Genomic DNA, 72,089 nt, shown 5'->3' with positions numbered 1-72,089 from the left:
TGAGATTGATCCCATGGGTAATATTGATAATAAATATGTAGAGACATATTTGTGATATATATAATGAGGTTGGAAATGAAATCATAGACTCATAAACTCATATTGGAACAAATAAATTAAATGCAAAAGATGGTAGATCTATTAAAACATTAGTATAAAATTTGGACACGTGCGCAACCCTATCAAATGTGTATGATATTACTAAAACAATTTCACATAATGATGGTACAAATAGAGAAAGCATTTAGCACCCTATTTAATGTTAAAATATGTGAGTCTTAATGTTCGTGTTTAAAGTGATGAATTTGATGAAAATGATCTTGAAAATATTTATGGATAGGAAATTTCAAATTTACAATACTATAAAATATACCTACTTCAATGTCAACAAAGTTGTAACATTTGGTTCATGGAAGAAAAACACATGAACACTAAAGCTAATGAAATAGAGAAATAGTTGTTAATAATTTATCAGCAAAGATGATAAATTAATAGAGATGGAATTGGAAAATATTATGGTGGCCAATAATGATGATTTACCTTGTTTTGGGAATGATAATGGCATTAATGGTTTAGGAGGTCTTAATAAGCCTATGGGGTACTACTTGTCTAATTCTAAGCACAACTTTCAAAGTGAGATTTTAAATTTGTTTCACCTGATTGCGCAAGAGATGAAATGTTTTTAAAAAATTGATGACTTAAATAATATTGAGATTACGTCATACACAAATTAGCTTGTTGAAACAAATCTCTATCTTAATGGACCAATGATGAAAATTGTAGTACTCTCTCTATTGTTCTGATTAATTAGAAAAATAGGTTTTAAGGACCTGAAACCTTTAACAAAGGAGCATAAGATAGTTCAGCATAGAGCAACCAGACCAGCATTGAAACAACATACAAAAGACTGGCAAGAAGGCTAGTAAACCGAACGGACAGCAAAAGAAAGGAATAGCAAAGCGAAAAAACCAGATAAAAAACCTAACAGCTAACAGCAACTACAAAGAATTAAGAAGATCAGTCGCCTTAGTAACCAGCAGGTCATAGTTTGTCAAAGCAACTTTGAGTTCTTCAATTTCCTTGTTTGTCTTTTTCTCCTTCTTCTTGCCTCTGGTCCTCATTCTAGGTCCTTGCACCTCTCCCATACCTTCCATGTTAGATTCCAGCTCCAGGGAATCCTTCTCGTTCTCCAGCTTGCTAATAAGAATTTTGGTGTTGTCAGTCGAGGCCTTCATAATGTTATGGCTTTGTTCAACAATGCTTCTGAGGCATTTTTCAATTTTGTTGAATTTGTTGTCAGTTTTCGCCATTCTCTGGTCTATAGCATTGTCATTGGTTTTTATCTCTTCCAGGACCTTCTCCACTTTCTCAAACCTTGGGTTGAAGGAGTCTCTAATCTCTTCAACTCTGGAAACAGTTTTACTCAAGTCCTCAGCATATTCAACCATAGATTTACCTTCACCAATACTGATTGTCTCCAGAATTTGAACCCTGTGGCTCAGCTTCTTATTATCCTCCACAACTTTCGTGTGACTGTTAATTAACCAGTCGAGGGTGTCCACAAACCCTTTCAAACCCTTAGTAGGAGGATTTGAAGGGGGGATTTTCTCACCAACATTGGCATGATCATTATTGGGAACATCTCCACTAGTGATCTGTTCGGCATTCCCACCAACCCTCTGATTGAAACCTTCCCCTGTAATCTCCTCCTCCACTTTTTGGTCAATGTCAGGATCCTTTCTCTGCACTTTATCCTCCAATTCCAACTTGTAATTGTCCTGCCTTTTCTGTTTGTTCCTTTTCTAAATGGAAATTTTAGTTTTCTTTTTCTGAGGGGACTGGGATTCATCCTTCTTAGAGTCCTCAGAGACCTCCGAGGAGGAGGAGGAGTGAATCTAGAAGACCTTCTCTTTACTTTTTTTCTTTCCCTTAGAAGAGGACGGCTTAATGCTCACCTATTTTCTTTTCTTACCAAGTTTAGCTTCAGAGTCTTCCAGACTCTCCTCCGTCTCACTTTTCGAATCACTTTCAGACTCATCACCCATAGAAAAATCAAAATCTGACCCTTCCTCCTCAAAATCAGAGATAGAAGGCTGGGGGCGGGCAATTTGGTTAGCTTCTAAGTGGTCATAGATTAAAACAATAAGACCTTGGTGCATGGTTGTATCTCCCTTAGGGTTCTCTCTATGGGCTTTAATAGTAGCATTCATTGAACAAATCAGGAAATAGGGTATGTTAACTTTTTCGTCATGCCTGAAATGGTTGAGCAGTACAAAATGATAGCCATACACTTTGGTGAATCTACCATCTAAGGTAATGTATCGCATAATAGCAAACAGAACCTCCCTCCAAGGCTTAACAAATGCCCTGCGAGGGTAGTAGGTCTTTCTTAGCTTAACCAGGCACTTCTTCTCCTTTGTCGTTTCAGGGTATCGCTCAATGGCCTCCTTGCTAAGCTTTATGTCCTTGTAGAAATTGCTTCCTTCCCTACGAAGAACCGTTACTTGAGCAATGAGGTCTTCATCAATGGAGATAGTTTGATCTCCCATCTTCAAGGTGCCCTTCCTCCAATTTTTGCAGAAAAAATTAGTGATTTTGGCATCCCTCCCATGGAGTCTCTCCATATACTTCGTAAACCTGCCCTTCTGCAGGATGCTCCAGATTTCCTTTTTTTGTTTCCACTCCTTACAGTTGTTGGGCTCATAGCGACACTTGTTACCTCCCATAGTTTCACAGTTCAAAACAGAAAATTGAGAGTTGCAGAAAGCTACAAGAAAGAAATTTCTCGAAGTGACCCCAAATACCCAGAAAGCATGGGAAAAGGTGACATTCGTCTTGTCATTAATGGTACTGACACAATGATAAGTAGTAATAGCCCTCCAAGTAATACTATTAATCATTATTTTATCCATTTATGATCTTTGGAGTGCACTTAGATCAATCCATGAAAATGATCGATTTGACATCATTGAGGAGATCCTCCTCACCCTTCCAGGTAACGATATTGTTATGAGTGACCGCCACATTGGCTGCCCAATCAGCAGGGCCGTTTGCTTCACGATAAATGTGGGAAATAAAACATTTATCAAAGGTGTTGATGAGGTGTTGATGAGATCTCTAGCAACCTTTATTATGTTGTTGATAGTCCATGAGGGCTTAGAAATTCCTTTAACGCATTTGATGATATTATTAGAGTCCCCCTCAATCCATAGATAGGGACAGTTCCAACTTTTAGCCAGGAGGATACCTTGGAGAGCAGCCATAGCTTCCGCCATGTGGTTAGTTTGGCTAGCTATAGGAACAACAATCATTTCCTTACAAATGTCATTTTCATCTCTGAGAATTGCACCACATCCCGCTTGGCCAGGATTGTCTTTGGCAGCTCCGTCAAAGTTGATTTTGAGCCATCCATGAGGGGGAGATTACCATTTAACTTCAAGTCTCTTGCTTTGTTTAGAAACAGTACTAACAGCACTTTTCAGATTCCAGGAGTTGAGAATATGAGTTTCCATGGGGTTGAAAGGATTGCATGGTTCTCCAATGATCCTAATGTTCTCCACAATAGCCCTTTGATTTTTTTGAAAAACAATAGCCTGGGTGAGAGAAGTATCCCTGAAGATGCGATTGTTTCTTTCTTTCCAAATCCCCCAAAGGATGTGAGGGAGTGAGAGTTGCCACAAAGATCTCAAAGTGGGATTAGACAAATGATAAATCCAAGAATGGAACAAATCTTAGATAGAGTTAGTAAACACCCATTCCATACAAAAATTCTTAAGAAAACTTTCCCAAATTGAAGTAGTGAAGGAACAGTGGATTGCCAAATGGTCCACAGACTCTTCCTCCTCGGGACATAATGCACACCTATTTGGGAAGATAAAACCTCTAACCTTCAGGTTGTTTAAAGTCAAAATTTTATTTTGGAGGATGGTCTAGTAGAAAATATTGATCTTTGGGATAAGACCCTTTATCCAGGCTTTAGACCAGAAGGGGTTCTCTGAGGGGGTTGGAGATAGCACTCCATACATAGAAGAAACAATAATGTTTTCTTTGGGTTCAAATTTCCAAATAAGAGTATCTTCCCCATTGTTCAACCAAGCAGAAGACAGGTGTTTCTTGAGATTGATGAGATCAGGGTGAATACCTTCAATGTTCTACCATTTATCACCTATCCAATACCCCTCAACCAAGGAACCGAAGACTCTTTTGCAGGGGGCAGCAAAAGGGGCCCAATCAGGGATTTCCATCAAAGGCTTATCAAGCAACCAGGGATCCTCCCAAAATCTAACTTTCCTACCATTACTAACTCTCCATTTTACCCCTTTGGCAATGTTGTCTTTACACTTAGAGGCATGATTCCAAATGTGAGACTCATTAATACTGAAATCGGAATTAATGAAAGAGAAAAGAGAAGAAGACAAAAGAGGATACTTACTTCTCCAAATTTTACACCACTCATTGTCAGAGTAGAACAATCTCCAAACCTGTTTAGACAAAAGAGCTTCATTGAGGGTCCGGATTCTCCTCAGGCCCAAAACACCCTTTTTTCGATCTACAAACCTTGTCCCAAGCCACTAATGCCATTCTTTTCTTTTCCTCTACCCCAGACCAAAGAATTTTTTTTTTAATTTTTTCAATAGCATCAGCAAACTTAACTGGAATTCTAAAGAGGCTGAGGACATAAATAGGAATGCTTTGAAGGGATGCTTTAAGAAGTTGTAGCTTGCCAGCCTGACTTAAGAGAGCACCTTTCCAACCAGCAAGCTTTCTTTGAAATTTATCCACCAAAGAACTCCAAAAGGAATCAAGTGGAGCAATGCCCAGGGGGGAGGCCTAGGTAGGTAGCAGAGAGATCAGCAATCCGACATTCCAGAATTCTGTCAATCCTATGTTGTCTTCGCTCAAGAGTGTTGATGAAAAACACTTCACTTTTAACCCAGTTGATAAGCTAGCCAAAAACAGATGCAAACTTGAAAAGGGTGTCCCTCAGGATTCTGGCTTCTGAAATGCTTGAGTCCCCCATAATGATGGTGTCATCCACAAATTGCTGGTGGGAGCAAGTATGATCTGCAGACGAGGGTTGGAGACCTTTAAAAATACCTCTAGTCACCATGCTTTCCATGGACTTGCCAAAACATTTAGCCATAATTATGAAGAGGATAGGGGAGATGGGGTCCCCATGCCTCAATCCTCTGGAGGCTTTAAAGAATGAGGAGGGAGATCCGTTAACAAGAATAGCAAAGGAGGCAGAGGAGATAAGTTGCTTGAAGAGGTCCACACAATTATTAGAAAAGGCAAAGGACCTTCATGAGGAAAGACCAATCGACCCGGTCATAGGCCTTAGATAGATCAAGCTTGAGAATAAAACCCTGCTTCTTAGCCATAACAAGGGAATGGATGTTCTCATGGACAGTTATGATGGAACCAAGAATTTGCCTTCCTGGCACAAAACCATTTTGTTGATGACTGATCAAAGATGGAAGGACTTTCAAGAGTCTAGAGGTTAGGACCTTGGAAATTATCTTATAAAAGGAGTTGCATAAACTGATCGGCCTGAACTTATCCATGGAGTCAGCACCTTGAATTTTGGGGATTAAAGCAATGAAGGTGCCATTAATTTCTTTCAAAATATTTCTAGCCCCAAAAAATTATTTAACCCCACTGGAGACATCTTTCCCAACAATATCACATAACTCTTGGAAAAAGAACATAGAGAAGCCATCAGGTCCAGGGGATTTTTGCCTTCAAAAGAAAAGACAACATTTCTGATCTCCAAGTTCGATGGGATGGAAGTTAAGAGAGCATTCTTCTGCTCATCAATAAGGCAGGGAATGTTCTGAAGGAAGGAATTTTTAACATCATCATCCAAGCTTTGATCCCTATAGAGAATATCAGAGAAGAAACTTTTGGCCTCATTTCTTATCTCCTTCTCCTTAACCAGCTCCACATTGTTCACCATTAGTTTTTTGATCCTATTAGCCGCTTTATGTTTGATTGTCAACATATGGAAGAATCTGGTATTCTTATCTCCTTCCTTCAGCCAAATACATCTAGACCTTTGCTTCCAAAAGGCTTCTTCTTTAGCAATGATTTCATGGTATCTTTTGCGGATCTCATTTTCTTCGACGATAGTCATAGTGGAGAATCCATCCTTCTGGATTTGGACCTGTATTTTATTGAGGTCTTCCTGAATTTTTCCTTTGGCCTCAAAAATATTCCCAAAGCTGGATTTATTCCAAGTCCTTATGTTGTCTTTTATGCTTTTAAGTTTCTTCACAACTCTATACATGGCAGTACCCTCAACTTGAATGTTCCACCATTCCTGAATTTTATGGGTAAGATCCGGATGTAAACTCCACATTTTTTCAAACCTAAAAGGAAAATGCCTTCTCCTGTTTATGGGGTCAGCAATAAGAGTTATGGGATAGTGGTCAGACCCAACACGAATGTGAGCAGACAGAGAACAGAAGTAGTGTTTGTACCAATCATCATAAATAAGAGCCCTATCAAGGCGAACTTGAATAAGGTCATTTCCAGCCCTCCTGTTAGTCCAAGTGTAATTGAAACCCTGCATCTCCACATCATTAAGAGCCTGAGTGTTTATAAAATCCATGAGGGCCAGGCTGCTATCCAACTGAGAAGGGCTTCCACCAAATTTTTCCTCCTCTCTTAATGGGGTGTTGAAGTCTCCCATTACCAGCCAGCTGAGGTTCTTGAAGTTGTCCCTTATTTCCATAAGTTTTTTCCAAAAATTGCTTTTGGCTTTCAAGGTGTTAGGAGCATAAATGTTTGTGAGGACCCAAGAGGTTTCATCTTTTAAATGCTCAAATTTAATGCAAGAAAAATTGCTTTCTTGAATAAGAACTTGACCTCTAACACTATTGAGATTCCAGATTGTTGCAATGCCTCTAGAGGCACCTTCCGAGCTACCACCACAAATGCTCCCAGATTTAAAGAAATTCAAACCTTCAACCTTATCTCTACTCATCTTAGTTTCTTGAATAAGAAAAATATCAGGTTTACTATCCCTAATCATATTCCTAATAATATCATGCTTATGGGGATTATTAAGTCCCCTAATGTTCCTAGAAACAATCTTCATGATTACTTACCAATTCCTAACTCCTTCTGAGTCCTCTGAGTCCCATTTGCTATGTTCTTGTTTCCCTCCTTATCTCTGACTTTATGGTTTGAAGGTCATCCTGGGGATGAGGAGACATACCCTACATCAACTTGAGCAATTCTACTAGACTTCCTTAATTGGGCGGCAGAGGGAGTGGATCCTTTTTTGTTCCTGTGTTTTGGAATTTTCCATTTAGCTTCTTTCTCAAAAAACTCTTCAGGATTACTAAGGATTCTAGAAATTTCCTCTTCATTATCCCATTTAGGTGATCTAGAATCATGTAGAGAGCTATTGACTATTTTAGAGGCTTGATCTAAATCTGAAAGGTTCAGACCCAATATAGAACATTTCTGGGCCTCTTGCAAATCAGAACTGATTGTGAGAGGGGAAGAGTCAGCCTTTTCTTCTTGTGAGCCAATGATCTCCCCTTCCTCAGATTGTTCCACTTCCTTAATATCCTTATCCTTCTGATCCTCTTCATTGGAAGCTTCCTTACTGGCCAAGGTGTCAACAATTACCATCTGGATATTTTCTTTAGAAGATTCATTCTGATCTGTTATTTCCTCTCTTCGGATCTGCCCTCCCAAGGGGTTGCCTGATTTCATTCATTCCTTCCTTAGAGCTTCCTGGGGGGGAGATGTTTAGAGACTGAGGCTGAGGAGACCACTTCCTTATTCTCCCCCAGGGGTCCAAAACAGTTGATATCAACTAGGCAGTTTCCTTATTTTCTGAATTTTTGACTTGCCATACCTTTTTCTCCGGAGCCTTTTTACTTTCTACTATATTTTTGGCTTTCTTATTCTCCCCTTTGGGCTTGAGAGGACAATGTTTAGCCCAGTGACCTGCTTTTTTGCAGTGGAAGCAAGCAAAGGGGATGGATTCGTATTCAATCTATTGTTTCCAAGTTCCCAACTTTGACACAATATCTATCTACTCTGTCATATCTGCATCGTGGGCGATCCCTACACAAAATCTGGCATGAGTGAGCCTCCTTCTTGAAGCTATGACTGGATCTATTGAGAGGAGCTCACCAAAAGAGCTTGCTATAGCTGAGAAAATACTTTCTGCCCAATACTCAAGACGCAGACCTAATAACTTAACCCAAACTGGGACTTGCACCAGAAGAGAATCACTCATATTTAGATTCAAATGCCATTTCTGGAGGACCAGAGCTGTCTTTCCAACCAACCAAGAGCTACCACAGAGGATCCTTATTTTGTCTTCATCACATGAAAAATCAAAGGTGAGAAGACCTTTGGGCACAGCTGAAACTTCAACATTACCTTTCAAAGCCCATTTCCGTTTAACATAGGCCCTAACAACCTCAATGTTTGGATGTGGTACCATAAATTTACCCACCAGGGAGTTCGACATGATGCTTATGTTATGATCCACTACCGAGTCAGGGATAGAGATGGCAAACTTACCACCATTCGGATCTGATATATTCTTGACAGGAGGCAGGGAAGATTTCCCAGAAGGTCTAGTTCCAAAGAGGGTTGACCACTTTCTAATTTCTTGTCCACTCTCACAAACTGCTTCACATGGGTTGGACCCCCCAACCACATTTCTAGGACCCGCATTATTCTCTGGCAGAGTACTGTCAGCCTGCAGAATATCTGGAGGCTTGTCCTTCTCCCTATTGTACTCTCTCTATTGTTAAACATGTCAAAATTTTGAAATAATATTCACATGGATAAATTCAACCAATGAAAATGACAAATCATTATATTTAGAGCTTCGAAATATATAAATAGATGAATACAAGATAATAATGCCTTGAATTCGATGTGTATAGAAACTTAAAAAAAAATTGTTGAATGCTATTTGGAGGTGAGAAACATGAACATTCAAGTTAAAATGGAGAATGTATGTCATGTAAAACTTGATTGCATGCTTTAAGTTTGTATGCTATTCACACCAATTTTTTAATGTAAAATCATGCTCAAGGTAATGCAAAATTTGTACAATGAGAAGATTGATCATATGGATTGTAGTGATGATAAGCTTATAGAACTATGTTTCTTTGAATATGATAATAACATTATGAGTTGAGTTCTTAGATTATTGTAGTTAATGAAGATAGACCGATAACATTATGAGTCAAGTTCTTAGATTATTACACAGCCAATGAAGATAGACCAATAACATTATGAGTTGAGTTTTTAGATTATTGTAGATAATGAAGATACACCAACTCAATGAGAAAGAAGCTTTTTTTTTAAGGATCGTGATGAATCGATTTGTGATGTTAATTTTATAGTTCACCATGTCTGGTTGAATATGATGGAAACATTAGGAGTAGAGTTATTAGATTATGGTAGCTAATGAAGATAGACCAACTCAATGAGAAAGAAATTAGATGTTTTAAGAATCTAAATGACTCAACTCGTAATGATACTATGCTACATGACAATAGAATTTAGAAAACACATGACCAAATTTTAAATTGTAGTGATATAGATAATGAGATATATATCACTTTGTTTGATGATAAAACATGTGTAACTATTAAAATCAATAGCAATTATTTTTGTAGTGAATGTTAATTTAATTAATGGATGGATTGAATTATTTAAGCTTGACAATGATTCATCAAGCTTTAGTTGTATGAATATGGATGATCATAAATATGCATTTTAGTAAAAAGAAAAATATTGGTGTAAATCAGAATGATACGTTGCCAATTGACAATCTTATGTGTGATGTGCATGAAAGTGAGAAGAAATGTGAATCTTATGAGGAAATATAGGCGACCAATGACTTAATTCTACATAACAAACATATACCTTTGGCTAAAAAAATTAAAAATTGGGATATTTTTGTACCTATACCTATTCTTTGTCATGTTTATTACTTTGATTCTAGTGGTTTAGGAAAAAAAAGCATGCATATGGATTGAACATAATGATAATGAAATACCCCAACTTTGATCCTATACATATGATAAGCACCTAGAATGCAAGCCCAAATTATAAAAACTCCTTAGAATTTAAGGATAGGCTTGCCAATATTAGGACTAAAATAGGAAGATTGCTAATCCCAAATACGTACCTTGTAGAGATAAACTGGAGATAGTCTTAAAACTTATTATGTTTAATTATCATGTTTGTGCTAGACAATTAGGGATCTTTTTATATATTTTGTAGTTTCTTGTTAAGGATTATTGTTTGGGTTTCTTCCTATTAATTTTGATCGGATTTTCTTCTTTCAATTCAATTGTGTTTTATTTGAGTTAATTGTTTTCATTTTTTTATGTGATGGCTTATTGAGGGGCATTGTTTAGTTTACTATCCTATTTTAGTGCCATGTTTTGTTGTTATTTTAAGATACTTAAATTCAATCCTTGTATTCATATTATGCATCTGACTAGAACTATTCAAATCAATTACTCTTTTAATCCAAATTACAATGGATCTTTGATATCTTATAGCAATTACTGTAATTTGGTTACTTTTAAACCAAGTGGACTATTTGGGAACAAAGATCCACTAGTTAGTGCAACCATTTACATAATGTGTGTGCATTCATTGTTGAGATGATATGGATTAGTTATAAAACATGTGATGCATTAGTTTTGACCTCTTACCAATTTTACTTGATAACTTCTAAAATTATTTGGGTAAGGTGACCATAAGTAAGGTATCAAGTGAAATATCATAAATGTTTACCATTTGATTATTAAATAGGTGCCTAGTTTTGTTTGTGTGTTTGCATGTGTGTGTGTGTGTGTGTGTGTGTGTGTGTGTGCATGCATACATATATATAGTTCCACTGTATGGGAATATACTAAAAATATGTTTATAGTTCCCCTAGGTGGAAATATACTAAAAATACATTTTAGCTAATTTTCAAAAATACCAATAAATAGTAGTTGGTATCAATATTGCACAATATTACAAAATTTGAATCACAATTTGAACATTTTGTGGGAATTTTATCAATTTTGGACACCTATAAAGTGAGAATTACATATATGCATACATACATATGCATGTATATGTATATATGTATAATAAATATACATGTTTGTATGTACATGTAGATACACACACACACACACGTATCTATATCTACACAAATTGTAATGTCTCAATTTTTACGTCATCTTGTTCTACAAGCATTAACCAATTTTTAGGGTTTTCCATAGGTTTCCTAATGCATCGAGAGGGTTCCAATGTTCTTGGTGAGTTTGGTTCTCAGTTTCAATGGGTTTCAACAATAGTTGCTATATATAGTAAGTTCTTGCATGGCACCAATATTTTTGGGTATTTATAGGTTCATTTTCTTTGGTTGTAGAAGAACACTGCTATTTATAGTAAGTGCTTGCATGGCACCAATATTTTTGAGTTTTTGTGGGTTTTCTCCCTTCGCTCCTTGAAGAACACTACTATTTATAGTAAGTGGTTGCATGGGACCGATCTTTTTTGGGGGGGTTTGTTCTCTTGGGTTCTTAGAGAATGTTTCTCTTTATGGTATGTGCTCATGTCAGCATCAATTATCATCTCTCAGCTTTAGTTGGTTCCAGCATGTTCGATTATCTATTTGTAGTACCTTGGTGAGTTTTCATAAGGTGATGGAACTATTTTAATACTTTCACTTAAGTGTTTAGAAATTCACTTTTTTGTATTTAACTTTTTTTGTATTTAACTTTAAGTGATAAATATTTTTTAGGTATGTCTCAAAAAGAGGATGCCTAGTTGGAGACATAAGTTGTTATTAATAATTCAAAGCTTGGTCTTTTTTAGTGGAATATTTCTTTTTCGAAAACAAGCAAAAAAAATCCTTTTTGAAAAAGGACCGAAGAAGAAAGAAAGCATATTTTTAAAAACTAACAAAAAAGCAAAAAGGTGTCTTCCCAAGAAAAAATTGTTTTTTTGAGAAAAAAAAAAAAGTTTATTTCAAAAAAAAATAGCAAAAAGAGCATAAAAAAAATTTTCCCTAAAATAGCTCTCAAAAGTTGTAAAAGGATAATTGTTGTTCTCATTTGGATTATTCTACTTGTGCACACATAACAAGATGTTTTTTTATTAAAAAAAGCAAAAAAAACAAGGGTGTTGACCCTATACAAAGACAGACCAAAAAGGCCACAAACAACTAGGCAAGGACAGGTCAAACAACAGTGCACACATAACAATATGTTGTTGGAATGACTTTGAAGAGTTCTTCTTGGATTGTTGAGGATGAAAACCCTCTTCAATTAGCTATGTTTTGGTGTTGAGAGAACTACCCTAACTGGTTGTTTGTTTTTGAATTGAGTTTTCAAAGTTTGGTGATAAGGGTTTGGTAAGAATGAAGATTTATGAAAGTATTTTGATTTGGGTGTTCAATTTTTTATGTGTTTAATGATTTTTTGGAATGGTGTTTAGTTTTAAGGGGTTTGAACACTTTTTCCAATGTTGGTCATACCATTCTAGCTACACAGAGAAGTGTCTTTTTGCTCATATCTCAAGAAAGAATCATTTCTCGCTTATGGGTAATGAACCTATGGATTTCCTACACCTAGGTGATGGATTTACATATGTTATGTGAATTTATTGGTGAAGATTCAATTTTCTAGAGAGGTCGCCCATATTTCTAGGTAGCACTCAACTTGGGGCAAGCACATGGGAGTTTGTGAAGGGTTTAATTTGCACATTGGGTCTACATTTTATCATTTCTTGAGGCATCTAGGGCTTCAAATCAAAGCTTGAAGAGCTTATATCAATTTGTGATCAACGGAGGTGTTTAGTTCATTACTGTGAACTACCCATGTGCTTTCCTTGCACTTAGTTTGCTGGAGCAGACTTCCAAGTTTAATTTTTTTTAGTATTGAAGGCTTGGTTTGGTTGGTTGAAAACTGTGGCAATTAAACTTTATTGTAGACCTATAGCAATCTATGCTTGAGCATTTGATGGTGATTTTGAATACATTTCATACGTATAGTAGCAAGTAAACTTACATTTGTGAAGGTAATTATTTTGTTTATTTGGCCAAGTGCATACTTGATTGTAATGCCCAAGTGTGTCAAAAGATTATGATTTTGTTAACGACAACTTTTATGGTTCAAGTATTTCAATTTTATATGATGTTAATGTTGCATTTCCTTATATATGTATTTTTCATGAATGAATGAAACCAAACATATTAGATTATTGTTTGTACTTCATTTGTATTGGCAAACATTTCATGTCAAAAATACTTCAACAAAATATATCAAAAAAAATTAGGGAATGTATATTCGAGTGGCAATAGAGAGAGTTTATTCCGCCAACCTGTTGGGCAATGGTCACTTGTTACAATTCAGCAGTTGCATAACAAAGTTTACAAGATGTTTGCAACTGATAGATCTATATTTGATTTAATGCAAGAACTCTAATCTAATGAAAGACCTCAACATTAAAGGGCATCTTAAGACATTTACAAGACCCAAACATGTGAAGTCAAGTATGAAAGCAGATGAGCCAAAAAATCCACATTAGAGAACTCGGGTGGATGAAGAGAAGTTCATAGCAAATTATTCAGATCAAGAAGGTGCCTTGACACATGAGGACTTTGTGACAAGGTTTCAAGATGACTCTTTGGATATATATGCAACTATTGTAGTTGAGGTTGTGCAAAAAGAAAAGAACATAAAAGCAGTATTAGATACAATTTTAGATTTATCTGGTGATTCTTATAAGACTAAAGACTTCCATGATGCTTCTTGAGATGAGTTCACTAATATTCTTTCAGATGAAGGGCTTGGTGATTTCAAATCAACTATTGGTGATGGATTATTTTCACATTCTAGCAAAGATCATTCAGATGACCTTGGGTTTGACATCCAAACCAATTTTGTGGAGAGTGATGCTTGCGATAATTCCAGTACATGAGTTGAAGAGTGACTTATTCAAAAAGCCAACCACTTATGAGGAGCTTAGTGGACATATATTCTCTAAACAAAGCAATCAGCCCTTCAACTAATGGGATCCAAATGTGTTGGAACTAAGTATGATGAGGATGTTGCATGGGATGAATTCCTTTTGATTGTAATGGCATTCTTGGTGTTAATTTTAATGATGATCTTGTGAACAAATCTGATTTATCTTTACATGAATTTGATCTTAAGTAGAGGTTTGGTGACTTTGATGATTTGGATCTATAGTTTACTACTAAAAATGATAATGCGGAGGTATGGGTGATTTGGGAGAGCCTTGGAGTCTTTGATGATAGGTATGGAAGTTCTGATTTTGGCATGCAACACAACAACAGTTCACCCTCTTTGCATTATTGAGATTAGAAAAGTTAATTCTTGTTGTTCATTGATAACCCATTGCTTGAGATGGGTGTTGACATGGCTCATGGCAATCCACTTTTTGAGCGAGATGGTGGATCAACTCTTAGATGTAGCATTGCACTTGGTGAAAATAATAAGGTGTGGGATCCAAGAGAAGATTCAAATCTTGAGTTGTAGTGTGGTTTCCAACTTGATGTTGATCTATGTCCACTGTATAAGGTGATGCAGGAGCATCCCCAGTTCACAACAATCTTGCATCAACCAAAAACATTTTCCTTTTTGTTTTGTTTGCAGTTCCAATTTTCTTTCTGTGTGTTCTGATTTTGGCTAACCGGATCCTGTGGAGTTGGATTCTACTTGCAGACTTCATCATCTTTCTTTCCTTCAAACCACATCTCATTTGGATCACTTTCCGTAAAGATATCGTCACTGGTTTCCATGACAGTTTCTTGCTATCGTTTGTTCCTTTGTTGCCGGTTGCCTGAGACCTATTCTGGTGATTTACTGGAACCCATTCTAAAGCTTGTCGAGCCTTGAGTGTTGATCTCGATGTTTCTTGGCCTGTGGTCGACCTTCTACGTTTCTTCCTTTGGATTTTCTGGAGGAATCTCTTGGAGGAGGCCAACCTTGTTCATTTTGCACGTTAGGTCTTGTTCTTCGGGTTTTGATCCCTTTTGGGCCGATTGGATCGTGTGTATATATATATATATATATATATATATATATATATATATATATATATATATATATATATATGTAATCATGCTTTAGAATGCAATCAATTAGAATCAATCAGAGTATCAGGTAGATAGACTGTGCCTAGAAGATAGATCTTTTGATTCAAGGTCTCGGTTGTGACCTATTCTACCAGGTCTATGTGTCGGTATGTTGTAACCCGGTTGTTATCGGTTGGATGTAATCAAGTTTAATGCAATAAAACTATCTGCTATGCATTGCCTCCATCATATTTATGTGTTTCTGGTGTGTTTACTCTTGCTGATCGGTCCGAATTGATCTCCTTGAGGTCCCTCCTCATCGATGACTGCTTCAAGTGGTGTCAAAGCTAAGTTTTGTTCCGGAGGTTGTGTGTCCTAAATTTTGTTGTAGGGTGGCAGATTGTAGATCCGACCTGCAATTGCAGAGGACTAGCGTGAATCAATGGCACGAAGAGGAACTAGGAATGGTGGAGCACGTGGGAATGCAGACCCTGTTGTGATGGAGATGTTGTGAGGAATAGCAGCCTGGTTAGAAGTCGTGGAGACAGCCCAGAGAACGGGCCGACGTATTGAAGATGTAAGTGAAGATGAAGGAGAAGAAGCCCCTGCAGAACAAGTAAACCTATCGGCAATTGATCCGAATGAAGAAAGGTTTTTAAGGGTTTTGAGTAGGACGAACACTAAACCTCATTTTACCCCACCAGAATATGATGGGAAGTTAGATTTGGATGAATTGATGGACTGGATCTCGGAGATGGAGAAGTATTTTCATTTTGAAAACACTGCAGAAGAGAGGAAGGTGAAATATGTCTGTACCTGGTTGAAAGGTCATGCATCTCTTTGATGGGAGCATTTGCAAGTTGATAGACAAAGAAGAGGTAAAGAAAAGATTAAGACATGAGATCGGATGATTGCTAAGTTAAAATCAAAGTTTATCCCAGCGAATTATCAAGTGGATTTGTTCCAGAAATTGCAGAACCTAAGACAAAAGGAATCTAGTGTGCAGGAATACACCGAAGCATTTTACAAGTTGAACATCAGATCAAAACATGTTGATGATGAAGTTGAACAAATTGCAAGATATTTGAACGGATTGCAGATGTCTATACAAGATGAACTTAGTATGATCAAATTGGAGAGTGTTGAAGAGGCTTACTAGTATGCACTAAAGGCTGAAGAGAAATTGAACAAAAGACATGAGCAAAGACAGAGAGGTAGAGGTGGGAGGTTTACCAAAGGAAGATTTCAAGGAGGAAGAGGATATACCGGAGGAAGAGGAACCAGTATAGATCATAACAAGGACAAGGAAGTGAGCAAAGAAGGTAATTCATACCGGAAGGATGATAGAAATTTCTACCGGAGGAGAGAACCGGATGGTTACCAGAATGAGAACTTTGGAAGACAAGACAAGAGGACATTTAGAGGAACCTAATTTAGGTGTGGAGGAGAAGGACATCGTGCATTTAAATGTAAGAAGACAGAAGCTACCAGAAGAGCAGCAGTGGTGGAAGAAAACCTCACTGGATCAGACAATAAACCAGAAGATGGAGAAATGTTGATGATGAGGAGAGCTTTGTGTCATACCGAAGGAGATGAAGAACCCTTGCAGAGGAAGAATCTATTCAAGACCAGATGTAAGGTATCTGGTAAGTGTTGTAAAGTTGTTATTGATAGTGGTAGTTCAAATAATTGTGTTTAAGAAGAGATGGTGAATAAGTTGAAATTGGAAAGATTGAAACACCCTAAGCCTTATCAGATAGCATGGATTCAGGATGAACATAAGTTGTTAGTAAGTGAACAGTGTTTGGTAAAATTGAAATTTGGGAATTATCATGATGAAGTTTTGTGTGATATTATGCCTATGGATATTTGTCATCTTTTATTGGGAAGACCTTACCAGTTTGATAGACAGGCAATACATGATGGAAGGAAGAATACATACACTATTGTGGCCAATTGGATGAAGCAAACCTTGTTGCCTTTGGAGGAACCTTTGAAGAGTGAAGTTTGTACAAATACCAGAATTTGTTTAATAGATGGAAGGAAATTCATGGATGGACTGAGACATGAGAATGTGTGTTTTGCCTTAATTCCTAAGAAGACTCAGAGACCGAAACCGGAAGGAGAACACCTGGCAGAGATAAGAGATTTACTGACGGAATATGCGGACATCACTTTAGATAATGTACCTGATGGATTGCCACCTCTTAGAAGTATTACTCATTGCATGGACTTGGTTCCCAGAGCTAGTTTGCCTAACAAAGTTGCACACCAATTGACACCGGCAGAAAATGAAGAACTGAATAGACAAGTGCAGGAGCTCTTGAAAAAAGGTTTGATCAGAGAGAGTCTGAGCCCTTGTGCGGTACCAGTCGTATTAGCACCTAAGAAGAATGGAGAATGGAGGATGTGTACTGATTCAAGAGCAATAAACAAGATCACAGTGAAATATCAGTTTCCTTTGCCTAGGATGGATGACATAATGGACTGTTTGAGTGGAGCAAAATACTTTACAAAGATAGATTTGAAGAGTGAATACCATTAGATTAGGATCAGAGAAGGTGATGAGTGGAAGACAACATTTAAGACAAATGAGGGACTATATGAATGGTTGGTGATGCCTTTTGGATTGACTAATGCATTGAGCACTTTCATGAGGCTAATGAATGAGTATTAAAGAAATTCTTGGGTAAGTTTGTTATTGTGTATTTGGATGAAATTCTGATTTTCAGTAGAACAAAAGAGGAGCATTTGTTGCAGTTAAGACAAGTTTTGCAGAGGTTGAGAGAAGAAAAGTTGTTGATCAATATCAAGAAGTGTACTCTCATGAAGGATGAGTTAGTCTATTTAGGCTTTGTGATATTTGAGGATGGTTTGAAGGTGGACCCTGAGAAAGTGAAAGCCATTGTTGAGTGGCCTACACTGGAAAGCATTGGAGAGGTAAGATCATTTCATGGATTGTCTAGTTTTTACCAGAAGTTTATCAAAAATTTCAATTCAGTTTGTAACCCTATGACTGAGACCATGAGAGGAGATCGAAAGGAATTCAAATGGACCACTAGAGCAAACAAAAGTTTTGAATTGTTGAAGCAGAAAGTGACTGAGCAGTCTGTGTTAGCTTTACCGAATTTCAATAAAGTATTTCAAGTGGATTGTGATGCAAGTGGAACAGCAATAGGAGCAGTTTTGAGTCAAGAAGGGAGAGTAGTAGCATATTTCAGTGAGAAATTGAATGATGCCCGGAAGAGAGATTCAATGTATGATCAGGAATTTTATGCCATAATTCAAGCCTTGAAGAAATGGAGACACAACTTGTTGCCTAAGGAGTTTGTGTTGTATACAGATCATCAAGCTTTGCAGTATTTGAATAGTCAGAGTAAGTTGAATCAGAGACATATGAGATGGGTAGAACTCTTGCAGAGTTACACCTTTGTGTTGAAGCATAGAAGTGGGAAATCTAACAAAGTTGTTGATGCATTGAGTAGGAGAAGGAATTTGCTGACAGAAATGAGAGTGACAGTATTAGGTTTTGAAGATTTGAAGACCTTGTATGATGAAGACCCGGATTTTGCAAAACCTTGGAAAGCATGTAGAGAACCGGTTATGGTTGATAGGAGCAAATGGTTGGATTATTTCATTCAGGATGGGATGTTACTTACGAGAATTCAATTATGCATACCTAAGAGTTCCATGAGAGAGAACCTAATCAAACAGAAACACATTGGAGGACTAGATGGACATTTTGGCATTGAAAAAAAATAGTAGCATTGGTGAGTGAGCAGTACTTTTGGCCCCATATTCATAAGGATGTTAAGAAATATGTGTAGAGTTGTAGAGTTTGTCAAGTTGCAAAAGGTAGTAGTCAGAATGTGGGATCGTATAAACCTTTGATAGTGCTGGTAAGACCTTGGGAGGATATAAGCATGGATTTTGTACTTGGATTGCCTAAGACACCGAGAGGGAATGATTCTATATTTGTGGTAGTGGATAGATTCTTGAAGATGGGTCATTTCATACCTTGTAAGAAGACATCAGATGCATTGCATGTAGTAGACCTATTTTTCAAGGAAGTGGTGAGATTGCGTGGATTACCTAAGAGCATAGTTTCAGATAGAGACACTAAGTTTGTTGGGTATTTTTGGAGAACACTTTGGAAGAAGATGAAGACAGATTTGAAGTTCAATTCTACTTTTCATCCATAGACCGATGGACAGACAGAAGTAGTTAACCGGAGTTTGGGAAACTTATTGAGATGTTTAGTGGGAGATAAAACCAGAAGTTGGGATTTGGTCCTTGCACAAGCAGAGTTTGCCTATAACAATTCAGTGAATAGAAGTACCGGAAAAACACCTTTTGAGATTGTTACCGGAGTGCATCCTAGAGGAATAGTAGAATTGAGAGACATTAGCAGTGAAGACCAAAAGAGTTCAGAAGTAGAAGATTTTGCAGATCACATGGCAGCATTGCATATTTAGGTTAAATAGCATTAGGAAGACATGAGCAGCAAATATAAGGAGAAGGCATATGAGAAGAGGATACATAAGGAATTTGAAATTGGTGATGAAGTGATGGTATACTTGAGAAAAGAGAGATTCCCGGTTGGAACTTATAATAAGTTGCAGATGAAGAAGTTTGGACCTTGTAAGATTTTGAGAAAGTTCAGTTCTGGAAATGCATATGAAGTGGAGCTACTAGATAGTCAAGTATTTCACCTATATTCAACATTGCAGATCTTCATGACTACCATGAACCAGAATTCAGTGAGGACAGTGTTGCAGACTTGGAGAAACAATTGCTCTGGAAGGAACCAGATCATATTGGAGAGATGTTGGACAGTAGGATTCGGCGTAGTACCCGAAACAGTCAGTACAAAGAATATCTTGTCAAGTGGAAGAGCAGAACAGTTGAAGATTCATCTTGGATTTCTCAGGCAGAGTTAGATAGCCTCGGTTTCCCTCTGACCCCAGCAAAGTGAGAAGCTCACTTTTTCATTAACCCCGGATACATGATGCAAGAACGTCCCCGGTTCACAGCAATCTTGCATCAACCAAAAACATTTTCCTTTCTGTTTTGTTTGCAATTTCAATTTTATTTCTGTGTGTCTCGGTTTTGGCTCACCGGATCCTGTGGAGTTGGATTCTACTTGAAGACTCGATCATTTTTCTTGCTTTCAAACCGCATCTCATTTGAATCACTTTCTGACAAGATATCGCCATTGGTTTCCATGACAGTTTCTTGTTACCGATTGTTCATTTGTTACCGGTTGCCTGAGACCTATTCTGGTGATCTACTGGAACCCATTCTAAAGCTTGCGGAGCCTTAGCGTTGATCTCAATGTTTCTTGGTGTGTGGCCGACCTTCTACGTTTCTTCCTTTGGATTTTCCAGAGGAATCTCTTGGCGGAGGGCGACTTGGTTCATTTTGTACGTTAGGTCTTGTTCTTCAGGTTTTGATCTCTTTTGGGCCGACTGGATCCTTTGGATCGATATATATATTTGTAATCATGCTTTAGAATGAAATCAATTAGAGTCAATCAGAGCATCAAGTAGATAGACTTGGCCTAGAAGATATATCTTTCGATTCAAGGTCCCGGTTGTGACCTATTCTACCAGGCCTGTGTGATGGTATGTTGTAACCCAGTTGTTACTGGTTGGATGTAATCCAGTTTCATGCAATAAAACCATCTGCTCTGCATTGCCTCCATCATCTCTGCATGTTTCTATTGTGTTTAATCTTGTTGACCGGTCTGGGCTGATCTCCTTGAGGTCCCTCCTCACCGGTGACTGCATCAGTTACCCTCCTGGGAGACCACCAAATATGAAATATGCAAATGAGGAGATAGATGTAGGTTCCATTTGGAGTGATATGAAACTAGGAGGCATCACAATTCCTTACTACATGGGGAACTGCAAGATGACTTGGGTATGCAAATTAATGGTTTTAGTTGAGAGTTACTTCCTTGATGGTTTTCACTTCGAGTTGATTCGTTCTTGCATGAAGTTTGGTCTTAAGTTTTTTAGATGACCAACAAGTGGGACATTTCATACATTAATTGAGTTGATGAGTAGTAATGCATGCATCTCGTATGAAGTTGGAGATGTTATTTCTTCATGGGATGTATCAATTCTTGGAGACTTTAACATTTCAGATTTTGAAAAGTTTCCAAACAATGTTCTTGAGCTTGTTGGAATTTTCAAAGCAACAGCAAAGAAAGGTGGTTACAATCTTGATACTTTTAGCTTTGAAAAAAGGGCTTAATTGTGACATCTACATGTTTGACAATCCCTCCTTTGGATTGAGAGATGTTTTATCATCTACTAATATTTCTTTGGGGACGGTTTTGAAAACAACAATTGCTCCTTGCTCCTTAGGTGTTCATGTTTTCTTGGATGGGCTACAAGAGATCACCAAATAAGTCACAAACTTCCATGATGAGCAAGAATGTTTTGGATGGCACTTGGGGTTATGATTTGTACCTCTCTAGGTGTGTTAGAGATCTTTCTCGGTTGGGTATCCATGCTTGGGATCCTCAACAAGGATTGATGGAACTTATTGGGAAAGGTAGGAATGATCTTTGGAGGGATAAGGATCAAAGTTTTAGAATTAATAGTGTTGTTCCTTTCCTTACTAGTCATTATGTGATTCCATTTGTTCATCTACAAATGGATTGGAGAGAGATTTTAAGCAGGGATTGGAGTAATGGATGAATGGTCACTCTTGGGAGTGTTCCTTGGCAAAGAATGGGTTAGATTTTGAGTCTTGAGCTTGTTGATTAGTTGCAAGTCAAACACCTCACATTTTGGTTTGCTCTCATTTAGTGGAATTGACACATATTTCCTTGCCAAGGAAGTAGAAATTTTCAATTGGTTTTTTCTTGGAAGTGTTTTCTAGCCACTTCAAAGTTGTTTTGAGCAAAGCAATGCTCATTTTTCATGCTAAAGATTAAAGATACCTTTGGGGCAATTGGTGTTCCTTTCATAGAGAGTTGAACTTGTTTAAATCATATCACTCTTCACTGATTTCACTCTTAATAAGAAGCAGGCGTATGCCTATACAGTTCGTTCGAACTATTGAGGTTCATCTTATGAAGGTTGGTGATGTGAATTTGGATAGTTTACCCTTAGAATTATTTCAGGGCAATGAACTTCCACATGCTTGGGTACATCATTCAAATACTCTTGGAGTTGGAACAGTGAGAGTTTTCACAAGTCTTCATCGTTATATTAGTATAGTTTTCACAAGTCTTCTTGGTGAGCTCGATTCTCATTTTCATCGAGTTTTTATAACAATTGCTATTTATAGTAAGTGATTGCATGACACCAATCTTTTTGGGTTTTTCCATGTGCCCTTGGAGAGCACTACTATTTACCGTAAGTATTTATATGACACCAATCTTTCTGAGTTTTTCTAGGTTTGTTCTCTTTGGTCCTCAAAGAATACTACTATTTATAGTAAGTGTTTGCATGGCACCAATCGTTTTGGGTATGTTCTCTCTGGTTCTCAGATAATGTAGTTATCAGTGGTATGTGCTCATGTTGGCATTAGTTGTCATTTGTTAGCTTTAGTTGGTTCATACATGTTCAATTATATGTTTTCAATGCCTTGGCAAGTTTGCATAAGGTGATGGAAACTATTTTAATATTTTTACTTGAGTGTTTACAAAATGACTTTTTAATATTTAACTTTAAATGATTAAAAAAAAATTGAGAATGTCTCAAAAAGGGGGCACCTAGCTGGGAGACATGAGTAGTTGTTAATATTTCAAAGAGGTTTTTTTAGTGGAATATTGTTTTTCCCAAAAAAGCAAAAAAAGTGTTTTTTTGAAAAAAATAATGAAATAGCAAGAAAGCACATTTCCAAGAAAAAACGAAAAAGCAAAAAAATGTTTTTTTCCAAAAATAGTGAAAAAGCAAAAAGCATCTTTTCAAAAAGAACGAAAAAAGTAAAAACATTTCTTTTCCTAAAATAGCTCTCAAACATTATAAAAGGGGGATTGTGGTTCTCATTTGGATTATTCTACACGTGCACATATAAGATAATGTTGGAATGAACTTGGAGAGTTCTTGAATTGTTGAGGATGAAAACCCTCTTCAATTAGCCTAGTTTCGGTGATGAAAGATCCACTCTCGCTGGTTGTTGATTTTCAAAAGAGTTTTCAGAGTTTGGCTCAAAGTTTGGCGATAAGGGTTTGGTAAGAATGAAGATTTATGAAAGTATTTTGATTTGGGTATTCAGTTTTTGATGTGTTTAATTCTTTTGTAGAGCGTTGTTTGAGTTTCAAGGGGTTTGAAGACTTTCCTACTTGGTCATACCATTCCAACTACACAAAGAAATATCCTTTTGCTCCTATCTCAAGAAGAATCATTCTCACATATGGGTAATGAACCTATACACCTAAGCAATGGATTTGCATATGTTATGTGAATTTATTGGTGAAGATTTGATTTTCTAGAGAGGCCGCCCATCTTTGCAAGTAGCGCCCAACTTCAAACAAACACATGGGAGTTTGTGAAGGGTTGAGTTTGTGAAGGGTTTAATTTGAACTTTGGGTTTGCATTTTATCATTTCTTGAGGTGTCTAGAGCTTCAAATCAGAGCTTGAACAGCTCATATTAGTTTGTGAAGAGCTCATATTAGTTTGTGACCAAAGGATGTGTTTATCTTCATTACTATGAATTGCCCATGTGCTTTCCTTGCACTTAGTTTGCTGGAGCAGACTTTTGAGTTTAGTTTTTCTGAGTATCGAATGCTTGGTTTGGTGGGTTGAAGATTGTGGCATAACTGAAACTTTATGACATGGCAATCCTGTTTGAGCATTTGATGATGATTTTGAAGACATTTCAGACCTATAGCAGCAAGTAACTCACATTTCTTAAGGTACTCATGCTTAGTCTATTTGGCCAAATGCATACTTGATTGTAATGCCCAGGTGAATGTCAACATATTCTGATTTTGTGAACAGTGGTTTGTACGTTTCAAGTATTTCAGTTTTAGATGATTTTTGTTGAGACATGGACCAGCTAGGACTCGAACCTAGGACCTTCCATACGCTGCTGGAGTGCTCTACCACTGAGCTACTGGCCCCTCTTGGACCAGTCCATCGTTGGTCCGGGTGTGGCTTATTTCCAACACCAACACCCCCCCTTAAGCCACACCTCTCGTGTGCTTGGGGCTCCTAGCCTGGACCTGGCTCTGATACCATGTTGAGACATGGACCAGCTAGGACTCGAACCTAGGACCTTCCATACGCTGCTGGAGTGCTCTACCACTGAGCTACTGGCCCCTCTTGGACCAGTCCATCGTTGGTCCGGGTGTGGCTTATTTCCAACACCAACAATTTTAACATTGAATTTCCTTAGATTTGTGTTTTCTACGAATGAATGAAACCATACTAAATATGAATGTCAGCATATTCTGATTTTGTGAACAGCAGTTTGTATGTTTCAAGTATTTCAGTTTTAGATGATTTTAACGTTGAATTTCCTTAGATTTGTGTTTTCTACGAATGAATGAAACCATACAGATCAGATTAGTGCTTGTATTTAGTTGTATTGGCAAACATTGTATGTCAAAAACACGTCAACAGAAAATATCACCAAAAAATAGGGGATTGTATATTACATATATTTGTATGTGTGTGTGTGTATATATATGTCTACATATATGTATGTGTGTATATGCAAACATGTATATGTATATGTATGTAAGAATGTGTGTGTGCGCGTGCTTGTGTGTGTGCGCGTGCTTGTGCGTGTGTGATGCTTCAATTAAACTAGGTGATTCAAGTGATCTCTAATAGTAGTAAAGCTATGGTTAGAGTGGGGTGTCAATCTAGAAGCAAAGTAACATCCAAATAATCAAAGATGCATCTATAAATATACTAAAATAACTTGATATTGAAGTTATGTCAATCAAGGCCTACCAATAAAAATGCTAAGGAACCCACATGCACACATTATGGCTAAAGTTATACAGAATTTTGTTTTATAATTGAATTGTACTATGAATTCATTCCTTTGTAGTTATAATGGTTAATGGATTTTATGTTCTTGGGTAGATCCTCTTGTTTTAGGATTTATTGGAATTGCTATGCTTTGGAGAGATCACTAAATTAGACTATATTTCAATTCTCTAAAGCATAATAATTGGTTCTTATGCATTAAAAATTTCTTATACTAGGATTTTTTTATTGCATCTAATTAAATTATTTAGCTTACAACTGTTGAATGCCTATGTTCTTATTGTATCCTTTTTTGAGTACATTGGTGTTTGTTGGAGTGGGGAGTGACGAGCATTTAGTGTGGCCTCTAGAACACACCCTAGCTTTTGTGAATTAGAGACCCTTTTTCTTCAAAATTCTTGTCGCTTTCAATCTTGTGATAACTTGTTTGCAAGTTCATGTGTCATTGTCCAGATAAGTTGCTTTCTTTGTTTGGGTTGTTTCAGAAGGTATTACATTAGAAGCTCCATTTTCTCTATTTGGGTATTTGAGGAACCTATCATGATATTTTAAACTTGGAAAGGGATTTCATGTGTGAATCGATTGGTCTCTTACATTTGGCATTGAATTATGATGAATATATACAAGTCCAATTTCCCTTGTCTTGTCAGATTTAATTTCTCATTAATTGTTCTAACCACTCCCTGCACCTGATGCACGGCGATGGCTATCCAGCAGACAGAATGGCCTTGATGTGACCATTTTGTGTTTTTCAATTTATTTTTTAATAACACAAAATGATAAAACAACTGTGTTGTGTTTTTCAACTTATTTTTTGAAAAATACAAAATGGGCACAGCAGGGCCATTCTGTCTGCTGGATAGCCATTTCCCCTGACGTTATCTCCTGCTGTTCATCAATCCAAGGTGGGACATATTTTTGGATTCACGTGTTGTATTGATCGGTTTGCAATTTTCTTTTTAAAAAACCAGTACTATTTTCCTTGTTCATTAACTCTTCCAATAGACATCAATCTCCAATTTTCTCCAATATGATTCCTCTTAAGGCTTCCCAATGAATTCCACCTCATCTTTCTAAGGATGCTTGTAACATTTCAAGGCTCACGTTATGTGCATTCATTTACTTCACTGTTGTTTTCTTTTCAGAATTATCCTTTCTGTGATTCTCTTTTATCAAAGACTGATTTCAAGATCCAAGTCTTGAATATCAAGAATCACAATGTCTTTAAGTTCACATTATCATTATCTGAGTCTTGCTTCTACTACACTACAATGATGTGCGTGAACTGTCTAACCTCCTCATTTTCTTGCTGCCACATAACCCAACTCTGCTTACTCAATTACCACCCCATGGAACTGAAACCTCCCTTTTACTCTGCTTGGAGATCCTTTAAACCTGTAATATTCACATTAACCCAAACAGCATCTAGCATCTTACCCAAAATAATTATTAACATTGGAATCCATATCAGAGATAAATATCATCGTCAAATGGATCCATCATTTCAATATCTCCATATAACATTATATAAGGTTAAGATTGCATCTTAATCCAATGTCCATAATTTAGGTGAATAGGCTTCCATCTACCACATTAATCATCATAACCGGTGCTTACAGAATCATGCTTCTAAATATTCTGATTATAGATTGATTATTAATTTCAAGATTTAACAGCTGACCTGCAACCAATCAAAATAAAGTCCAATGGCATAGACATCATCCACAGATGCTCTAACCAGATATACAGGAGGATGTCTTCCCAGTAGAGTATTAAAGAGAACACCTTTGGTCATTGTTCTACATTTCATTCCAACAATAAAGTCTTTTCATAGATATAATGTTAAGTAGTTTTGATCTTCCTAATCATTTCAAGATAATTTACTCAACAACAATTATAGATCGCAAATTTACAAAATGTCAAAAATGTCATTGAAATGAATTCATTTGTAGCCTACATAATTTAAACAATTCATTTATTTCTTCTTAGCATTAAGTAAAACTATCATATATACTTTATCTGAACATAGCTATTAATTCCACATTCTTACTCATCTTTTATTGAAACCCTTGGACAAAGGTACTCGTTCTATAAGTAACACCATTCATATCCTCTATGATCCATTTCAACTCTGTCATGTCAGTGACCTTAAAATGAACATATTTTGAATTATGCCCATCACTCTCTCTAACATCATCCTCATGCAATGTACCTTCAGAAAGTCTTTTAAACCATTTAAACAGTCCTAGATTGTGATTTGATTTCTTGGAATATCCAACATGGGATAGTTCCTTTCCAGTAGAATTCACATCTTCAGGGCATGATAGGTTTCTGACCTTGCAGACAAAGAATTGTGAGTCTGCAATTGCCTTCCGTAAAGATTCATCTTGTGCATCGTCAGCAATGACCTTCAGGAAAAATAAGGCATGATCCTTAAACATGGATTGTGTCATAAAGAAAAATCTCTAACTGCATTAAAAAAGTTAGAAATGCACCTTTGAGCTGCATTTATGCACAAATTGCATCAACCACCAATATGAAAAATTAAATTTATTGTAAGTATATGCATTCAAGCTTTTGACTGCAATGTATTCTTTGCAATTGTAGAGACTCAAATTTAGTATTATATGAATATTTGCTGCCCACGATACCAAATCTACCTTGAAATTCAAGAATATAACAAGCACAAAATATATAGCAGCGAGTGAGGCAGTACAGCTGACAACAAGAAAATGAAGCAATTTTCTGCCAAATGAAGAAAACATTGATGCATGCCGAGCATGCCGAGAAAGCATGACATGCATAATGATAAAATAATTTCAGTAACTTATAATTTCAAGGTGCTGTAAAATATATACTTTAAAGGCATCAAATCTTTTAGGGATTACCTTTGCATAACCATAGGTGTTGTCTCCCATTTTGAATTATTTTACATCATGCTTGAGCAATAGCTAATTGAGCAATATCTAATGTTTATAAGGTTACATTTCGTTGAGTTTCAAGAAGCATAGCCACCTTACTCTCTAAATCAAATACAGTCCACATTGAATATTAAAAGTATTTTTAATCAAGAAATAAAAGCTTACTCTAATAAAGTTCTTGCCTACAATTCTGGGCCCGGTTGGGCTTGATGCCTGTTTCCCATGCTACATATTTATTGCAGAAGTTTTTAGGGTCTCTCACACTTTGGGTGTTTAGATTTATTTTTAATAGCTTCCAAGTCTTTGTCTTTGGCTATTAATGCTGCAGAGTTTGGGATTGGAACAGGTAATGAAGTCACCTGCAAAGAAGCCTCAAAAGTTTGTCCCAAAAGTATTCCACAAGCTATGGGCTCTAAAAGACTCTGAATGTTCTTCCAGTTCTGGATTTGTGTTAATGCATGCAAGTGGTTAGAGCAGTTTATTCCATTTAAAAGTATGATAAGAAGCTGGCTAAATTGTGCTTGGAGATCCTATGGACTTAAACTGGATGCTATCCAATATTACCCAAAGGATTTTTGCAGATGTAATCCTTTGGAACGGACTTGATATGTTCACAATTCATTTTTTATTTTTTTTTCTCAATATACCAGGGATTTTGATGTGTCTGACGACCAAGCTCTTAAGGTCCCTGTGTGGGCTGAGTTTCCTGGTTCGCAGTTTACCTTGCTGGCTGTTCCTAAACAGTATAGCCTCCTCCCTTGGAAGCATGGGCTACGTTGAAAAAGAGAAGTTCTATTCAGCTCACTCACAATGCAGGATCTGCATGGAATTAGACCTCTCCCAAGATCTAAAACAAACTATCGATATACAAATTGGTGACATGTGCCATGTGCAACATGTTCTATACGTCAATTTTCCCAATACTTGTTTTAGAATGCAGGATCTGCATGGAATTAGACCTCTCCCAAGATCTAAAACAAACTATCGATATACAAATTGGTGACATGTGCCATGTGCAACATGTTCTATACGTCAATTTTCCCAATACTTGTTTTAGGTGTCAAAAATTTGAAGGTAAAATCCAATATTGTCCTTTAATCACCCAAAAGTCAAAACAAACCTGAAACCAGCAAGTGAAATAATTTAGAATGAGGATGCTTGAACCATGGTTGGCAACCACAAAGGTGGTTGCAATGGGCCCAATAAAGGCTCTCAATCTAACAATGCTCAAAAAAATAATAGTGTGGCTTCCAAAGCCTCAACACTGGCAGTTCAGCCTTGGCATAATGCCAATGACAAAGCCAAGTATGTGGTTGTGGCCCAGTCAGTCCCCACTAGTTCTTCCCGTAAACCATCAAAGGAAGTTAGTAAGCCCTGCTACTTTAGAACTCCACTCTGTACAAGTGTTTTATCCTCTACAAATTTGGTAGTTCAAACCTCGTCTCAACCATAGGGTATTAGGTGTTCACACAACACTCATCATAAGGTGAAGAAAGGGAATATATCCCTGAGAAGCAGCATATACAATTTGGAGGCCTTTCTCCACAAAATCAAAGCCAATTTATGCATTAATAGTTGTTCTATATTACAAGGGTTGGAGTCTGAGGAAATGTCCTTAGACCCTCATTATTCATGAATTGCATCTCATGGAATATTAGTAGTGTAACAAACCCAAACTGCAAATGCATTATTCAATTGCTTGTTCTTGGAATGATGAAGTGTTGAGCGATAGTGAATGATGATGTTTCTCTAAGTCATCTATGCCTTCTGCTATGTTTTCTTTCTCAATTTCCTGGTAATTTTCACAAGTATCCATGTTTTGTAGAATTTCATGCCCCGATGCTACCAAGCATTGATCTTCACTAGCCACTATCCTGCTGACTTGAACGTCTTCCACTATTTCCTCAACTTCCTTGGAGACAAGGTTACCTTCAATTGTGACATCTTGATTACTTAGCTCATTAATAACATCTTCTTGCAATTCATTCAGCAATGCTTTGGGAGGTCGAAGTTGATGGTGAATCATGCCTCTTGCATCAACTCGTCTTGGAACAACGTTGGCAGTGATTCCTCTTCAACTTCTTCTATGAGATCTTTCAGCGCCCCCTCGAAAAGCATGATGATGATGATGTCTTTGAGCGCACCCTCAAATTGTTCTTCATACTTCGGCTCACTTGTGATAACTTGTAGTTCTCCATTCAACATCTCTATAGGATTGTCTTCCTCTCCAAGGACGCTTGCTATTTTCTATAATTCATTCTCAAGGATCTCCTTTTGTATACGGAATGAACATTCATCGAGGAATTCCTCCTCTCGCAATGGATGTGAATCACTATCTTCCTTGATTGTCGGACTGACAAATTGATCATCATTTACCACTATACCACCAGCTTGAACATTCTCAATTGTTTCCTCAACTTGCATTCCAATGTACTCTTCTTTAGGTGTAAGGTATGGAAAGCTATCCCTTGCAATACATTGATCATCAAGTTGACTTGTGTTATCGACTTGCAACTGGCTTCCTCCGTTGTCGAATGATATAGCAATGCCTTGTTCTTGCGTTCTTCTATACTCATCAGCTGCAAGGTAGGCACTCCAAATCTTGTTAGTGATGCACTCATCTAATACCTCAGGTATTCCATATTGACGCTTAACTTGGTTGATAGCCTCCTGACATAATGGGCAAGTAAATTCAAAATGAGGTTCGCCGTGAATCCTACACCACCAAAGTAGCAATATCCTTTCCAAGCACAATTCCCCGTCGAGACTCAACTGATTTTCAATCATCCCCTTAAACCTTGTGAAACTGTCATTGCATTGTGGAGCACTGAAACTGCCAGACACTATGAACTCCTCTGGCTTAGGTATATTCCAAAAGAAGATTTTCCCTTGTAGTGCTAGCTGAATTCTTGACAAGAATGTCAAGCAATGCAGCTCATCATGTTCATTAGTCTCGTGAATTCTACACTACCTTGGGAATGCAAGTTCGAACACACTGAGTGGATGAAGTTGTGCATTCAATCTCCACCAAGTTGTAGAATATCAACTTGATGGGAATATTGTCATTGATGCCAAAATAGTGATACTCAGAAATATATGTATACAGTAAATAGCCAGCAGTGATCAGAGCATATTGACTGAGAATATAAAGTAAATAAGAACAAAATGAATTGACAGTATACACCAGGTTATATATATGACTGTGTATATGTTCTTTGAAGACAATTAATCCCTATGCTAGATTGTTGAAAGACAGCGATCAGAGGTTGAAAGCACAGCGATCCATATTTAAGGCATATAAGACAAAACTTGTCTAATTCAAATAGTTGAGAAATTTTGTCAAAAAGCTGAAAAAATTGGTCTTATTCAAAAACTTGGAGTAATATTAATATAACAAAAGAAAGAGAGAGAGGCAAAAATCAGAAAGTGTCAAAATTATTTTTGTCTTATTTAAAGACTAGCCAGCGGTCACTTTCGTAAAGAAAAAGGCAAGACATATAAGACAAAAATTTTGTCTTATTCAAAAAAACAAGTCAGCAACTTTAATTTGTCTTACTCTAAAGACAAAAAGCTGCAATTAGGATTGAAAAAGGAAAGGTAATTATGAGAATACGTGGATTAGTCAATGCCACGACTTATGAAAAGAGTACATCAACGGTTTGATTCTTAATCACCACGGGTTGATTTAAGCCGCGTCTCTTTGATGATCAAAAGATATGTCCCATTATATGAAGTAATCTATTTTGAAGTGGTGCGATTTAAGGTTGTAACTACTTGAAGGGAGATGTCTTTCTTTATAGAAGTATGAAGATATATATAATACTTTTGTTTGGCGATAAAAAGTAAGTTAAGTGTGCTGTGCGTACAGGTGTGTTATTCAGAAAATATAATCAGACACAAGTGTCGCTGGGTATTGTGAAATGTAAAAAATAAAAGAAGATCTTTATGTGGAGAGTGTATGCTGCAGTAAGTGTGGAAGTGTACGCTGAATAAATAATTCTGGAAATAATTTTCAGACTGAGAGTATTTGTAATGGAATAATATATGTGTATATTATGTGGTACGTGTGAATGTTGAGATAAAGAAATACTAATATAATAATCTGAAAAGGAAAGTAGTGTTGAGTGTATGGAAATAAAAATAAAATAATATATTTTATGAGTGAGAGTGTGCGTGTGAAGATCAATCATACACAAGAAAATATACGAATATGTATATGCAGATATAAAAGAGATTTATGAATGTACACATTTGTGAATATTCTATGAGTATATTTGTGAAGACTTTATGAAGCAGAATTTAGCAGACTTATGAAGCATTTAGATTTATAAGAGTTTATAATCAGTTTTTGTGACAGATTCATGATCAGCATTGTAACAGTTTGAAAAAGGAAATTTGAGAAAAATATAATCCATCATCAGTTGGTACAGCAACATTGTAAAGGTGGAAAATCAGATATATGTGAAGTGGGTTGGTGCTCACAAAATTCAGAAGTGGGAGTTGGTGCTTCCAGTGGGTTGGTGCTCACAAAGTTCAGATTTGGGAGTTGGTGCTTCCAGTGGGTTGATGCTCACAAAGCAGAATTAGGAGGTTGGTGCTTCCAGTGGGTTGGTGCTCACAAACATTGTAAAAGAAATATACAATATACAATATTCATTTTAGTGGTTTTCTCCCTCATTGGGTTTCCACTCAAATTCTTTTGTTATTGTATTTATGTGCATAATTGTCTTGGATAACTTAATTCTATCATATTAAGAAGAAAAGTTTCATTATACTGATTCACCCCCCCCCCTCTCAGTATAATCGTGTGCTCTTCACAACTTGCTGATCATTGTGAAACTGTTGCTGCTCCATTGAGAAATCTTTCTTTTTGGGATTTTTTGAAAAAAAAATAACTTTTTTTTTGGGGATTTTTTGAATAAGACAGATCTAGCAAATCTTAAATTTGAATTGAAAACTCAACTGGTTCTATCCACAAGCAATGCTTCTTTCCTTCGCTAGTCCGATTGATAGTCCAGCGTTCACCTTCCTTTCTCTTGTGATAACTCTATCGAGTGTTGAGGATAACTCTCTACTAATCTTCCACTATACTCACCTGTTCAAAAGTTCGCATTCCGTGTATTCACTATCATGCCCTCCTCCTAGCGCCAATTATGTTGATGTGTTTTTTATGACACCTTCAAACACAGAATAAAATACTGAGTATCTTATCCTCTCTTGAATAAAGACCTCTCGGATGTTAAACAATGTGATCAAACGAAAAGACTCCAAGGTTCCGATAGTCAAGTCTTGACTTTATACATGGATTGACTCAGTGATTGTGATGTGATTTGCTGGAATCACAAGGGGACTTACATTGATACTTGAATGTGTGAATGCTCCTGGAATGTGGAAGTTTACTTAACTTTAAAAAAATATAAAAGAGATAGGGTTTAGGAAGCTAATCTAATCCTAGAATGTAAGAGACTGTGAAGGACTTAGTGAAATTCAACTAGACTTTGCTTTGCATGAAGTCCACAAAGTTTAGTGCAATCTCTTAAGGTAAGCGTATGATGTTCAAATCACTACCAAGGACATAGACACCATCAAGACGATGCATATCAATGAACAAGTAGCAATTGAAGTTAAACTTATAAAAAGTTTAGTCGACCACGCAAGATATTTCACAATCAATGAAATACTAGTAGTATGAACATAAGAAATTCACCATTAGCCATTCACAATGGCTTCCATCCATATAATCAACATGGAAAATAAACAAGAAGTAGAGACCATGCAAAATGTTCAATCAACACATTAAATTCACCATATCTTCAATAAAATTAACATGCTTCTTGCAGCAATGTCTTGACAACAATCTCCCTTTTCTCCTACTCTACTCTAGCTATTTGCTTGATATCTGCTACTTACCACTAACTATCAACTATTAACCTTTACAAATGAGGTAACTGAGCCTTATAGAGATGGCTCTTTACAATGAGTGGTTCAAATTGATTCACAATCAATGGCCGAGATTACAAGATGAAAACCCTAATTAGGGTTTGTTAGACCCATTACATAGCATTTAATGCTTGACCAATGATAAAATTACAATAAATAGGACACATGTCCTTCCTTGAATTTTTAACCAATAGATAATGAGGGTAGGTACATCAATCTTTGTGCCCACATGTGGTAGTTATCTCTTCATTGGATGAGTCGAAAGCATTGAATCTAGACGCCTTGACTCGGAATGATGTGTAGGGTGAGTTGGTGATGATTGGGCGCCATCTCAGCTACTTGTACACCCTGTAACTCATCACAAGTGTAGGTGATTCGGGCAATATCTCTTGAAACTCAACATTTCCAAGCACCTGCAGTGATGATGGAGGGAATGAGATGATGAATTGCATCATCTTGCCTGACTTGATCATCTTCTCCAATTCTCCTTCATGCATCGGGAAATCTCTTGATGTATTGGCAACAATTCTTGGATTTCTAGAGGAAATTCAAGATAGTTGTAAAATTCCTTCCTTCAGCACTTCATCTCTTATGTATGCTCTTGCATTCATCTTCATTCTATACTTCCTTCATCTTAACCTCTCATCCGTTGCAATCACCTTGAACGTATGGATCTTGTCATTAGCATTCCTTCTTGCATGATTTGATCTCTACTCTTTAAACTGTAGCGTCTTTCCTTTTGACATCTCCATGGTGTGACGTTCTTCTTTCATATCCATCAATGTGAATGCCTAGATGTGCTTGACTGATGAATGTCGAGTATTCATCGTGTATGTCAATCCGTCATCTTGCCCTAAATGTGTTTGATCCTCCATGGCATTGGTTCGCTTCCTTGTTCCCCTTTGTGAAGTCCTCTCCTTTAGGTGGTGAAGCTCCTTCTCCATTTACCATCATTGTTTGTATATCCTGGGAAAGAACACAACACTACAGAACAAAAGACTTGTGATATAAAATTAAAACAGCACTAATACTTCATCAAACAAGTCTAAAAACCCCCTTCCAAATATGGAGATGCAACTTTTGCTGGGAAAATGAAGTTTCAAATCTGTAAATGCATAGTTTCAGGTCAAGTCTGACTGTAAAATGATGTGAATTTATTTGTGATCTGCAAGTGTAATTAGCCTTCCTTAAGACTGAGCCTGACTTTGATAACAATTCGTCTATATTTGCTGGCTCACTTATTTCTGATCTGAATTTGCTTCTTCAGGTCCAATTTTATTTGCCTTCTCAGGTCTGATTTGTCTGCCACTGATTTCAGGTCTGACTTCACCTCTTAAGGGTCTGATTCTTATCTGTTTTCATTAACTTTCTAAGCCGTGGATTGAAAGTGACTTCTAAATGGGCGGACTTTTAAGGTGTCATTGACAGTGATCAGGCTTTTGGGTAGGGACTGACAGTGAGTATGAGGAGATCAAACTTTTGATAGGGCACTGACAGTGACCACAAAATGGTCGGGGTTTTCACCCCTCACTGGAAGTGTCATGTATTTGGTCGGGATTTTGGATAGGCATAGGAAGTGGTTCTTGGGTGCAAGTGGAAGTGAGACTTAAGCAGGTCAGAGATTTGAGTGCTAAGTAGAAGTGCTGATCCTTAATGATCTTAAGCACCTTTTGATCTCTTTATCAAATCAGTCCTTTGCTTGATCAGACTCTTGAATCATTCATACCCTTTTCATCAAGGCAGCCTTATCTCCTTTGAGGCATTGAGACAGCAGCACCATCATTCATCATTGATCTTCACTTCCTAGGCTGGACTTCTGGACACTAACTGGAAGTGATATCAGCATGGTCGGGGTTTTTACAGTGCACTGACAGTGGTCGGGGTTTCCACCCCTCACTGACAGTGACTCAAAGATGTCAACTTTACTTGCTCCATTAGCTTTGTTCAAGATCTTTCCACTCACTGCTAGAAGATTCCACCAATCTGATTACTTGTTTTGCTTGTAAATTGAAATCATTCCCTTTACCAGCAAACATGACTTCATGTCTTTGGGCAGATTTCTGAGGTATCACCAGCAGTGACTTGAAGTAGGTCGGAGATTTAAGGGATCACTGACAGTGACTCAAGTTGGTCGTGGATTTCAGCACCAACTGGAAATGCTGGCAAGCAGGTCGAGGATTAGGAGGGGCACTAACAGTGAACTCAAGATATCAATACAACCCACACAATGAACTCTTCAATGCCTTTCCATTCCCACCTAGCAAACTTTATCAACCTCAAATAGCATTATCCCTCAAATCATTAAGTATTTGCCAAGTATAGAGGTTCTCCTACATTGATCAGGCTTTTGATGGTCACAGGAAGTGACCTCAAGGTGGTCGGGCTTTTGGAGGGTCATTGGCAGTGAGTGAAGGCAGGCCAGAGTTTTGAGGGGTCACAGGAAGTGACCTCTCGTTCAATTTCATGGGTTGTGGCACTTACCTTACTCATTTCAAGGGTCCATCATCAACCAAGCCTCCTCATGCTTGTCTAAGCCTTCACTCTGATTGGCATTCATCAAACATCTCAATTCTTGTGACTGACCTCCACACTTGCACTCAACATATCACCTGTGACTTGATAGCATACGATGATGATCAAATGAAATGATCATTATAAATCACTCGTTACCAAGGCATTGAAAGCTAAACTAACCTCACTTCAACCCAAAGAGAGAGACATGACTTAATCAGCCTGAGACACTGCACTTCCTCAAGTAAAAGGTTAATAGCTAGAGACACTACTAGACAACCAAACCAAGACAGCTAAACTAGAAAGTGGGAAAAAGTAGGGGTCCCCATTTGCAATGGGGCGATGTGTGAAAACGTCAAAACATCTAACGCCACCTCAAATCCACACCTTATCCACATTTCAAAGATAAAAAATCTAATCCACACTCAAAACCTCCGAAAAATTCGACCCAACCTATCAAGAGACTAAGAAGCATACTCAAGGTGGAAGAAGAATCCCAAACCATATCAAGGTACTTAGTCTTCGATTACCCAAGTGTGTGCAAATGTATTCATTCTGACTCACAAGAACATTGCAACTCTCAGAATCCGTTGTGACTAGCTACGTGATTTGTCCTAACTTCAAAAGCATCCTGGATAGAGCCTCTCTGCCAGCGAGCATCTATAGCCCTAACAAGGTTATCGCTATAATCTCACAAACATTGCCAGCCAGATGTCCACAGCCCCCATGAAGTTACTCACATGTTCCCAAAGCCAAATTTTGATATTTCATTTCATTCATTTTCACTTTCTCTTTTGATTTTCTTATTTTTCTTTTGATACTATTTTTCTTTTCACACATTTTCCACAGATTGGCTCGTAAGCAATGAAGCTCACTTGAGTTTGAGAATTATAGTGGCATTGAAGCAAGATTTAAGATTTTTCACTAGCCACGACTTCACCTAAGAAACCACAATGACTTAGAGCAATAGATTAAGTGTGTAAACTATAGTAATAGAAAGATATCGGTATCAAGACACAAGAAGTGATTTCCTTTCGAGTCAAGTACGAGTCCTAACCAAATGATGAAGTTAGAGAGGAACAACTTCGGATTCAAAAGCACTTCATACATAAATGTCTAAGAACTGGACTGAACATGAGATCCAAACGTGCCAACGTGTGAGAAAATAACACAAATGCTTTTCTCACAAATGAAGGCAAAACGACTAACTCTAAAGCAAACTAAAACTAAAGCAAGCTAAATAAGCTTAAAGAAAGCTAACGACTAAACTACCCAAGCCACCGAAGAGTCAAGTCAAATGACTCAAGGCAAACTTAGAACCTGGCTCAACAAAAGCAAACTAACTAAAACCCACGAAAGGAAACCTACCTAAACTATATACAAAACTCCTAGAGTGGACATGTCTCAAAGAAGCGAAATATATACATGCCTTCACATGATTTCTCAAGATATGCAGCAAGAGCATGGTGACGGTGATGGTTCAAAGACGGGCAAACTCATCCTTAAATTCAGAGAGATAGACTCTCACAATGCAAGTCTCATACTTGGGCAAAACTCCACTCAAAATGATTAGTTGGGGTAGTAATTCATTAGGTCCATGATCTATCCATATGCAAGTTGTTTTCCCAAAACCCCCATAGTCATAATCATAACTTTCAAAATTAGGATTAAGGAAAGAGACAACTTGACATTGTTCATGCTCAAATGGAAATTCTTGCTTGCCATCCACCAGTGCATCGTCGGAAGAGAGACTATCAACTGCTTTAGGAAGTCGCCATTGGTGATGGATCATTCCACTTGCATCTTTGATATGCAATTTTTCACTCACTGTTCTTCTTGCATCCTTAGGACTAGAGCTAGCGCAACCTCAAATTTCTCATCACTCTTCACTTTCACGGCAACAACAGGTTCTCTATCTTGCATAAACCATGCATCCTTCTGAAACTCCATAAGCATATCTTCGAAAATTAGAGTCTCCTTAAATGACTGATTTTCAGAAATTTCTTCTAGTGGTTGCTCAAATACTGACATTGATGGTAGCACCAGCTCAAAGTGCTTTTCACTCTCTAGCTCTAATTGTTCACCTTCAAGGAAGCTCGATAGTTCTTCCTTAAGGATGACTTGAAGTTCTTCCTTTGATTCCTCTTCTTGTAGCAAGAATGTATACTCATTTGGATCATCATCAAGGGTAGCTTCCTCTTGGATAGTATAAAATTCATTTGCTTGTTCTTGGAATGGTGAAGTGTCGAGCGATAGTGAATCATGATGCTTCTCAAAGTCATCTATGCCTTCTACTATGTTTTCTTTCTCAATTTCCTATTAATCTTCACAAGTATCCATGTTTTGTAGAATTTCATGCCCCGATGTTACCAAGCATTGATCTTTACTGGCCACTATCCTACTGACTTGAACGTCTCCCACTGTTTCCTCAACTTCCTTGGAGACAAGGCTACCTTCAACTGTGACGTCTTGATTACTTAGCTCATTAATACCATCTTCTTGCAATTCATTCAACAAGGTAGCTAAGGTGGCGCCCAGTCATCAGCAACTCACCCTACACATCATTCCAAGTCAAGGCGTCTAGATTCAATGCACCCGACTCATCCAACGAAGAGATAACAACCACATGTGGGCACAAAGATCAATGTACCTACCCTCATTATCTATCGGTTAGAAATTCAAGTAAGGACATGTGTCCTATTTATTGTAATTTTATCATTGGTCAAGCATTAAATGCTATGTGATGGGTCTAACAAACCCTAATTAAGGTTTTCATCTTGTAATCTTGGCCATTGATTGTGAATCAATCTGAGCCACTCATTGTAAAGAGACATCTATATAAGGCTCAGTTTCCTCATTTGTAAAGGTTAATAGTCGATAATTACTAGAAAGTAGCATATAGCAAACAAACAACTAGAGTAGAGTAGGAGAAAAGGGAGATTGTTGTCAAGACATTGTTGCAAGAAGCATGTTAATTTCATTGAAGATATGGTGAATTTCATGTGTTGATTCAACATTTTGCATGGTCTCTATTGCTCATTTATTTTCCATGTTGATTAGATGAATGGAAGCTATTATGAATGGCTAACGGTGAAATTATTATGTTCATAGTACTAGTATTTCATCGATTGTGAAATATCTTGCGTGGTCGATTGAACTTTTTATAGGTTTAACTTCAATTGCTACTTGCTCATTGATATGCATCGTCTTGATGGTGTCTATGTCCTTGGTAGTGATTTGAACATCATAAGCTTACCTTAGGAGATTGCACTAAACTTTGTGGAGTTGTTGCTTTGCCATGCAAAGCAAAGTCTAGTTGAATTTCACTAAGTCATTCATAGTCTCTTACATTCTAGGATTAGATTAGCTTCCTAAACCCTCTCTTTTTTTTTTAAAAGTAAACTTCCATGTTCTAGGAGCATTCAAGCATTCAAGTATCGATGTAAGTTGCCTTGTGATTCTAGCAAATCCCATCACAATCACTAAGTCCATCCATGTATAAAGTCAAGACCTGACTATCGGAACCTTGGATTCGTCTCGTTTGATCACATTGTTTAGCATTCGAGAGGTCTTTATTCAAGAGGATAAAATACTTAGTATTTTATTCTATGTTTGAAGGTGTCATAAAAAACACATCAATAGGTTACACCTTACCTCACTCGTAAAATGAAGGGACCTCAATTCTGAAAGCCCAAAGTCTGACATTTGGAGAAAAGTCGGGGATTGGGGTCCAACATACTAAAATCCAACAAGGAACCCTTGAGGCCAGACGCTCGAAGTCCGAAAACTTGGGGCCTCCGAAGTCCAACATCCTATACCCCAAAGGCCTGACGCCCAAAGTCCGGAGACGTGGGGCCTCTGAAGTCCAACATCTAAAGACTGTCATCGGGGATCAGGGGTTGAGGGTCAAGGTTCCGACCCACCAAGTTCGAAACTCAAACCCTAGAAGCCTGATGCCCAAAAATCATCGGGGTTGCAAGCCCAAAAATCTACCCTTTTGAGGATCAAGGGTCGAGGTTCCCCATTAAATTTTTCGCACAAGAACTCAAAAGTACAAGACTCGGATCCTCAAAACACAAAAAAACTTAGAAAATATATAAGGCGAAGAAAAGGTTGTCAGGGGTCGAGGATACACCATACTTGTTCAAAAGTGAACTTCTTGATGTTCATCCTAGAACCTTGGACCCCAAAGTACTTAGGCAAATTTTTAACTATGGAAAGAAGACTTTTGGGAGTCGGGGGTTGAGGTTGCACTAGGCCTCGTTTGCACACTTAGTAACTTTGCAAGGCACAAGCCCGAACTACAACGCCCAAAACACTTAGTCATTTTCTGACATTTTGACTAAGAAACAGCATAATAGAAAGTTTGATCTAACAACAGATTTGTTCTTTTCAAACCTAGGTTGCAGGGAGACACGTCTCCGACCCTCTAGGATGCTTCTCAGTCATTGAGACGTGTCTCCCATACCGAAGACATGGTTGGAGACATCCTTACTTGCAGGACACATTCTGCCTCCTTCTCCTTCAATCTCCTTTGGCTAAAATGAAAAACCCTAAAATATAAACTGTAAAAATACGAAGAAATGATGTTGGGAAAAGAGATTGTAATAAGCCACCCCTATTTTTGGCAAGCAATTCTAATTTTTTGTTCTTTTTTCTGATTTTTTGGTTTTCTGGTGTTTTGGGGTTTTTCTGATTTTTTTGTTTTTGCAATGTTTTTTTCTAAATTTTTTATAGTTTTGGCATACAATGAAATTCGAATTGAAAACTGGAAATCAAACACTTCTAAACTATGAAATTCAACTACTTCAAATAAAAGCAAATTTTTACATACCCATTCCTTGCCTAGGGTTTGCCAGGCAACCTCAAGTTCCAACGCCCAGCTGAAAACAATTTTGGTTACCATGCAATGGGCAGCTAAAGACTGATTTTGGTACAGCCCTGACTGGAAGCGGGAGAGCAGGCTGGTACGGCCTAATGTAGTCTGACTTCTAGCCCTGAAAATGCACGTCCAACCCTTACTTTGCCCTGGAAAGGTACAGCAAGCTCCTAGGATAGTATGGCTGGTCTATGGGCCTCCAAACTTCTACAATCTACAATTAATTACTTCCAATCTGCTCTATAATATTTGTTGATCTTTGTGGTTTCTCCTTCAAACTAAAAATATTAATTCTCCTACAAACCTCTAAATGTAGTAACTTGTATGAATGCTCTTGGGTGATCTTTCACCCCTGTAAACACTCCATTCTCTGAGAGCATTTGTTTCCAAAGTCTGATATTTTTGCTGAAACGCTTGCTCTCCCCAAGAAGCCAACAAATACCCAATTTCCAATGCTCAAGAATGAATATGAAAAAGCCTCCAAAAGTCTTTTTATTCTTCCCCAAAACGCAACACCACTTTTAGGGTTGCAAGTTTTTTTTTTTAATAAAATATTTTTCACTATAATGTTTTATTATTCATTCCTCCAATGTGGTGTCCACCTCTAAGAAAATAAGATGCGACTTAAAGTCACTTATTTTAACATTAAAAAGTGACTTTTATAATATTATTAAAAATATTTTATTTCCTCGTAAAGCTTTATTTTATTTAATTAAAAACATTAAAGTAAACACTTTAAGATTTTAATTTTATTTCTGAAACCATAACCTGACCTCTTCCACTAAAAACCGATGCTACACCTAGTCCCTAGTGATGTCTAAATATAGCAGGCCAACTACCACTCTCCTAAAAATAGGAAATTATCTTTGGACACCTGAAATGGCTCATCAAGCCCCTTGCAAGGCTCCACAAGCTCCAAGTGATCAACAAGCAAACTGTCTGTCTCCTCTTTAAAAGTAGGAACCCCTCCTAAAAAATAGGAGATTGGCTCTGAGCTCTTCAAACACCATGAAAACCTCCCCAAAGGGTCACAAGACCCCTGAATGGGCTCCCTATCCACTATATTAGCCTGCAGGAACCCTATTGATAGGCTAATCGTGCTAGAAAATGATATGTGCCTAAGAAGGGAAAAATTACAGTCTGCCCTCCCTAAGATTGCTTATCCTCAAGCAACCTCAACTGGGTGTTGTAGAATCTGCTCGCTCTCCCATACCGCATCCTCAACTAGCAAATCCTTCCACTTCACCAAACACTCCTTGTTAATTCTCCTCAATCTACTCTCTCAAGTATCAGTAATGGCCTCAGGGACAAGCATCAATTTCCCCTCCTCATCAATGGGTGGTAGTGTTGTAGAAGGAACCACATTGTGCCCAATCACCTTCTTGAGGCAAGACACATGGAAAACATTGTGCACACTGCTATCTGCTACCAACTCTAACTCATAAGCCACCTCTCTAACGAGCTTGATAATCCTTAAAGGTCCATAATACTGTGGCTCAAGTTTCTCTGCTCCACTCTTCTTGAGAGTGGACTAACAATAAGGCTATAGCATCAAATACACCATGTCACCAACCTCAAATGACTGCTCAACTCTCCTTTGGTTTGCATACTGTTTCTACTAGTTTTGTGCCTTTTGAAAATTCTTATTCAAAGACCTCATGATGTCCTGGCTCTCCTAAAGAAAGTCCTTGGCGCTAGGCACCTTGCTATCTCCAAACAACAAATCCAGAAAATTGGGTGCATCATACCCATATAGTGCCATTAATGGTGACATCTAAGTAGACATGTGATAAGTAGTATTATAGCAATACTCACACCAGTGTTGCTGCCTTGCTATGTAATTTCTGAGGTATCCCTCCACCCACTTATTGACACTCTTTATTTGCCCATCAATCTGCGGGTCGTAACTGGTGCTTGGAGTAAGCTCGGTCCTACTGAGTCTGAAGTTCTCTTGCCAAAAGTGACTCATAAACTTTCTATCCCGATCACTGACAATATTCTAAGGCAACCGATGTAACTTGAATACCTCTCTGAAAAACAAATCAGCAACCTATGCTGCTGTGAATGTGGTTGTGATCGCAAAGAAGTGTGCAAACTTCATGAGCCTATCAACCACAACATAAATACAGTCCCTTCTCTCGGCTTTGGGCAAACCCGTGATGAAATCCATAGAAATACACTCCCATTTCCAACTAAGAATGGGTAGGGGCTGTAATAATCCTACCAAGAAAGAATGCTCCTACTTGTTCTACTGACAAACAAGACACTTCCTCACATTATAGAACCTCGGACTTGAGACCCTTCCAAGTGAAACGCTCCTTGATCTGCCTGTAAGTTTTAAAGTATCCTAGGTGCCCTGCCATGGGAACATCATGAAAGGCCCTCAATATCCTCCTCTTCATCTCAGATCCTGGTACCAAAAGAATCCTTCCCTTGTAAATAATAAAGCCCATTAACAACGGAATATATGTCATCATGCACTGTACCATCAATGATGCTTGAGGCCACTAATCCTTGGCATACTCGACTGAAATCCACTCTCTCCAATCAGCTATAACCTCTCCAAGGGAGCATAAATGTGGTCTCATCAATAACGCATCAACAACTATATTCTTCTTACCTTTGACATAAACAATGTCAAGCCTGCAGCTTACTCACCCACTTTTGTTGCCGATCATTGAGGTGTCGTTGATAAAGGAAATGCTTCAAGCTATTATGATTTGTCTTGACTACAAACTTATTGCCCACAAGGTACTGCCTGAACTTAGCCAATGCATGCATAATGGCTAACATCTCCTTATCATAGATGTTGTAGCTCCTCTTTGCACCCCTCAATTTCCTACTCTCGAAAGCTATTGGGTACTTATCTTGCATCGGTTTTGCGCCAATACCCTCTCTTGAAGCATTGCATTGTAGCTCAAATGGCCTAATGAAGTCAAGTATAGCAAGAACTGGACATGAGCTCACTAACTGCTTAAACTGGTCAAAACACTGTTGTGCTTGCTCTGTCCAAATGAAAGCCCGCTTCTTCGTCAAGTTTGTGAGAGGTGCTACCTGTTGTGAGAACCCCTTGACGAAGCGTCTATAAAAACCACATAGCCTAGAGAATCCCTTAAGTTGGGTGAGATTCTTAGGTGGAGGCCAATCGACAATAGCCTAGATCTTATCCGGATCAACCCTAACTCCCTCTGAACTGATAATATGCCCCAAGTAGAGCAACTCTATCATCCCGAACTCGCATTTGGACTCCTTGGCATACAAGGACTCCCTCTCCAATATGCTCAACACCTCTTCAAGGTGTCCCAAATGCTCATCCCAAGAATGACTGAAACCCAGTATGTCATCAAAGAAGATGAAGACAAACTTCCTCAACTGATGCTGGAAAACCCTGCTCATACTGGAATGAAAAGTAGTTGGCAAAATGGTTAAGCCAAACAGCATAACCAGAAACTGAAAGTGCCCACAATGGCATCGGGAAGTTGTCTTCTCCACATCCTCCTCTCTCATCTAAATCTAATGATAACCGGATCTCAAATCAATCTTGGAGAAGTAACGTGCTCCATGTAACTCATCAATCAGCTCATCAATACGAGGTATGGGGTACCAGTTCTTGATTGTCTTCTTGTTCAGGGCACGGTAGTCAATGCACATGCAAAGAGTCCCATCCTTCTTCTTGACCAATACAACTACTGATGCAAATAGACTCTTGCTAGGTCGAATGTTACCCATCTCAAGCAGATCCTTAATTGTTTTCTCTATCTCATCCTTAAGCCCCTTAGGATACCTGTATAGGGTGATAATAACAGGTTTGGAACCCTCCTCCAACTCAATAATATGCTCTATGCCCCTATCAGGTGGTCTCCTAGGTGGCATAGCACTAAACACCTTATTGTGTTTAGTTAAGAGTTCCTGGATATCTAGTGGATAATCCTGCTTTTGTTGCTCCTCTGCTGTAGGCATCACCATACACTCTGCAGCCCACTCTACCTAGTCATATTTGATCAATCTCTCCATCCTCCTCAAAGAAACTACACGAAGACTCCCATCTGACATCCCCCTCAAAACATGTTTCCTACCATTTACCTCAAACTTCATTTCCATTGTCCGCAAGTTGAGGTAAAACTCCTTAATTGCATGAAGCCACTTCATGCTCAATATAACATCCATCTCACCCAAACTAACAACATAATAATCAGCCTGGAACTCATAATCATTCAGCTGCATGGTGAGATTGAGAATCCTTCTAGTGCACGTGAGAGTGAAGCCATCAGCAACTCTCACTCTAAAGTTCTAAACCCCTCAAACTCTTTTGTCTTAAACCCACACCTAGCCACAAGCCCCTCATCAATGAAGTTATGTATGGCACCCATATCAAGCAAAGTGATCACTAGTTGTCCTCCCAAGACTCCTGTCATCCTAAAAGATCCCTCTTTCTGGATGCTAGAGAGATGTGCTATGGGTACCTTTATTAGAAACTATGGCAGGGTCAAATAGAAGCCAAATAATATTACACAAGAATAATCTGTGCTTCCTTATCTTTCTTTAAATACACATTACATATATATAGGGTTTGTAGATCCTATATTATAGGAACCATCCTGAAAATGACTCCATGTCTGGTTGAATATCGCAAAATGACTGGATGTGAAACCAAATGCAATAGCTGGTAATCACAGTGATCCGATGTCAAGGATATTGTTCTGTGTGTGTCACTATTCCGTGTATAATTCTGCTATGAAGAAATGACCGCAGATATAAGAAGCTGTGATCACCTTGCCCAAACTCAATAGTGGTCTTGATCTTTGACTGCAGGCGAACTTGGGTCTGGGAGTAGCGATTGATATATCGAAGCTTCCACTCTATAATGAATGTCACTAAGAATCCAGGAGGTGTAGCCAATCTTACACAGATGCTGCTATCGATCTCCAAAGCTTAATTTCTGATTGCTACAAGATTCAAGGCATTCAAAATGCCCATATTCCCTCCTACTTATCTAGTTACTAAATAATAGGCCCATAGAATAGCGTAGCTCTGATACCATATTAGAAAGTATGGTAGAGTCAAATAGAAGCCAAATAATATTACATAAGAATAATCTGTGCTTCCTTATATTTCTTTGAATACACAATACATATATATAGGGTTTGTAGATCCTATATTATAGGAACCGTCCTAAAAATGACTCCCTAATATAATTGAATTGTTTCAACAACTCAAACAAACTACCCAACAATGTAACTAATAATAATATTAAGTTGTTTTTCAACAACTTAATATTCATAACATTAATTTAAATACTCACATAATTTATAATTCCTAACACTTATGTGAACACTAATTCCCAACAACCTTATCCTCGGGTTCCTTTTCTAAGTCTCCAAGTACATTCTCCACCTCATATTCCTCAGGATCAAATTATTGTTTTGAAATTTCACAAGTAGTTTCATCCTCATAATAGTATTCCATTAGATTGGCTTTGCCCTTCATAGGGCACTTATGACCCGGTTCACAAGGACCCTTGCATTTGAAGCATGATTTCTTTTTCCTCAAGTCATTTAGGGTCTCATCATTGAGTTTGGTGCTGATAACTCCTGCTGATCAGAAGCTTTATGCTGAAACTTATCTTTGGAGGAGGTAAATGTCTTGGACTGAAATTTGTTCTTTGGGGCAGCACGCTCCATGTTTCGTGCCTTCCTCATGGCCTCCTACAGATTGGGTGGGTCAAATGCTCTGATCCATCCGCGTAAGGGCTCCATCAATCCCTCACTGAATAGGATCACAAGTCTCCTCTCTGTGATACTGGGAACCATCACAGATAGCCTATGAAACTCTGAAATGTAGGACTCCAAAGAACCATGCTGTCTAAGTTGGGCAAACTCCCTGAAGTACATAGCTGGATCTTTCATGTCAAACCGTTCAATGAGTCTATTTGTGAACTCATCATAGGTAGTGATCAAATTGTGCCCCAAAGTGACTAACCTGTGATACCACCACTCATGAGCTAGACCATCAAGGTGTAAGGTAGCAAATCTAATTGCCTCTTCCTCAAGCATAGATCTCAAGGAGAGGTAATTGTCTAATTTTTGTACCCAGGCACGTGTTGAACACCTATCACTGCCATCAAAGTGTTCCAACATTATTTTACTCACCCTGTTCGAAGTCTATCTGACCTTGAGTCATCTTGATCTCTGTCCTGCCGGCTGCACCTGTCCTATGCCTCTTCTGTTCATGAACTGCTCCAAAGTCAACATCTCACAGATCTCAAATGGTAGAGTCATATACAATGTATAATTTGATCTAATCTCCTCAACCATAGGGACTGGCGGTTCTTGCCTCTAAAACTGTGGAGTCTCTACATGCGAAGGTCGACTGTAGGGGTCTGGGCACTAAGCCAGTAGTGGATCTCCTACTCTTCGTAGCATATTGATCATTCATCCTGTGGCACTCACTCTCTCCTGAATGAAGCGGAACCCTATTATCATTAAGCTTGGATAACAGCTGCGACATCATGTCCATCATATTATCAAATTTTCTCTCTGCTTTGGTATTTGGACTTTTAGATCCAACTCGTCCTTTGCCCCTTTCTACAATTGTCTAGAAATACTATCACTGTCACTAGATGAGCTTCTGTGTAAACCCAGAATCCCTGAAGTGGTTTCACCTTCTGGAATGTAATGTCCCGTTTTAGAATAGACAGAGATATTTAGACAATAACTTCAACTTCCCACACTTATTTTATCGAACACTTACACTTAGACCCGATAATAGAAATTATGAGTGATATCAATTGCTGTTTCTGATGTAAATGATATAAATATATGCAAGATGATATGGATATCAATATATTTAATAACAATATCTGATGTAACGATGAAACATGTTATGGATAAGCTGTTCTCTATCACTTATAACGATAGTATGATAATAATATGTCTGATATACACGATATGAGTGAAAACTATGAATATTGTTTGCAGCAATGTGTTGCTATATCTGATAGGGCAATGTAATTATGCAAAGTATAATATCGCTATGAGTGATAGGGCAATGTAATTATGCAAAGTATAATATCGCTATGAGCGATAGGTCGCTGTTTCAGATTCTGACTTAGATGCTTACAAATTCAAATATAGATGCTGTTCCTGAATGCCTTTTGATACATGCAATCACGTGGTGCTGTCTCTGATATGCACGATATTACTTGCAACCAATAATGTGCCTACGGCATTGCTCACTGAGAGCGATCCAAACTGGATGATAAACAAGATACAAAATCTCCATCGTGCCCTCTTGGTAATGAAGAGATTGTCCATATATATGGATACAATCGATTAATGGTGTTGTCTATTCAATTATAGAGACATGTCTATCATAATCGCATCTCTTCATTAAACTAACCGATTATTGTTGTTAGTTAATGTGATTGGTTTGTTCTTCCTTAATCATGATCGATATCATCACTAGTTGTGAGCATTGCAACACTGGACTAAGAACATCTCTTAGTCGGTCCAAAGGGTTTTAAATGTGTAATGTTAAATAATAAAAATGGAAGGCCTCAAATTATACAAAGGTGAAACACTTTAAACTGGAAGGCCTGTGGGTTTTACAAAAGTGAAACCCTTCATACAATGTGTATATGGGCACTCAATGTTCACTAAGTAATAATCCCAATTTTCTTTTTCATAGATATTCCAAAGAAAACAAACATATATCACATTACCAAACAAGATATATGTATTTTTATAGAAGGGACAAGGCAATTAAAACAAATCATGAAAAAAAGAATTAATAACTATGAGCCCCCATAGTGAAATGAAATGCATTTATTTTTTGTTTTGAAGCCTACAAATGAAATGCTCACCAATAGCACCTGCCATGGAGGAAGGCCCCAAATCGCACAAAATGATTTCAGTATTTCATTACTGCACATAACAAAGAAAAAGCAGAAGAGCTTGTCATTACAAATAGATATAAACAATACAAAAAATCACCTTCGCACAAATAATTCAAAGAAACAAGAAGGGTAGGGACAAACTAGTGATTTGTAGAATTTATAACTTCTGAAGTTGACTTCCCAGTTTCATCCATTTCTAAATTCCTTAAATACTGGAACTTGTAATTTCTGAGTTCTTCCAGCAATTCATTAAGCTGTGACTGATCTCCTCGTGCTATAAGTGCTTGCCGTATTCCTCTTTCCTATTGAAGCATAACTCATCAGTTCTGTGCAAGGAACATACAAGAAAAATTATGTATCACAATGAAAGCAGTGGTTAATCAATGAAGACTCAGTCAGAATCTCCTTTCAAAGAAAAGTAAAGAGCACATCAAATTTTGCTCACTCGGAATTCAATAATTCAAAGAGCTCACATACCTAAATATGACAGAAGCATGGTCCAAAAAGCTGTGTTGTAATTGTAAATGGGGTACATTCATATAGAGGAGACCAAAGTTCAAATTCCCTCAGTATGTCAAGGCAGACTACAGCCCAAAGAACACACTATGCACATGGGCAGTAAAGCCGGCCATGTGAAGGCAGCCTACACATGGCTAGAGAATTGGTAACCTTGTTTGTGTACCCAATTTGTCTGGGCCCAATGATTGAATAATTAAGAAAAGTATTAAGAACAAACAACTTATTCTTCATGTCATTCAAGAGTTAAAACAGGGAAGGCAAGCAACCCGCTCTCCATGTTATGTCAGAGTAAAATACAAAAGACAGACAACCTCCTCTTCATCTTCTGTAAATGGGCATCAGCTTTAAGGTCTGCATTGCATTTGCTTAGATCCAAGAAAGTTAAATGCATATTTGTACACTAGATATAGCTCGCTGAAGCATAGGTGAGCTTACTCTGGTATTTATGAGTTAAATGCATATTTGCACACTATATATAGCTTGGCGAAGCACAGATGAGGTTACTCTGGGCTATGTAAATGGGATTTCAGTTAAGCCAAGTTATATCTACAGAAGATTGCCCATAAGAAAATAGCCAAAACAAGATGGCCAGAATTCCATCATTGTGAAACCATTCAGGAACCCAAACAACTAAGGCTCCAGAGTATGATGGCATGCCCCATGTAACATCCACATAAAAAGGAAGCCCAAAACAAATTTGAACCATACACATAAAAAAGGAAACACAAAACAAGTTTAGGGGATAAAACCTGGCCTCGAGGAATACCGACTTGAAAACAAAAATAATAACAAATGCTCTTAGGTACTTTTGTGCTAAGGGGGTCCCCATTTCCTTATAATTATTAGCCACGTACATGAGAAAGAGTGTCATTAGTGTAGTGATTACTCATGCCAGTCATCTTGACATAGCTTGAGCATAAGCGATTAAAATCCAAAAAAACAAATTACAAATGTAATTAAAGCAATCTCATCAAGCTCAATACCCTTGGTTTCAACGCTTTTCATTTTGGATTAGCTTGATATTTTTTATTCAAACAATGCTATAATGTTAATACAGCATGCATCTACAAGATTTGCCTTGCAAGATGCAACAACTAAGTCATAAGTGTAACAAACTGCAACTTTTAATAATCCATAGCAAATGTGTTAGGAAATGAGTTGAGGTTGCTGGTAACAGGTCAGTAAAGGGTCCATTATTACCAACAAATGATTTTGTGGGAAAAAAGCCTTATGCAGATGATCTGAGCACAACCTCACAAGTCAAGATCATTAGCACAGGCATTGTGCAACCTATCTATGCACAATGCTAGCACACAACCACACAGCATTGCTCACACACAACTGCACAACCTCTTTGTGTGTTCATGGAAAACTATCTGTGACATCATGTACCACTACATGTTTTCAAGCAAACCTCATATATCACTGCACATGCTCAATCAGACCATGTGTGCAACACTTAGAGTCATCTGCACCACAAGAAACACCACCCCTATATGTCCAACAGCTAGCAGCATCCATGAAACTAGAAACACCAGCATTTAGGTACAACACCTGGCAATATCTATGCCCCACAACCATATGCATTAGACACATGTTAGCAAGGACATGGCACAAGTGTACCACAACCACCTATCCCCAACAAAAATGGGTCATTTTTGGTACGAGGATGTCCTTGGAGTTGGGACACATGGACGAGGACAAAACATGCCCCTAGCACTCCCTTATTAGAATAATATCTTTCTCTTTGTGTTATCAATGGTCATTTAAGTTGTTTCTAATTTCGCCTCTAGTTAACGATTGTTTCTTTTAGAAACATCGTCTTTGTAATTCTATTTAAAAGAGCTTTGTCTCCTTGATTAATTGAACAACATCAGTTCTTTGAAATCCATTGCGTGTCTTGCACTATTTTATGGTATTAGAGCCTTGGTTAATTTCGAAATAATTTTTCAATTAAAAATTTTTAACAGTTTTTTTTGAAAAATTTCTTTGTTTATTCGAAATTGCTACTTTGGCAGTTCGTTTTGGCTGCAGCTGCTAGGGTTTTCTCGCTATTTTCTGCCCTCTCCCACGACCCGTCTCTCCTGCATTTCACACAACCACGCGACGTGTTTTTTTCCCGCCTGCAGATATTTTTCTGCCATTTTTGGACGGAAATCTGCATTTTCGGCTAGGGTTTTGACCCTCCAGATTCAGTCAAAAAAAATTTCTGAGCACAGATTCGTGGTGGGTTTTTCGAGATCTCAACTAGGTCGTCATCAGAATTTTCGGGGTGCCTCGATTTTCGAGCCAGCGGATCCAGATTCCGACAGCAGATTCGTTCTGGGTTTTTTGCAAAGATTTTTGGGTTGTCTTTGGATTTTTCGGGGTTAGCTGGAATTTTTTTCTTGAAATTTGTGTCCGCCATATTTCATTTTTGAAGTCTGTAACTACATCTGCCTCTGTTTTTGCATTGGGATTCGAATTTTTTGAATTCTGTGCCAGCACCTCTTCTCAGTTTTTCGTTTTTTGTGCATTGGGAAACATGCAAGATGGCGTCATTGACCAACTTGATGTTGGAAGGCAGTTAGGTTTTGTGCACTTAGCATCTTCTCAGTACCTCGTTTTTCGTGCCTCGAAAAGCGTGAAGATGGCTTATGGGCATCGATGTTTGTTTCAGTTTTTAATTTTTTTTTACCTAAAAAAAATTCTGATGGGTTTTAATATTTTTTCCCTTGAAAAAATCTGTGGGTTTTAATAATTTTGTCCTCAAAAATTATATGTGGGTTTTTAAATATTTTGTTACTGTAAAAAAAAAAAAAAAAAAAAAATCATGAGGGTTTATGACTTTTTCCTCAAAAATTGTACTTTGCTGCAGTTTGTTTTTCGTCGCACCTGGAGTTGTTGTGCGAACATCTACACTAGTCTCTTGTTTGCAATCTATTTTCGGGCATCTTGCTCATCTGCAATAGTTTGGAGGGTTTGCCGATTTTTTCCTCAAAATCATGACAGCTGTTCTTGGTGTCTCTGGTTATAGGGAGGGACAGTTCTCCAACATCAAGTTGGACGGTTGGTGTTGTTGTATCTCCAAAAGTTCTGCAGTTTCTGGGAGGGTTGGTGGCAGACTCGTCTCAAGTGGCAGAGTTAGTGGCAGGCTCTTGTCTTTTGTTGCAGCGTGTTCTGAGAAGAAGGGGGCAACCTTCTCTGTTATTTCTCTTGGTAGTTAGAACAATGACCATTAAGGGAGGGTATTAGAATAATATCGTTCTCTTTGTGTTATTAATGGTCATTTAAGTTGTTTCTAATTTTGCCTCTAGTTAACGATTGTTTCTTTTAGAAACATCATCTTTGTAACTCTATTTAAAGGAGCTTTGTCTCCTTGATTAATTGAACAACATCAATTCTTTGAAATCCATTGCGTGTCTCGCACTGTTTTATCCCTATCACCACCTGCAAGTGAAAATGTCTTGTGTGTGCCCCATTGTAGTGAACAACGGCTAGACATCCCTTAACCATCCCATGAACTTTGGGGAGTCCCCATGCCAACCAAAATTTATCTATGTCATGATAATGATTTTTTATTTGCGTCCAAGATTTGAACAAAGAAACAACATGATGGCATGAACAAACGGTTGACATTGGATGGAAAAATTAATATTTAGATGGTATTGGAGGCAAAACAGACTACTAAAACAATTGTTGTTTTTAATAGTTACACGCCTCAAAGTTAGCTTAGACTTGGCAAGCTGATTTTTTACCCTAACTAGGACTTGAACTTGGACTCGGCACTCAAACTTGGCCATGATTCGGCAAGTCGGAAAAAGCATAAAATATAGAGATTTCTAAGGATTTAAAACTTGTATAATGCACCCTTCTGTAAATAAGCTTTAAAGAACATAATAAACTAATCAAATAGAAGCTACTTTGATCACTTACACAAGTATACATCGATCAAGAGTATAAAAGCATATTTTATCTTAAGGAAGAAACATTTTTAGATATATATAATATAAATACTGTCAAATGTACACAAAACTCATAGATTATGAAATTCATGGCATCAAAACATATACCAAAACTAAAAACATAAGTATATGGCTCAAACAGGCTTGCATCACTCATCCCAAAATCCATAGCTATATGACAAGTCCTACACCAACGACTAGGATAGGTGCTCAATGATGATATGGCCACAATATCTACCTATTTATCAATGAGACCAACATCAAAGGATTTTTCTTGTGCACTATCCTCCTCTACCATGGCTACTACCTTTGCCTCTAGATCTGTTAAAGAAACCCATGCAAGGTCCTCATCACTAAAGACAAGATCCTCAACCTTAGTGTTCTTATCTAACCATGAATCAACCTCCTCTAGAGTGATGGGAGATAAGTTTGTGCCCAATATGTGTCTGTGGCAAAGGCAAAGGTTGTAATGAGTATAAAAAAGATCATTTAACATTTGCATTGACAACTTGTTGCACTTCTTGGAGTGTTTGTGCTCAAACATACTCTGATTGTGTTCGCATCTTGAAGCATTGCATGATTAGCTCAAGACATGAATGCCAAGCCTCTAAAGGTTTGGCACCTTAGCACAAAACCCTTCCCACCATGCATATAAAATAAGAAAAAAAAGATTAACATAAAAAAGAATATATATATTATGCCCTTGATAGACTTATCATATATTCCAATCATAAGATACTTCATTTTTTGCACACAGCAAGTTGAAGAATGCACGCAACATGAAGTGGATGAAATATTTGCTGTAGTTCCATCTAATGATCAAGCATAAAAAGGAAGGACAATAAGGCAGTGGATAGCCTTAGTTGTCCAATCGTCCATGCACTCATCTAGTGTTGGACTTGCATGACCACAATTTCTCTAACTAGGAAAACATCTATCTAACAAATGTAGATTTTGCGCAAACCTTCACGGCACTTGTGCAAGGTAAAGAGATCAACAAATCCTACTTGTCTAAACAGTTCCTCTACAAACTCAGACACCTCCGTATCCTAGAAGCCACATATCACCTAGAAGGCACATATCACCACCAACTCACTTGGTAGCCACATTACACCAAAATGGCTAGACACTTCAACATTACCAAGACATTGGCAATATTACAACAACATTTCTCTTTGCCTCATACGCACATAGACATTGAGCGCCACGTCAAATCTTGCATTCCCTATTTCATCAACAAATGTACAAACAAGAAGCTCAAGCTTTATACCCCTCTATAAATACCAACAAAGCCTTGGGAGTTCATCAACATGGATTTCTTGAGTGAACTACCCATGAAAATGCATCAAAATGATTATAAATTTTTGTTGTAGTGGACAAATTCACAAAGATGGCTATCATGGTTGCCTATAAGAAAAGCATCACTACACCAAAAGTCACACGCCTTTTCTTCAAAAATGTTTGGGTTTATTTTGGCTTATCAACATCCATTGCATTTGACTATAACCCAAGGTCTATTAGCCACTTTGGGCAAAATTTGACAGCAATGTTAGATACACAAGTGGATAGATAGACAACTTCCGTCTATAGACATATGGCAAAACAAAGGTTGTCAATTGCACACACTTGTGCACATTCAACGTGTCCACGACAACACTCATCCACACACATGAGATGACAATATGCTTTACATCTAGCATGACTATAACAAAGTGCTTCACAGCTCAATGGAGCACAGTCTTTTCCAAACCCATCTTGAGTTCCAACCAACAATATGCCTGGACATATCCTACTGCACTCCATCAACATTGGTTTGTCATGAAAACAAGAATGAGAAGTAGATTAGGCATAGAAGTTTCAACAACACATTTAAAGTGTATACCAACAGATACTATTGTGCTAGCAACAAAAATATAAAGAGTGACATGGCACACACTGCTACACCTCACTTATTCAAGTCCATGGCTAAGTTTGATTGCACCTTCAAAAAAAAGTAAAAACGCTTCAAGGGTTCACACAGGAAGATGAAACCTCTACACTATGATCCATACACCTTTTTAAGTGCAGCTGATGTGAATTCATTTGTTCTCAGTCTTCCACAATACTTGGGCCTACACCCAGTATTCATCATGAAATTCCTTAAGCCATATTTTCCTCCATTACTAGAGCCCGCAACTCAAAATCCTTCATACTTGGATCCTATGCATTTGCATACAAATGTGAGGGATTGAATCATTATGACACCACAACCACTTATACTCACCAGATGCACATCAATTGTTTCATGTAGTCAAAACTTGAGCAGTATGCAGATCAGGCTAAGTGGCACAATCTTCAGCAACTCCATGCATAGCTTCCCAGCTCACTAAAGATGTGATGGGAACCGTTGCTCCTCAAGAAAGGCATATATTTCAAATGCAGCCTTATGTACCGGCTTCGTTAGCACACTCGGCAGTCGGCACCACACAACCTCTTCACACAAAATGCCCATGTGTGACCATGAAACATGCTCACGTTCATAGTTCATGTACAACTATTGTGGCATCATGAACCACCACACAAGTTCAAACAGAACTTGTGTGACTGCACATGCTCAAGCAATCCTTTCAGGTGTGACACCTGGAGGTATCTACACTACAAGAAATGCCACCATACACGTACCACAGTAAGTAGCATCTATACTACAGGAAATACCACCATACACGCACCACACTAAGTAGCATCTACACTACAGGAAATACCACCATTCGAGTACAAACACCTGACAATGTGCATACCACACATGCCATGAGACCATATGCGTTGGACAAATTTCAGAAAGGATGTGGTGCATAGCTGTTGGCCATCTTTGTAATTCGTGTATTTATACAAGCACTGTACAACTTGTACAGTTAGAAAGGAATTACACGATAGATACAGAATGGCATTACATCATGGAATGTGCAGCTTACAAGGATATTTGGATCAACTATGTTGAGATGCTAAATGTGAACACCTTGAGCAATCTTTTTGAAGAAAAAAGAATAAAAAGAGTTGCAGATTTTCTTGATCAAGATACACAATAGAAGATCTAAAATGCGAAGGAAAAGAAAGTTTAGTAGACATAATGTTTTGAACTCTGCATACTTTACTTTGCCGGCTACCCATGAGTCCCCTAGGACTGTTTGGCCTCGTGGACATTCATTCATTCATACCCTGATACTCTGTAGATATTTGATCTGTAGATATTTGGTCCATTCTTGCTTTGAATTAAGTGTCTTACATTCACAAGAAGCCTTCCGTGCATTAACATGTGTATTTTGTTGATTGTTTCTCACCTCCTCTTTCATATTCTATAATCTTGTTTGTTATCTATTAATAAGCGAGATTGTCCTCCGGATCACCTAGCCGGATGAAAAATGAAACAGAGAAAAAATGCTGGTTTTTCATGTCCGATTGTGTTTAAAATGTGATTTTGCAAATAAAATTGGGCTTAAATCACGATATCTGATCAAATAGTAATCTGGATTTGTGCCGAATCTGAAAAAAATTGACCGCCAGACCAGTCCGAGAATTAATAAATTGAAATTGTTTACCAGATATTTGCTACCATGTGAAAGCTTTAAAAAAATTGCATTATCATGTAATATTCTTAAAAGAAAGCAGAGGATAAGCATACCTCGAGATAGCGGACGAGCGCAGGGGAACTGGGTGTGATACTCCAGGCCTTCTGAGAAGGTGTAGATTGAGCAGTGTAAGCGTTAGTGCTGGTGTTTATGGAAAACCTTTCCCTTTCTCTTCTGGCTTGAGCCATCATCTTCTTGGCTCTAATCTTCTCCATGTACTTGTCTCTCGCACTGTCCCCTCTCCCCATCACCTCTTCCAGCATCTGCTTCTTCGCCAGTCTTCCCTTGCTCTCTGTCAAAATCTTATCTTGCAATCCAGGAAGATTGTGAACCCCCAACCTCTGCGCCACCTCAGAAGCGGTCACTGCACTAGAGCAAGAAGTACCGGTACTGGTACTGGTACTAGAACTAGTAAAGGCGGGGATAAGATTGCTCCAATCTCTTCGCCCATCAGACACAGATGTAGAAGCAATTGGAGAAATTGCGTTTGAGGGTGCCCTCTGAATAAAGCAGAGCATGTCATAGATGACGCCCTTTATCGGAAACCTGGTGCTGCCGTTGCCCAGGGCTGCTGTAGAATATCTCTGGTAGACATCATTCACATCTGCGCCGCGCCACCTCTCCAAAGGCCGATCGACACCCATCAACTGACAAATGAGCTCCTCGAACACCGAACGAATGGACGACACGGATATCACAGACCAATCTACATCTAAAAACTGTGACCTCCCCTTATTTATCTTCATTTTGGCCATTCGCAACCCACAGATACGCTCCCAGTCTTCTTTTTTTACTGATCAAAGCGTGTCCCCCGCCCCTAAGGAAATTGGTTTTCTCTCGCATCCAGACATTCAATTTGCAATCTACCCGACCCCTCCCTCGTTTCTCTTGATTCGAAGAATTCAAAGTTTCAACAAAAGAACTCAATGCTATTTACTGGCTATAATTAATTTTTAGTTGTTATTGGTGATTTATTTGGTTTGTGAAAATGAATTCCTATAAACAATTGTAGTCATAAATTTTATATATTTATATTAATTTTTATTTAACTTCTGGTTTTTTAAAGATATTATCTTTATATTTATTATTATATAGTGAAATGGAAGACACTTTTAGTTAAGTTCTTTTTCTTTCTTGATCTTTAACTATTCTTGTTTGTTCTATCTTACACATATTCTTATACACTTTGTCTTTATCTCTATTTGATTCACATATATTCCTATTACTTATATCACTTATGAGTATCAATTTTAGTTCATATTATTCCACACATATTTCCATTATATTTCACACTCTTAGCTCCCACTTTTCCCTCTTTATATAGCCTCTTTATGCATTTTCATAATGTTTTTACATCATATCCTTTCATAATAACTTTTGATTAGCTTATTTACACATTTTTTTCTTTTCCTCTAGAATATTTTATCGTTTATAGCTTATTAGGCACATTAGAAGTGATTTAAGGCTATTTAAATGGGATTTAATGGATATATGAGTCTATAAATGATTCAGTTGATATATGTAGTGCTTCACAGCCCTCTATATCCTACCAACAAATGTAAATGAGACTAATGATGAAATTTATAAATTTTTTATTTTAATTTGTTTAGTTTTCTTGAGAGGGTGGTGTTGGTTTATAACCAATGACAAAGGAAAACCAAGTCTAGGGATGAAGATGAAGAATAGATTGGATGAAATGATTGAAGGATTTTAGATAATAGATGGAATGGATGCATGATGTGGGATGTGGAATGTGGGATGTGGGATGTGGGATGTGGGATGTGGGATGTGGGATGTGATCTACAAGAACTATGTTTCATATAATAATTACTTGCCCCATTCTTTATGCCTTATTCATGATAGTACACTAAAATACTTGTTAATATTTGAGATGTGGTTGAAATGCTTATTGCAAAAAAAATTCAAACCTTTGATAATACCATAGTTGAAAATCTCGGACTCGGCAAACCAAAAATTTGGACTTGGACTCGGACTCGTGAAAGACTCGACAAGGACTCGGCAAAAAGAAAAACCGTAGTTTTACAAAAAAAAATAAAGAAATTAATGCATTTAGAGAGCATAAGAGTCATAATTGAAACATTACACATGTCACATACTCATAGTTTCAAACTTTCAACTCTAAAATGTATAATACCAAGATTTCTTCAATGCTAATTATGCTATTATATGGAGCCTAATCAGACTCGGAGGTTATATTTTCCCTACTTCCATCGGCACAGTTTCCCCCTATATTTTTCGATGAGGGTTTGGAGGCAACGCCCCCAACTTGGGGTCAAGGGGCATCGCCCCTTGTGCACTCCCTGTCGCGATACAGGGCGAGGTCGAGGGGCAGCGCCCCGCAAGGCCAAAAATACTTTTATTATTTTATAAAGGCGTTGGGTGTTATTTTTCTTTTATTTTTCACTCCCTCAGTTATGCCAAATGAAGGCAAAAAAAAAAATTTAAAACTTAATTTTAAAGCTTGCATGACTTTTTTTCTGGGTCGCATGAGTCCATCTGAAAGACTCGCGAGTCCATGCAAAAGACTCGCGCGAGTCCTTGCAAAAGACTCGCGAGTCTTTCAAATGGACTCGCCTCACGAGTCCTTGGCGAGTCGACTCGTGGCTTCCATGGACTCGCGAGTCCGTGGCGAGTCCGTGGCGAGTCCACGAGTTTTAAAACTATGGATAATACATTGAAATGTAAATTGTGATAGATTAGACATATCCAGATACTTCGGATGAAATGTTTCAACACTTTGCCCCTCCTTGTCAAGGTCAAAAAAGGGTGATGGAGGATGGGTATGATGGGATAGTTAGGTATGTTAAAATGACAAGTATGATGTAATATATATTCCCCAAGTGTAAAATTCACGTAGACAATTGATTTAATCGTGATATTTGAGAACAGGTTTTCATCATGGTACTTACCCAAGGCATCATAAGAATGGTTTTCATCATTAGACAATTTTCCCTTTACTTCTTGTTTTGATATTTTTCTTTATTTTAATATTTTTAAATATTTTAAAATTTTTAGTAAAAACAAATATCTCTTGGATGACACTAATGGATGTATGAGAGCACTTATGATCATAGCATTTAAGGTTTTTGTATGGTTTGATCTATATAATGTAGTTGACTTGTACACTGTTGTCATTATATGACAATAATAACCTATTCTAAGTAATTATTTTGCCAAGATCCTACCATTGTGTTGTCACTAATTTTGGCTAGCCTAAATCGTGGGACAACCCCTACAAAACTTGTCCATTTCATAGCCCACGTCCTCCAAGGTCGATCAACTTACCTTGTAAGTCATGTTGGTTTGCATCTTAGTTTTTGTCATTTTTTGTTTTCATGTTTTTATCGTGGTCTTTTATTTCATCTTTTGATTGCACTTCGAGTTTTAAAACCCGAAATGCAATGTTTCTTGTTTTTTCCTACACATCGGGTTTTAAAACCCGAAGTGCAATTTTGGTCTGCAAAGTATTGGCCAGTCGGATTTTAAAACCCGACCTACAGGTCTACCTATTGGTAGGTCGGGTTTTAAAACCCAACCTGTAGGTCTGCATATTGGCAGGTCGAGTTTGCTAGCCTCTTTTACTATCACATCAGGTTTTAAAACCCGATGTGTAGACCATGTATGACCCCAGTGACAAGGTGGGTTTTAAAACCCGACCTGTCAGTCCAGATCTACCCAGTAACAGGTCGGGTTTTAAAACCCACCCTGACAGTCTTTTTCTACACATGTTGCAGGTCAGGTTTTAAAACCCGACCTGCAACCTAGGTTTTGCCCAACTGCAGATTGAGTTTTAAAACTCAACCTGCAATCTTGACCTGTAACATTAGCAGATTAATTTTTAAAACCCGATCTGCTGATTTTTTTTGTCTTTTTGTTTAAGGGTAATCTTGATCTTTAAGGCATCATTCTGGGACTTTGAAGCTGGCAATCTAATGGTGAGTATTGCTTTTCATGATGAAAATGTAGCAGATTCTGGCATATGGCTGATCCTTCTCAGAAAACCAATGAGGATGAGAAAGAAGAATAAAGTGTCATCGACACTAAGTAGAATTCATGTAGTTGCATCTTTTCTTACTACAAATTTTCTTGCAGTTGCATTTTTATTTTATGCAGTAGTTGTAGTCAAGTGAGACTTTGTAGTTGAATTAGTCAATTGTGCCCACATTTTTGTCAACTCCTTTCCTATAAAAGGAGGAACCTCATTTGTAAATATTTATCTTTTATATGCTTAGCAAAAACTCTGTCGAATTGCTATCTCAAGTGAGACTTTGTGCTCTTGTTGTGAGAATTAATCAAGCAAATAAAGAAGATAATTCTCTTTGTTTCCAAACTTTGAGCTGGGCAAGAAATTGTGTATATGAGTGAATGTTCTTTTGTTCATTGCTTTTATATATATATATATATATATATATATATATATATATATATATATATATATATATATATATATATATATATATATATATATATATATATATATATATATATATATAAAAGTTCTTTAATCCATTGATGGTATTGGTGCTTGGTTTATGCTATTAAAGGAGCATTCTAATTGTGACTATAGACTTTGAGCTATCTTTCATATTTGAAAAATCTTATTGTGCTACGGTGATTAAACAGGAGGCTTTGTACTACTGTTGATTACTTTTGGTTAATGGAAGTTTTACCTATATCTTGAAGACTTTGAGCTGCAAGTTATAATAGTTATTAGATTGGAAATTGGATTGTACTCACATAAGACTTTGTTCTTATGTTGATTTAGGGATATATTTCAATCATTGTAGGCAAGTGTAGTTAGTTTGTTAGTTTGTAAGAAGTTTTATCAAGTGAAGGGATATATGTTAATTCTGAAAAAAGAAAATTATACACCTTGATCTTACCCCTCGAATTTACTTTCAAGTTGTTGAAATACCAAAATTCTACCAGGGGACCTCCCCTTGATGACAGGAGAGACTTTGTCTCAACATAGCTTTGTGTGAAAAATATATATTGTCATTGGTACGTTGGTGACAAAATATTCACCCAACAGTTTTTTGGCGACTTTGTTGGGGACACGATACACATCCAAAAGCCTCATGCTTTTGGTTGAAGTACACCGGTGTCATATTCATTGTAATTTCATTTCTTGAAGTTTGTGAAGCTTTCACCAAGGACATGTAAAATGGTTGCTCAAGGTCCTTGGGGAATGATTTTGGTCCGTTGAATCTGACTTCGCCATTACATGCTCTTCCTGATGGTTCGAGGAAGAACTTTCCCAAGTTCTTTAGAGATTGAAGACAACATCCAGATGAACACATTATTACCTTCTATATTGCATTTGGTGTGCTTGGTGTGGAACATGAGGATGTTTTAGTGAGACTTTTCATTGAGACACACCAAGGTGCTGCTATAGATTGGTTCTACCACCTCACACCATAGACCATCACAAACTGGACTACTCTCAGAACAAAGTTTGAAGAGAGGTTCAAGCCTACAGAAGATGCTCATGCATTGTTATCTCAACTGACTCGCATGAAAAAGGAGTCACATGAACCCATGTAGGAGTTTGTGGCTAACTTCAACAAGCTATCTAGCAGAATTCCAACTGTTGCTCAGCCTACCACTGAAAATTTGAAGTGCTTCTTCATCAATGCTCAAGTGCTTGAGGTGAGTTTCTTGTTGAGAAGAGAAAATCCAGTTAATCTCGCAGCTGCACAAGCTTTAGCAATTGATATTGAAGATGATCTTATCCTTGCTGGTAAGATACAGATAGAGCCAAATGGGTTCAAAGAAAATTCTTCTTTGGAATCATGGTCTACCAAGAGAACAGATCCCATGGTGCAGAGATTGGCTAACAAGTTGCTTTCCCTCAAAAAGAAAATAGCTCAAGGTGTATTCTCTTCCCCTTACGAAGACATTCCAAGGAGGCCATATCCAAATACTAAACTCCTAGTTATGTAGTTGAAAAACAAGATAAGCTCCCTTCATCACCAGAAGGGATTGCACTTGAGGAACCACAAACAAATGCAGCAATGGACAAATATGAACCTGACCAAAGTGATCTCGTTGGTCTCTTCCAAGAGGAGGAGGCAAACACAACTGGTGACTCTCGAATCTGATTTATGCAGTACCAAAAAGTTGATGAACAAAAAGAAAAGACCATACCAAATACCATGGACAATACCCAACAAGAGGATGAAAGTCACTTTTCCAAGGTGTTGGTAAAGGAGGACAATCACATCATAAGATATGAAAAGATGGAAATGCATGAAGGAACCATTCAAATTGAACAAGATGAGAAGATTTCATCTATATTTCAAGGTCATGAACTTGAAAATATTGTGCATGTGGAAGATAACAAGGACCTTGATGAAGATAACAAGGAATCTGAACAAAGTGATCTTGCAGCAGTGGCAAGGTAATACATGATAACTTCTACACACAAAAGTGATCAAAGAAACGTGAGATTGACAATGGAGAGAAATAATTCAAAGGAGCAAAGTATCATTGATATGGCAATGACAAAATAAGAAGACAACAAAGTCACAAGTTTACAATCATTAACAGCCATAGAGCTCCCTAACGAACAATATGGAAAGGCAAAGATGAAAACTTTGGGGAGGTTTCAATATTGTGGAAAGAATGTCAAGTCATAAATTTGTTGAAAGGCTATTTTTTTTAAGAATATGATAAGTATGTGGGACATATTTTAGTTGAATAGTCCATGAAATGCAATGACACTTCCAAACCATGAAATGGTAGGAGAGACCATCACAAACAAGTTATGTATATAGGATAGCCAAGGAATCCTAACAGTGATTTAGAGGACAAACACAAAGGACAGTCCTAAACATTTGCATACGATAATCATGGTGGCAATAAATGCATGGTAGCGGTCTTAAAATAAAGAAACAACGATCTATGTCAATGGTAGTTTGGAGAAGTCATATAGGAGATGAGTCAAGTGGATATAGTTGAGCATGAGTGACACAAACATTATTGAAAATAATAAGATAACACTTAATAAGATGTGAGTTCATTCATGTTAGGTGTTATGACCACGATAATAAAGGAAAGAGACATGGTGAATATGACTGTCCTGAACCATACAAACTTGAGATGATTTGTGCACCTAGAGAAAAACTCTTTTCAAGAACAATAATAGCACCTATAAATAGGAGCTTGGGGGAAGAATCTCCTCATTTTCATCCAGTACATTTAGGGAGCAAGGCACAAAGCAGAGAAAAGGAGTGTAGAACACATAGCGAGATGGCAGAGTGATTCCACAAGTTTGAGCAGGTATGGAGGCACAAGTAGCCAGAGGAGTATGGAGAGTCAGTAAGTACGCCTTTATTTTCCTATTGTTATGCATGTAATGCATCATAAATAAGGATCAAAACCTAGCTAAAAACGTAGCGAGATAGGATTTTGCTAAAACTGTGTATACGTTAAAATTGTGTATATGGCACGATAGCACATCTATGGTAGGTCATAGCACACATATGGTCTTTATCATGTATAGGGCATGCAAAACTGTGTATGTAGTTTTATGACACATTTATGCTTTATGAGCATGTATGTGGTTAATGTCAGCGCATATAGGGATCATGTTGCATGTGTAGCGTAAAACTACATATATGGATCCCTGATGCGTGTATGATAAATATTAGCACGTATATGGTTAAAGTGCAGTCGAGGGGTTACAAATGTTGTAGATGTGATAAACAACTATGATAGGTAGGATGACTAGTTAGATTGATAGAATCTGATAGTTTCCCCAATAGGATAATTTGAGTAGTAGTTGATGAAGTTGATAAAGCTAATGAAGTTGATAAAGCTAATGAAGCTGCTAGATAGGATAAAGTTGACAAAACTTATAAGACTTAAGTAAGTTGATAAAGTTGATGCTGATGCAATTGCGTTTGTGACTTCAGCTTGATTTGGCACCTTTGGATTCACGGGAGGGATTCCCATGCACACAAAAATTACAACCGTAGTTGACCAATGATGATCATGTGACCTTAGAAGCACTTGGAATATGGTATGCAACATTCATGCCTAAGATTAGGGTAAATCCGGGATTACTTTCTACGTTGGTAAGTGGTAGTACAGTGAGATGAGCTCCTTCCACCTACGTACAAGAGAGATGTCAGTTACACTTGAGGATATCTACTAAATTCCACGCCTTATGATAGATTGAGATCTGGTTGTCTATGATAAGGATGGGGATGCAAATGTTTTGCATAGAGTATTTGACGATGATGATCTGGAGATCCGAGGAGGGAATGTCAATTGGGACGAGATGATTGACTCAAATGCAATGGTACCAACAGTTGTAGGAGGTCCTATCAATGGATACATCTGCCTAGACAAGATGACACATGAGTTGTCAGTTGGGTGGGGATGGATTATGGAGATGATGTTGACCAAGGGACATGATTTGCATGGGGGCCATGCCTACTGGCTCATTTATATCATGATCTCCATCAGTTCATGTACCTAGGAGGATGTGGATTATTTGCAAGGGTGACACTACTATATGTGTGGGCCCGTGAGCATATTGTAGTGACTAGGCTAGTGTGTTACAGGTTTCGTAGCACAAGACACTCGTATGTTCACATGTATAGCATGATTGTCTTTCAACCATGGCTAGGGAAGATGGAGTACTAGAGACAAGTGATAGATGGTATAGACACTGTGATATGGAGCATACCTTGACTACGAGGAGTGGGAGGAGGATGTTGAGGTACTACCCTATTGTTATCAAACCCAATGCTTGATTGGGAGGACATCATATGTCATTGAGAGATATCTACCAAACAAGATGTTGAGGTAGTTTGGTCACATTCAGGGGCAGCTAGTGGGATCAGTTGAGTTTATGAGGACATGATGGGAGGTACCATTATGGGGGACAACACTACTGTATAAGGTGGTGGTTGCAAAGTTTAGGGATCTAGTTCTAGTACAGTGGGACCTACGAAGAGATGTGGAAAACATCAGGATGGCACTCGAGTTTGAGGCTTACTTCCGAGCACACCCCTTCCCACAGTTTATAGGTTCAAGTCAGTTACACCCATGGATAAATGATGACATAAATGGTGAGGCACCACATAGGAGGAGAAGGATGAGGAGAGGTCGAGGAGGATGAGGATGAGGAGATAACAGAGAGGGAGATGGGGTAGGGGAGGACGACCACCTAGGCCACCCAGGGGTAGGGGAGGATAGGACAAGGGAGCACAAGGTGCTCAGGTGTAGATACAGGTTTAATTACAAATACTAAGATAGGTATAGGTACCATTACAAGCACCACGACAATAGGATCCTCGGAGAAGAGAGGGTGAATAGGGATAGGGGCCACAGGATCAGGGACTGTAAGTTTAGGATGTGGCAACTCTACAGGTACAAACATAGATGCACAATGCACAAATATAGGCACAAGTCATGTAGATAGTGACCTTGAGGAAACAAGTGGAGACATTGGTTGGGGATCTAAAGATATTGCCATCTATAAATATAGCAAGGTTGAGGAGGCCATCAAGTGGGCGAGAGATAATTAGCAAGAAGATGTTATCTCAAGGATAGATTTTGTGTTTAAGGTAGCCCAAGAGATAGCATACTAGATGCAGTTATATGATGCTACAATGCTAGCAGGGCAGAGAGAAAGGAGCTTTGCGATGAGATCAAAGGGTAGGTCACAGAGACAACAGATAGATAGTAGAGGGATTATGGGGCAACCTAGGGTACCTGTTGGTTCCCAAAACCACAAATTGGAAATCAGAGAGTTTTGCCACTTCTCTTGATGAATTCTGAATCAGTCTTGGCCAACAAACGGGAATGATCGATTAGATCAAATTCCCCTACACTTCAGGCTTTGCTAAACCAAGGCGGGTGAACCTATACCTAAAACCTAAAGTTGTAGGTTAAAGACTTCTCTAAAGTGAATTTAAGAAATTAGGTGACTTCAAGATGGCAATTATTCCTGAACCCAATCTTATTATCTGAAAATTGTAATTGCTTGTTTGTAAATGAATATTTATAAGGTAATGGTTAAATGAATTATAAATATGATCCCTTGATGAAACATGCTATGAAAATACTTGATTCAAATATATTAAATCAATAAAAGACCAGTGCCTTGATTCCTTATTGGTTTCATATCATTTCAAATGAAAAATCCTACGTGTAACCTTAGAGATAGTTTTAATAACTTGTTAATGAAACAAGACCATCATCTCAGAGGCTTCTATATAAACTGTAATTAAAATGTAACATCCAGTTAGTCTTACTGAATTTAGATTTACTTTGAAAGACCAATAAGACAATTCGAAGTTTGCCAACCAATCCTTCAAACTGATGTTCAAACTGAAAATCAATCTTAATTACAACAACATAAGACTGCACAATGAAACAATCTATGCAAATAGATTTATCTAAGGAACTGATCAATCAATTGAAAAGATAGAGACCATCGTGAATAAAAAATACTTGAATCTTTATATTAAAAATATGATACTTAAACTAGTTGATTTCAGTGTATATCATCCATCAACTTGATACTTCCGAACAACGAGTTCATAAGAAATGCATAAAAGATTGTCTTGATTAAAAAACTATATATTTCTAATATATATCTTTCCTAAAAGATCCTCGATGTATAGATGAGGATTCGGTTTGAAAAATGAAAGGGCACACCCTTTCATTAAAACTAAAATTAACAAGAAACTAACTAGAAACTAACTACCTAAAAACTACCCTAACAATATGAACAAAGTGACAGACTATAAGACAAAGTCACATCTTTGAACACCCTTTTGATATTTATGGTTGATCTCCAAGCATTTGACCGCACTTCTGAATATGCTTCAAGTATCCCTCTGATTTGTAGGTATCTGCATCATAGATGATGTCTCTGACCATAATCTCCACAGTGACGAAGTTTTACATATGCTCAATTGTATTTGTCATATCAAGTCCATCAGACCGAGCAATGTTAAGGGAAGCACTAAGAAGATTTTGGCATTCCACAATCCATTTATCCTTATCCTTAATCTATCCATTATGATCTTCTATCTCTAGAAAACCATGTTGTACTATTTCCTTACATTCCTCAAATTCATTTTGCAATTCTATGTCAAAGTCTTCATGCTTTTTTAACAACTTTTGTATTCCTTTAATAACTTTAGCATCCGCATTAGCCATTGTCTTATCATGCAATAGAGTTCCTAGTCTGTTATAAATTCAGTTTGTGGGATACTACATTATCCATATTCTTCTGATAAACAACCCAAAAATATTCAAGGAAACCCTGCAACTTTTCAAATCTTTTGGTCAGTAAAACAGAGACTGCATCAGCCCCCACGCTCTGCATTTGCCTTTTTAACTTTTTGTTTTCCAATTGCACTTCTTCACATCTCTTTTTCCACTAAGACCCATCATGGATTTGTGGCACATGATGTCCTCCTCTTTTTAGCAATTCTTCATATAGCCCCTTGTACTGATCTCTTTCTCTGATCACTTTGACTAATTGTGCTTTATTAAATTTTAAAATATCGATGCCCATGTTAGCAGTAACAATAGGATCCACTTCACCCACTTTTAATTTCATCATGTGACCAAAAGCTTTGTCCACATCAATGATTTTTGGCCTCTTATTTGGAGGGTAAAGAGCCCACAAAAGAAAAGCCTCTTCATTCTGGTCAAATCTAGAGTCGACATACACATCATTCACCCCCTAAATATCCAATTTAAAATCCTTATTCTTAGAATGTAACATCTTATCAAAAATAAATGATGCCCTCATATCCCATCCTGGAAAGATGATGATGTCTACTTCACTAAGAAGTTGTCTTGCCATTTGAGGGGTTATAGTGGTCAATTCTAAACTAATTTCTTCCTTTAGTTTCCCCAACAATTCTGATTATTTTCCAGGGGTTACATTTGGGATAGAGTCTCTCAATTTTTTACATTTGAAATTATATAAAAAGGATTTAAATTATTTTGACTTAATAAAAACATCATCAGACACAAAGGCAGAATACTCATTGTATCTTGCATCATTATAGATGTTTAGTCTGGCAACAATTTGCTCTTGTAAGTCTGGCTCTTCTGTTGTGTCTGGTGCTTGATGCCTAGATATCATCTCAACTTATTCTGACTCGCCTTCACTCTCCTCTTCTTCAGTTTCCATTTCTTGCAATATCTTTTTCTTTTCTTCCAATTTTTTGTTTAATTCATCAATGGCCAACTGGGCCTCTTCCTCCTCCATGTTTCTAAACATATCCTATGCTTCCAAGTAAACATGAAAATAATCTCCCAGATTTTGACTTTTCTTGCAATTGTGAATATATCCTTCAGGGTCATAATTGACCCTAGCAATATATTTGAAAAAATTGTATTCTTCAATCAGTTTCCTATCAATGGCTTCATAAGCCTTTGTGGATACAATGGTAAAATCCCCAAAACTAGGAGTCCCAGACAGGAAAGTTTGCTTACGCATATCTCCAAAATGTTTGGCATTTGAAACCCTTAACTGTCTTACAATCTCCAGATAAGCAATTATGTATGGTACAAATTTTGGCAACACATATGGGGCTCCTTCAAAACCATAAATCCTGAAGCAAGTAAAATCCTTATGAACAAATCAATCACCCCAATTGTGATTGACAATACCTCTCTCATAAAAAACAACAGGTCTCAGAAATCTTTTAACTTTAGTGGAAATAGATCCTTCACATGGGACACCATACATCTAGTATAGTGGCTTTACTATTAGCTCTTCAAACTTCATGTAGTTTCACTTCACATATCGTGAGTCCCAAACTGATGTCCACATTTGCATTGGTTGTTCTTTACCTACTCTGTCCACTGTGTTCAATTTTGAACTCATTGGCCACATGCCCCGAAATCTTCCATAAAATAAAATCAAATGCATCAACAAGAAGTAGAATTTAAAAGTGGGCTCCTTGTTATCTCTGACGTTCAAAAAACCCCCATGTAATTTCTCTGTAAGATAAGTAGCATAATCAAAGGGTCTCGGCTCATACATCTGTACATTTGTTGCCAACACCACCGGCCCAATATTAGCTACATCAGGGACCTCTATATCTCCAACCTATCCGCATGACATATAGGTGTACTGTAAGTAGTGTCTAAACATATCCATATTAAATGGGGGACCATCCTCTTCTGTCAAAATGCCCTTCTCAACCCTGTGAAAGGCTAAGTTCCACCCTTTGTAAGTATATCCATTTTAACAAATTCCTCCTCTAGTTCTTCAAATAACAAGGGTATATCAGGGTTATGGTCTAAGCTAAAAACTTCATTTATGGTGCCACGGCTAAATCTAATAAATACTTCGCCATTTGGAAACTAAATACATCTCTTCACAGAATTATAATTTTTGACCAAGACTTCCATCAGTCAGATATTTACGAAAACATTTGGAACAACCAGTTTACCTAAGTTGGTTATCCATGGGTTACAAATTGGTACTTCTTTGTCTTTTCTCAAAAAATGAAACAAGAAGAGTTCATAACCCCTCACCTTTGTCCATACATCTCCAACCCCTTTAAACCCGTCTTCAAGCTGGTCTTTTTTGGGCAAATGTTGTTTCGACCTTCTTGATTTTGGACCTGGGGATTGCAATTAATCAATAATATCTTGATTCAATTTCTATGCAGGAGGGACTTCCGTTCTTTTTTTCTTTTTTAGATGTGGATTCTGAGCCCTTAGCACTCCTCTTTCTTCCTGATGAACTTGAAGCCTCCATGATTCGTGAAGAACTGTGAGCAATAATTCTCACCTTGCATTTTTTTATTAAGACGTAGTCTGCATTTGATTCTTAATTCGCCTCGTGTGGGCCATCAATCTATTCAATTGTAAGCATTAAATACAGGCTGCTTTGGTTTCAATTTTGAATTGCATCTGTAACGGCTCATTGGTATATGCTTTCCTGATGAATTACTCCCTTAGCGTCATCAACAATGTTTCATTCCTTAAGTTACTTTGTTGTTTATCGACGTGTGTCTTCCCAATGCCTCCATCGGGTATCGACATAACTTCGAACAACTTCTATTGATAGTTATTTTTTCTCTGATGAACCTCCTGCTTTATTATTTCCATCGATTATTGGGTTAGCTTGAAATGATACATCCCGATCTCTTTAAGTTATGCCGATGACTAATGTCTCTCTTCCTATCGGTGTAAGTTTTACCGATAGCCTTATCGACTATCGGCAAAACAGTAATCTGCATGTTCTGATAGTGAAAGCTACACCGATGATACTTTACCAAGTCAGTGTATATTATATCCTCCTGATGTGTCTATCAGGTATCGGGATAACTCCTATCCCCTTCTTGCGATAATTAATCACTTCCCGACGACCTTTGGCTTTTCTAAGGTGCTTTATTCGGGGTAAGCTACACCGATGGTTTTATACACTTATAAAATGTGCTCCCCTTAATGAAATACACATGTTTATGATTTCTTATATAAATTGAGCAAAACCTCGCAAAAGCTCAATCTTTGAGATATTACACAGATCTTGCTTCTTTGGCTAAATTTGTCAAAGTGAAAGCCTTATCTTACTCAGTGCCACCCCCTAATTGCCCAGTTGATGGTTGACTCTCTAGAGACATATCATAGATGGATGGGAATTGATGTTGTAGGGTCATTCTTGCACATAAAACTTCAGCAGTAACTATTCTCTTGATAAAAAATACTTATTGGAAAGCATAAGCAAATAGCATCTCAATAGCATAAATAATTTTAAAAAATTATGTGCTAATAGTACCATCAAGGGGAGAAAGGTCAACATGAGG

General features: G+C 37.7%; 1 protein-coding gene across 4 annotated transcripts; it reads right to left on the bottom strand.

Annotated features, from left to right (window-relative positions):
- Nucleotides 1–26,858: 26,858 nt before the first annotated feature.
- Nucleotides 26,859–58,206, bottom strand: LOC131038524 (uncharacterized). 4 transcript variants are annotated; one of them, XM_057970968.2, is made up of 4 exons: nt 57,321–58,206; nt 49,341–49,501; nt 49,152–49,227; nt 26,859–27,462 (listed from the first exon to the last, which is right to left on the bottom strand). In XM_057970968.2, exons 1-4 carry the CDS (start codon nt 58,020–58,022, stop codon nt 27,112–27,114), a joined length of 1,290 nt encoding a protein of 429 aa, XP_057826951.2. In that variant the 5' UTR covers nt 58,023–58,206; the 3' UTR covers nt 26,859–27,111. The 4 variants fall into 4 exon arrangements, with proteins under 4 accessions (XP_057826951.2, XP_057826952.2, XP_057826953.2 ...); XM_057970969.2 differs by having other exon boundaries at nt 49,167–49,227; XM_057970970.2 differs by having other exon boundaries at nt 49,176–49,227.
- Nucleotides 58,207–72,089: the final 13,883 nt, after the last annotated feature.

Source organism: Cryptomeria japonica, chromosome 10 (assembly GCF_030272615.1).
Source record: "Cryptomeria japonica chromosome 10, Sugi_1.0, whole genome shotgun sequence".
Taxonomy (NCBI): Eukaryota; Viridiplantae; Streptophyta; class Pinopsida; order Cupressales; family Cupressaceae; genus Cryptomeria; species Cryptomeria japonica.
Note: the sequence above shows the minus strand (reverse complement) of the source record. Positions and strands in the feature narration are given on the sequence as shown.

Coding starts and splice junctions, on each gene's coding strand:
- LOC131038524 (XM_057970968.2), bottom strand. CDS start 58,022: ATGGCCAAAATGAAGATAAATAAGGGGAGGTCACAGTTTTTAGATGTA. Junction 49,228..49,340: donor ATAAATTCTACAAATCACTA/GTTTGTCCCTAC, acceptor TGTTATGTGCAG/TAATGAAATACTGAAATCAT. Junction 27,463..49,151: donor TATTGGTGAGCATTTCATTT/GTAGGCTTCAAA, acceptor TTTTTCCTGAAG/GTCATTGCTGACGATGCACA.